Consider the following 72,089-nt stretch of genomic DNA (forward strand, 5'->3'; position numbering starts at 1 on the left):
TTTTTAAATAATTATTAATTTAATAAATCCCATATACAGACACTACACACACAGTACATGGATAAAGGGGTATGATGGGGGGGCGCTGTGAAGATTTTTTGCACAGGGTGCCTTAAGGCCTAAGGCCGGCCCTGGTCATGGTGTATGTGTGTGTCTGTGTGTGTTTAAAAATATTGTTTTTACTCCCTTTCCCCCCCCCCCCCACGCCGTACTGGTCTCCCCTCGACTGGCCCTGCCTCTATGACTGAGATCATCAAGCTTGATGATCTCAGCCAATACAATGCTTTGCCATAGGATTTACAAAAGATAGGTATTGGATCAGCGCTGAGTGATCTAATAGGACTGTGAACAAATCGAAAGCTGCAACCTATGGGTATGAGGTTCCCTCTAATAACCTCAAAGGAAAAATGGCAAAAACACAATAATAGGTCGCGCTGGATACAAATGGATGTGTAATAACAATGTAAAATAAATAAATAAAAATATAAAATATAACCAGATCAGAAAGACAAAATGAATAGGAATAAAATTATTAATATTAATATCACTTGCATACACTCTTTCAGTAAGGAACGGAACAGTTATAATGAATAGTCCCAATACTTAATGGTCTGCTTGTATATTCCAATAAATAAGTGGAAGGCTTGGTATGTAGGAATTTCCAATGAAGAAAATGAGTCTTCTAATTCATGGGGTGTCTTGACTCCGTGGTATACATGGAAAGACAAAATAAAGAAAATCCAATAGTGCAAACTGAGGACCAATAAGAGCAGGGTGAATATAGGAGAGGTATATTACTCACCTATTATTGAGCATAAACTAGCTCAAGTATAATAAGCATTCAGTGGCGTCTGCCCCCCACTGGCGGGATAAGGTGAAGGTAATTCCTCGGTATAAAAAAAGGGGAAAAAAAACAACCAAATATAGTGCTCACTGTAGATATGATAAAAATGAGTATAAATAGTAGAAATGCAGGTACTCACATTTGGATGAGCAGGATATACTGCTCAATCTATTCGTTTGGGTGGTATAATCCCCACCTAGGATTCTTTAGCAGGTATCAGCTTCACAGTAGTATATGACCAGGTAAAATAAATAAATAAATAAAGGATATATGGCAAAGTAATTCTAGGTAAAACCAATATTCCTTTAATAAGATAATAAATATATAAAAACAGCCAAAACGCGTTTCGCCACACAGGGCTTTATCAACTGGCAATAGTAAAAATCAGCCTGGTACATAGATGCTTAAATAAGCTAAGAAAACAAATGCTTATTCAAATTTTAGCGCCAAAATGACGTCATCAATACACAGTATAAAATACAAAAACATATTAAAACAGAAAAAATACAAGTCTTTAATGATAATAATAAAAAATATAAATAAAACCCTTAATATTAACTTAAAACGAGTGTTATTAAGTAAAAAGGATAATTAATGAGAAGGCAGTACTCAATCACGTGATCGCGGATAGCCGCGATCACATGGAGTTCCCTAAAGACTATTGGGTAATGTAGTGCACAGCAAGGGGCATGGGAGGACCGGATGTGTGGGAAGGACAACTAGACACGTGATCGCGATCGTCCGCGATCACGTGGTATACCGCAATGAGCATTGGGCAATGTAGTCAGATAGACACGTGATCGCGATCATCCGCGATCACGTGGTATACCGCAATGGGCATTGGGCAATGTAGTCTAGACGGAGGTCGGCACAACAAAGCACACCTCCGTCTAGGTAAACGAGCAGGCAGCATAAAGAAATGGAAATAAAATGTACAGGGAAAAATAAAAATAAAAACGAGCATAATGAAAATAAAAGGAAAAAAAAAAGGAGAGGGGAAAGAAAGCAAACTTAGGAATAGTAACAAAAAGTGAAGAGAGAGAAATGTGTATATGTGGACAGAGTATGAATATGTAAATATGTAAAGTGGGTATGTGTGTAAGTGTAATGGATCTACAGGGATGACAAGAATATGTACAAACTGGATAGTTGCCTTATAAACAAACAGAGATAACTTCTGAGTAAGTAGTGGGAAATGAATATAAATAAAATAGTCATAGAAGAAGAAAAGTAAGAATAAGAAAAATTTTAACTTATATTGGAGCAGCAGAATATAAGAAAATAATGTGAGAGAAAATATATATAGGTAAAAATAATAAAAATAAAATAAAATTAAAAATAAAAATAAAAATAAAAATAAAAATAAAAATTAGATAAAAATAAAAAAGAATAAAAATAAATTTAGAGATAATAATAGGAAAATAATAATAATAAATAACGGGAAAATAAATAAGAAAATAAATAAATAAATATGGAAGAATATATATGAATGTGAATAAAGGGATTTGGATATAAAGAGCAGAGAAGAGAGAAATAATGATATGGTATATTATAAAAAGTTAAAAAGATCAAATTCTGCATTAAGTCCTTGTGGGGCAAGGGTTCTGAGTTGAAAGACCCAATACATTTCTCTTTTGCCCAGGATATTGGTAATGTTACCTCCTCTCCATGGGAGGGTAACATGTTCTATCCCAATGACTTTCAGAAGTGTCGGGTCTTTATTGTGTATCATAAAGTGCTTAGAGACTGAGTGGTTGTCATAGCCTCTTTTTATGTTACGGCAGTGTTCTGCCACTCTTACTTTGAGACATCTCTTAGTCATGCCCACGTACTGTAATCCACATGGGCATTCCAATAGGTATATCACCCCTTTAGTGTTACAGCCAATGAAGTCTTTGATAGGATAAGAGGTTTTTGTAATATTAGAAGAAAAATTAGTAATTTTAGAATTTGTGGTACCTTTTGTGGTTCTGCATACAATACAATTGTTACACTTAAAACAACCTTTAGGTTTAGATAAAAAATTCTTTTTTTGTTGTACACTTTTTTTTTTTTTTTTTTTTTTTTACACAATATTTACCTATATATATTTTCTCTCACATTATTTTCTTATATTCTGCTGCTCCAATATAAGTTAAAATTTTTCTTATTCTTACTTTTCTTCTTCTATGACTATTTTATTTATATTCATTTCCCACTACTTACTCAGAAGTTATCTCTGTTTGTTTATAAGGCAACTATCCAGTTTGTACATATTCTTGTCATCCCTGTAGATCCATTACACTTACACACATACCCACTTTACATATTTACATATTCATACTCTGTCCACATATACACATTTCTCTCTCTTCACTTTTTGTTACTATTCCTAAGTTTGCTTTCTTTCCCCTCTCCTTTTTTTTTTCCTTTTATTTTCATTATGCTCGTTTTTATTTTTATTTTTCCCTGTACATTTTATTTCCATTTCTTTATGCTGCCTGCTCGTTTACCTAGACGGAGGTGTGCTTTGTTGTGCCGACCTCCGTCTAGACTACATTGCCCAATGCCCATTGCGGTATACCACGTGATCGCGGATGATCGCAATCACGTGTCTATCTGACTACATTGCCCAATGCTCATTGCGGTATACCACGTGATCGCGGACGATCGCGATCACGTGTCTAGTTGTCCTTCCCACACATCCGGTCCTCCCATGCCCCTTGCTGTGCACTACATTACCCAATAGTCTTTAGGGAACTCCATGTGATCGCGGCTATCCGCGATCACGTGATTGAGTACTGCCTTCTCATTAATTATCCTTTTTACTTAATAACACTCGTTTTAAGTTAATATTAAGGGTTTTATTTATATTTTTTATTATTATCATTAAAGACTTGTATTTTTTCTGTTTTAATATGTTTTTGTATTTTATACTGTGTATTGATGACGTCATTTTGGCGCTAAAATTTGAATAAGCATTTGTTTTCTTAGCTTATTTAAGCATCTATGTACCAGGCTGATTTTTACTATTGCCAGTTGATAAAGCCCTGTGTGGCGAAACGCGTTTTGGCTGTTTTTATATATTTATTATCTTATTAAAGGAATATTGGTTTTACCTAGAATTACTTTGCCATATATCCTTTATTTATTTATTTATTTTACCTGGTCATATACTACTGTGAAGCTGATACCTGCTAAAGAATCCTAGGTGGGGATTATACCACCCAAACGAATAGATTGAGCAGTATATCCTGCTCATCCAAATGTGAGTACCTGCATTTCTACTATTTATACTCATTTTTATCATATCTACAGTGAGCACTATATTTGGTTGTTTTTTTTCCCCTTTTTTTATACCGAGGAATTACCTTCACCTTATCCCGCCAGTGGGGGGCAGACGCCACTGAATGCTTATTATACTTGAGCTAGTTTATGCTCAATAATAGGTGAGTAATATACCTCTCCTATATTCACCCTGCTCTTATTGGTCCTCAGTTTGCACTATTGGATTTTCTTTATTTTGTCTTTCCATGTATACCACGGAGTCAAGACACCCCATGAATTAGAAGACTCATTTTCTTCATTGGAAATTCCTACATACCAAGCCTTCCACTTATTTATTGGAATATACAAGCAGACCATTAAGTATTGGGACTATTCATTATAACTGTTCCGTTCCTTACTGAAAGAGTGTATGCAAGTGATATTAATATTAATAATTTTATTCCTATTCATTTTGTCTTTCTGATCTGGTTATATTTTATATTTTTATTTATTTATTTTACATTGTTATTACACATCCATTTGTATCCAGCGCGACCTATTATTGTGTTTTTGCCATAGGATTGGCTGCAAAACGCTACACCAATCAGCATTGAATGAATGTATCTCTATGGGGAACCTTCAGCGGCTCCAGAGCGTGAAGGCCCTAAATGTGGGTGCTGCACACTGACACAGGAGGCACCTCTTGTGACCATCTGAGTGTCTGTCACCAGAGGTGTCACTAGGAAGCAAAGTAAACACTGCCTTTTCTCTAAAAAGTCAGTGTTTACATTGAAAAGCCAGCAGGGACATGCTACAGACACCAGAACCACTACATTAAGGTGTGTGTGTGTGCCTGCTAGTGAGTGAGCTTGTGTTTTTATGTCAATGAGCTTATGTATATCAGTGAGATTGTTTGTCTATGAGGCTGTGTATCAATGAGCTTGTGTGTGTCAGTGAGATTGTCTGTGTCTGCATGTGAGTATGCTTACTGTATAATTAAATGCTTTACTCTGAAGGGACCAATATTTCACATTAGAAAAAGCAATATATATTTGAGATATATATTACTCAATCATCCGGGGTGGCAAGACATAGCCTTACATATTACATGCGACAATATATGGCGCAATGACGTGGGGCTGGCATAGATTTTTTTTTTTTTATTTGTATCCCCAGTCCGGCCCTGCTTGTGGGGTCCTACTACTTTAAAGGGGGCACCTGCATTCCACTTTCTCTGAGACATACTAGCCTATATAAGACATTGGTTAAAGGGATACTATTGTGACAGGAATACAAAGCTGTATTTCTGTCACTATAGTTCTCCCTGCCTACCTGGTGACTAAAGGGTTAAAAACCTTTTAACAGAAATTACAGAAATAGGACTCGCTTTTTTTTCTTTACAGCGATATAAAGCCCGAGAACATCTTAATGGACAGCGTGGGGCACCTGAAGATCGCCGACTTTGGCTTAGCACTGGAAAACATCCGAGGAAGGAAAAAAGCCAAAGAACACGCTGGAACCCTGGGCTATATTGCGCCAGAGGTGAGACAAAAACCATGGCTTATGAACATACATTAAATGGCTCTGTAGCAGTTAGGCTCGCTATCCATCCTATGAGGAATATATTTCCAAACGGAATTAAGAAATTACAAGTTATTTTTAATGTAGTTCCAGTACGTGACTGGCCTAAAGCTTCACATCTGGGAGCACACATATTGTAGTCCACATTCTGTGTGTAGTTGGGGTGACTAAATGTATACAACCATGAACCATCCCTTCCGAATTCAACTAAACCATTCACACATTTACTCACAAAAATAAATAGAAGATTATATGTAAACCGTTGTTTGGCGAGAGGTTGATTTGGATTCTCTAAGTATGTTGGCAAACACTTTAGCAGGAAAGATCCAACGCGTGGTGTTTTTTGTAAGAAATAAACAATTGAATTCAGGGCTGGTGCAAGGATTTTACGCATTTTGCCTACACCACCCCTCCCCCCCCAAAAATGCATCTTCGTCTGTGCCTCTCTTAAACCCCTCTTGAATGTCTTAATTTCTTTCTTAACCCCTCTTACACCTCTTTATGTTCTTACACCCCCTTTAGTCTTATTTCCCATTTTTTCTGTGTGCCTCTTCCCCCAGAACTTTTACGTGTCTCTTTTTCCTCCACAGCCCTGTGTGTGTCTTTTTTCCAAGCCTGTTTTGTGTCTATTTTCCCCATCCTCTCTTTGTCTCATCCTCCCCTTATCCAGTCCATCTGTGTTTCTCTTTCTCCCCCCACAGCCCCTTTCGTATACTTCTCTTACAGCCCCTTTTGTGTCTTTTTCCACTTCCCCTGTGTATGTATTTCTTCCCTCCTTCACCTCCATGTGTCTTTCTCCCCTTTTACAGCCCCTGTGTCCTTCTCTTTTGCCCTTTCCCCAGCCCCTGTGTCTTTCTTTCCCCCACAGCCTGTTAGATATGTCTCTTCCACCCCAGCCGCTTTGTGTTTCTCTGTCTCCTCTTCCCCAGCTCCTGTGTGTGTCTCTTCCTGCTCCCTTCTAGCTGATAATCTCGCAGATTGCACCACCCATGCCTGTGCACCCCGAGGCAGCCGCCTGTGCCGCCTTATGGTCGCGCCAGCCCTTATTGAAAGGTTTAGCTGACCTACAATGTCCAATACAATCTGCATTAAGGAGCACAGATACAAAATATGTGCAGCATGTTGGTTTTCTTATCAAGAGACATTATATGGTACAGAATGTAATGTCCTGATTCCACAAATAACTGTATATCTTATCGATTCTTATCTTGAAATATACCTGACAGTACTAGTTTATTAAAATAAATCTTGATTTTTATATCTTCAGATGCTTCTCGGACAACGTTACAATGCTGCTGTGGACTGGTGGGCATTTGGGGTAATCCTGTATACCATGGCCACCGGAGAATTCCCATTTTATTGTGGGAATACTAGTGAGACCTTGGTGGCTTCAGTGCTTCAGGATACTCTGAGCTACCCAGAGTGCCTAAGCACTGCAACACAGGATATCCTAAAAAAGGTATGTATGATCAAGTTCTGAATTATGCAAAAATATTTATCATTTATTTCCAATTCTTAGAGATTGCTTCCACAATTCTCATTGGCTCTTGCGTATCATTACTGTAAACACAGATATATGGAATTTGTATCACCCAACATATGGGCATGCAGTTCTAGCTGCAGGGTAGGCATTCCCCCCTCCCCCCTCCCCCCCTCCCCTCCTTGAAGCCCTGCCATTAACAAGCGGAAGAGCTGCTGAAGGAGGACCAGGATGTGATCTTCACCTCTGCTGGGTGAAGGCACTTCACTTCTTGCAAACCCCGGCTCCAACTAGAATGGGAGAGTTGCCATGGTAACAGCAACAACGCTGTGAAAGTCTGGGCTCGCAACAATGAGAGGATCAGCCACCAGAGGGGAAGGCTGAGAGCCTCCTGGTCCCTCTTGGCCAAACTCTGCAAAGACCCGGGGAGGGACATCCTTTTGTAAATTTAGGGCCTGGCTTGCCAGACCACTTACAGGTGTACGATCTGTACCCCCTTAATGTCGGTCTTGGACCCCAACCTGTAAAAAGCAGGAGGGAGGGCAAACAGAACATATGCGCACATTACAGACTGCCAGCAAACACCACAGACTGCCAGCAAACAAACACATTATACAGAGATGGACAGAGGGAGAGACTATGGAGTGAGGCAGTGGGTGGGACACTTTGGGTTACTGACTAAACTCCAATTTTTCACAAATTAAAGAGACACTATAGTCACTAGAACAACTAGCTAATGTAGTTGTTCTGGTGTCTACAGCCTGTCCCTGCAGGCCTTTTAATGTAAACACACTGCCTTTTCATAGAAAAGCCAGTGTTTACATTACTGCCTAGTAACACCTGTAGTGGCACTCACTCAGACGCTGAGCACTGCCCATAGAGATGCACTGATTCAATCAATGGTGTATACACAATCCATGGGGCCCTGGTGTGAAACTGATCCGTGGGACCCCTCCCCTCGCTCCCCCCCACAGACACACACACAAACATACAAACAGACAGGCAGGCACACATACATACATACATACATACAGACACACACACACATACAGGCATACATACAAACAGACAGGCACACACACATACAAAGACACATACACACAGACAGGCACACACATACACATACATACATACATACAGACAGGCACACACATACACATACATACATACATACAGACAGGCACACACACATACAAAGACACATACACACAGACAGGCACTGATTCAATCAGTGGTGTACACACAATCCATGGGGCCCAGGTGTGAAACTGATCCGTGGGACCCCTCCCCTCGCTCCCCCCCACAGACACACACACACACAAACATACAAACAGACAGGCAGGCACACATACATACATACAGACACACACACACACACACATACAGGCATACATACAAACAGAAAGGCCCACACACATACAAAGACACATACACACAGACAGGCACACACATACACATACATACATACATACAGACAGGCACACACATACACATACATACATACATACATACAGACAGGCACACACACATACAAAGACACATACACACAGACAGGCACTGATTCAATCAGTGGTGTACACACAATCCATGGGGCCCTGGTGTGAAACTGATCCGTGGGACCCCTCCCCTCGCTCCCCCCCACAGACACACACACACACAAACAAACAAACAGACAGACAGGCACACATACATACATACAGACAGACACACACACACACACTCACAAAAGGCATACATACAAACAGACAGGCACACACACATACAAAGACACATACACACAGACAGGCACACACATACACATAAATACATACATACAGACAGGCACACACATACACATACATACATACATACAGACAGGCACACATACATACAGACAGGCACGCACATACACATACACACATACAGACACACACAAACATACATACATACAGACAGACACACACAGACATACAAACAGACAGACACACACACATACAAAGACACATACATCCATACAAACAGACAGGCACACACATACACGTACATACATACAGACAGGCACACACATACACATACATACAGACAGACAGACACACACACACATACAAACAAACACACACAATGTTTAAGTCACCCTCCTGTTTTCTACCTTTTAGGTGCAGGAGGGTGACTTTCTCTGGGGTCCAGTGGTGGCTCGGGTTGATGGGAGTCAGAGTTCCCACTCTGACTCCCTCTGCTTCCTCCCCCGCGGGCTCTGTGATAGCTGGGAGGAGTGACGTGCAGTCACTTTCTCCCAGCAGTGATGATCTCGCTGTTAAAGTGCCGCAGTGCAGACCGGGCCCCCTTACAATCCATCTCCATTGGGTGGCCCTAACAGCACGGGCCACCTGATGGACCCCTTCATGTGCGGCTCCGGCGGTTTGCCGCGCGGGCCGGGAAGCACAAGAGATGGCGGCGGGTATCCGGTTGCAGGGGTCCGCAGGGCGGCCGGGCCCCCTAGAGGGATTCTAGGGGGCCCGGTCTCAGCTGCTACCCCTGCGACCGCGGTATGTACGCCACTGGATTCAATGCATCTCTATGAGGAGATGCTGACAGGCGCAGCACAGCATTTTGCCGCCCATGCGCAATATTTTCTATGGGAAAGCATTGGATTGGCTGATAACGTCAAATGTGATGATCTCAGCTATATAGGCAGAGCCAGTCACTGAAAAAAAAAGGTACATTTAATACCTGTATATAATAACAAACTGCAAAGGGGTCGGAAACCTAAAGAGAGTTTTATACCGCGCATCATGTAACGCTTACCATTAAGATGTAACACTATAAACAGTGTAGTTTTGATATAGCAGCTACCAGGTCACTCTGAATGGTTTCTGTCATAGTAATGAAATAACATCTCCCAATAGGAGGCTGCAATTGCTAACCTATCTTTTCAATGTTGCACCAAGCTGAAGCTGGTGGTAACTGGACTGAGTTAGTGAATGTTTTTGGCCAGGTGATACTTTTTTTTCATATTCAATGGAAACCAGGTGTTTTTCTCCTGCTAATCTCTATAGAAAGCGTTACTAGTAGTGATGTCCCGAACAGTTCGCCAGGAACTGTTCGCTGGCGAACATAGCTTGTTCGTGGTGAACGCGGCGGGCGAACATATGCGATGTTCGGTCCGCCCCTATTCGTCATCATTTAGTAAACTTTGACCCTGTACCTCCCAGTCAGCAGACACATTCCAGCCAATCAGCAGCAGACCCTCCCTCCCAGACCCTCCCACCTCCATGACAAAAATTATTTGACAACATGCAAAATGTCTGTCAGTGTGAAGTTGGACACCTTGTACTTTGCAGGATTTGAGACTTTGCTTTCTGTTAGAGATATTTGTATTATCAGTTATATCAATTGCGGTTTGCTTTTTGTTTTTTTAATAAAGGTAATTAAAAAATTATTTCACACACTCTTCTGTTCCTCTTTACAGCTCCTGCAAAAAGAACCTGCCATGCGGTTGGGGCGAAAAGGCCTAATCCGTTCTCACAGCTTCTTCCAGTCTATTGACTGGGAGGAGTTGGAGGCCGGACGGGTAGAGCCTCCCTTCACGCTAAGTACAGTAAGTACATTAACAGAAAAGTTAAATATAAAGCAGTTTATAAATCTGCCTATAAAATCTTTAAAGAGAGAAAATGGCCATTGAGGTGGGTGATGCCAATAGGTGGATGTTGTTGTTATTTGACCGGCTGGTTATCTGCAGATTCTATATCTCCTGCTACCTAAAGATGTTGCTACATAATAAAATGAGCTTTACATAAGCATTGGATGTATATATTTTTTTTACCAATACTGTAAAATATTTGATGACATCTTAAACTGGGAATTGTGAGGAATTTTTAGAGGATTATTTTTTTTTAGTTTGTCCAAAAAGCCAGACTGGAAAAATTATCCTATTCAGGTATTTCTCCAGCTTTGTTGCTCTGACCCAACTTTTTTTTGGCAAAACCCTCATTAATTCTACATTATTCCTGGTTCAGTAAAAAACAACAACAATTTGTTTAATGAAGCTCTGCTCAGCTCTTAACTACAATACAGTAAAATAGAAGTGTTCAATGCATTGAAAACATCTTAAAAGAGAGATTATACTGATTTTTCCTTCCTAGTTGACAGGAAATTATCTATCCTTTGCTTCATATTTTCCCTCACCGGCCCTCCACCTGTAAATATTTCCTCCTTTACATTTCTTCCCCCGACTCCTCACCATTTTGTCGTCTTTCATTCCTTCTTATTACCTCTACCCATCTTTGTGTCCTTAATTTCCCCTTATGTTTTCTTTTAACTCCCAAGTGCGGCATTATATAATTTATCTCGATATTGTTGCATATTTCTTCCCAGCATATTATATATAAAAATATGTTCATACATAAATTACAAATTTAAAGACAAACAGGCATGGGGAAATGTTTGAACTGGAATGAGAAAAGACTGAAGCACATGATTATGCGCAGTGCTCTGTGGTATGCTAAAAAGTGTATCTCTCGTCACATTGTAGCCATCTATGGACGAAGTGAAATCAGTGGTGATGCAGGACAAAGCCTTATCATCGGCAGAACCCCTGAAAACACCTGTTGGGCCAGAGAACCTGAAATTATTCTGTGGTTTCTCTTTTATTAGCCCGCAATTTAACATCTCATCCCAGTCCACAGCAGCAACTCCGTTGTAGAGAATCAACATCTGCTCTCTATGGCCTGACTACAGTGGACATTGCCAAGGTAAGGTAAATGCTGAAATATAGATAAATTGGAAATACATATGTATTACAATCATATTAATTAAAATATATAAGACAGGCCTTTTGGGGGGCATTGCTGCTGTTAAATCAGTTAGTAAATATCATTTTGGTGTAACTCAGCATTTTGGTGTAACTCAGGTGATGCAAATAAATAAATAGTTGAAAAATTCCAATCCAAGCAAAATGATGGTTCTATGGAAACCGAGAAAAAACAGTCACACCATTAGCTATTTACTAAATGGCATGGCAAATTTACAAGCGTAAAATAACATGTTTTTAGCATAAATGTCATAGAGACCTGCTTTCTTCTGTGGTACTGAAACAGTGATAAATTAACAGAATCTTTGATAATAAAGTCTTTGAAACCCCACCATAGAGAGCTGATGGCAAGACTTGCCCAAAAATGTGGTTACATGTAAAGTAATAATCTTGGTTGAATGAGAGACCTGTTACTCGACTATGATTGGTTAGCTTTATAAGTCAATCGTAGGAGACTAAAAAAAATATTCAAGCTTTACAAAGCCCTGTTTACCACCCAAGGATTAAATGACCAGAGGCTACTTTTGGCATCCTGCCGTGGGAAGTTAACCCAAGCCAGCAGAGGAACTTGTGGTGAGACTCCCTTCAGAGTTCCCAAAGACATAACTGAGATGCTGTTTAAATTAACCCATGCTTTGCAGTAACACTTAAAAATAAGGTCTTGCATTTGTATACCGTACGTTTTTCTTTTTTAAGTTTTGCATTATACCTGCTGAATAAACTGTTATTGTAACACCATGGGTACCTTTTATTCTGTTTAAGGTACATCAGCATCCATCTCTCGAAGGAGAAGACTGGTAGTGTCCATAAGACAAACTGTTGGTAACATATATAAGAACTTGTTGTATTTATCATAATAGTAATAGTGTAAGTTTTAAGAGCTCTGGCTATTGTAGAGATGCATAACAATACTCACATGTCACACTTTCCCCCCAGACAAGCTCATTTTTTTTAGGCAGAAGAAACAAAAATTCAAGACATTCAATCAAGACTCTGGTCCCATAGTGTTACAAGGGACAGTAGGAGTAGGTACTCTCTGACCCTCAATTTGGATTAAGGGGATTGGGGGGGACTACCCTAAACCTTAAATGAGATTACCATACTTCCCACACCTGGGAGAAAGGGATGGGACAATTCGTCGTGCCCTTAGTCTGTAAATTCTCTTTTTGAACTGCTTACACAAAAGTTGAAAAAAAAAAAGGGGAGGCTTTTCGGCGGGCTGTCTCTGATTAATTATGGGAACAAATAAACTCACTTTTTAAAATTTGTTTATTAACAAAAATAAAAGTGTATAAAAAAAGTGTATGAGAAAGTCAGTCTGCTATTTCCTCTTTCATTACATGCGGAGGTCTCAGAGATGAATTTTGAGACTTGTACTCGGTGACTAGAACCCTCCACAAAGCTGGATCAGAAGGAATGTGGCTGTTGATTTTGGAAGAACTCTCTGGACATGGAAGTTATAGTCAAACTAAAGGATTATTTTCTAAATGTTTGCAATAATCGGCCCAGAAAATAAATTAGGCCCTAAGAGCTGGTCTTCTAGACAATCAATTATTTCAATTTGAAATTATAACTGTCTATCAATTTTTCATGGCGAAGCTGTACCCTTCAGGAGCATATACGCCGTGTGGAAACGCGAGAATTTTAAAAAAATGTTTATTCGCCATTCATGATCTACTGGACCAAATACTGGATTAAGTTGTAATCTTTTTGCAGGAAGAGCAAAAAAATTATTTAAAAAATAAAACCAAAACTGATGGGCATACCACTATTTGTGGTAAGGAATGTATTCTTAGCACCTCTGGAATTGTATTTCTAGGACTTAACTGAGCATCTGCTCAAGAAAGGTGAACCTCCTCAAAAAGGTAGTGACCACTATTGGCACTACATTCAAGAGGAAGAAAACCATGTAGCAATTTATTGGATTTCCAAATTTCTACATTTCTTTTTAGTTACTTCAAAGATGGTACCAGCCTGCTGTACTTTCACAGAAGACAATATACGGGGTCAGAAAAAGCACATGGAGCCTTTGAAAAGGTGTTTTACCACTTCACCACCATAAATATTTTACTACTGCCAGATCCATAAAAACTATACAAGACAACCCTGGATATAATACAACAGCATTATTTGGAAGTTACTATGGGAGGCAACAATATCTTTCAGAAGCATCTACTCCTTGTGGAAACATGGAAAATGCATTATTCGCCATTTATGATCTACTGGACCAAATACGTGGTGTTCAGCCTGGATAATGTCTGGAGCTGGATATAATACAATGGTGTTCTTTGGAGGAACTTCACTCAAGGCATTTGTATGACTGTCTGAGTGACTTGCTATGCGAGGCAACAATATCTTTCAGGAGCATTTACTCCTTGTGGAAACATGGAAAAATTGATTATTCACCATTCATGATCTACTGGACCAAATACATGGTGTTCAACCTGGATGATGTCTGGAGCTGGATATAATACAATGGCATTCTTTGGAGAAACTTCACTCAAGGCACTTGTATGACTGTCTGAGCAACTTGCAAAGGGAGGCAACAATATCTTTCAGGAGTATCTACTCCTTGTGGAAACATGAAAAAACGGATTGGGGGGCGGGGCCTGACTGCCAAGATGGCCGGACGCACTCTCTGAAAGCTCCGGCACCAGCGGGCACAAAACCATTAATCCCACACTACCAAGCAATGGCAGCAGTGCGGAAATAATGCGGGGCCCGGCACGGAACTTGCCGATACCGATCTCGCATCTAAACGCGACAAGAGAGTTTGAACCGGCCACGCGGCCTAATCTGGAGCAGAGCCTAATGCCTGGGGGAGGCGGCCGATCGCCTGGCAAGGGTACAGCTCGCAAGCCTGCATCAAACACCATCCCGCAACCCCTCCTCTGGACCGGAGGGGGTTATCCCGGTCCACGCGGGGGGTGACAACCCCCGCAAAGCGACGTGAACAAACGACAAAATCTGAGATGAGGCGAAACTACCAGAGCCCAAGCAAGATGGCGCCGGCGGCACAAAACACCCGTCTCAAACCACCCAAGCATACCATGGACTTCTTCCACCAGCTCTGCAAAGACCTTTGGACGAGGCTCCGGGCCAACGGTCAGGCATTCGGGCGGGCGAGGAAACTGGCAGCAGCATGGATCCGCCCGACACTCCGGCGACAACTGGGAGGACCCCTGCCAAGAAACACCAGGGCGGCCTCCCGACGGCGTTGGTCTCGGCAATCCCGGCAATCAGGATGGCAGGAAAACGCAACATGTCCCTCGGGCGGCAGCAGTCCCACACACGCCAGGACGAGGCCAGCCGGTATGCCGGATATGCCTACCACACAAAGACCCGGAGACCTCTGACCTCCATACCGACCTCACCAACCCCCGGACCTCAGCCCGCGTCAGCGAGTCCCACCGACATGGTGAACAACGCACAGGGGAGTCGGGATGGTCCCGGCGAGCAGAACAACCTCACAACCGACTGTTAAAAGCTTCTGCACTACAAAAATAAAGAATTGGAAAAAAAAAACACGGATTATTTGCCATTCACAACCTACTGGACCAAATACTTGGTGTTCAACCTGGATGATGTCTGGAGCTGGATATACTACAATAGCATTCTTTGGAGAAACTTCACTCAAGGCACTTGTATGACTGTCTGATCGACATTAATTATATACTGGACCAAATACATGGTGTTCAACCTGGAGGATGTCTGGAGCTGGATATAATACAATGGCATTCTTTGGAGGTGGTACCAGCCTGCAGTACTTTCACAGAAGACAATTTATGTGGTCAGAATAAGCAAATGGAGCCTTTGAGAAGGTGTTTTACCACTTCACCACCACAAATATTCTACTACTGCCAGATCCAGAAAAACTATACAAGACGACCCTTGATATAATACAACAGCATTATTTGGAGAAACTTTACTCAAGGCATTTATATGACTATTTGAGCGACAATGCCTTTCAGGAGCATCTACTCCTTGTGGAAATATGGAAAAATTGATTGTTCGCCATTCATAATCTACTGGACCAAATACGTGGTATTTAACCTGGATAATGTCTGGAGTTCGATATAATACAATGGTGTTCTTTGGAGCAACTTCACTCAAGGCATTTGTATGACTGTATGAGTAACTTGCTATGGGAGGTAACAATACCTTTCAGGAGCATCTACTCCTTGTGGAAACATGGAAAAAGGGATTATTCACCATTAATTATATACTGGACCAAATACATGGTGTTCAACCTGGAGGATGTCTGGAGCTGGATATAATACAATGGCATTCTTTGGAGGTGGTACCAGCCTGCAGTACTTTCACAGAAGACAATTTATGTGGTCAGAATAAGCAAATGGAGCCTTTGAGAAGGTGTTTTACCACTTCACCACCACAAATATTCTACTACTGTCAGATCCAGAAAAACTATACAAGACGACCCTTGATATAATACAACAGCATTATTTGGAGAAACTTTACTCAAGGCATTTATATGACTATTTGAGCGACAATGCCTTTCAGGAGCATCTACTCCTTGTGGAAATATGGAAAAATTGATTGTTCGCCATTCATAATCTACTGGACCAAATACGTGGTATTTAACCTGGATAATGTCTGGAGTTCGATATAATACAATGGTGTTCTTTGGAGCAACTTCACTCAAGGCATTTGTATGACTGTATGAGTAACTTGCTATGTGAGGCAACAATATCTTTCAGGATCATCTACTCCTTGTGGAAACATGGAAAAATTGATTATTCGCCATTCATGATCTACTGGACCAAATACATGGTGTTCAACCTGGATGATTTCTGGAGCTGGATATAATACAATGGCATTCTTTGGAAGAACGTAACTCAAGGCATTAAAATGACTATCCGATCAATTTGCTAAGGACATAGATATACCTTTCATGAGCATCCACTCCTTGTGGATGTTGTTTGGTGGATATTCATTGGGCAAAATGTACCGAGCTATGTCTGCTCTTGCCATATCCACAACCAAAACAACCTGCAGTATTCTGAGGACACTGATCTACTGCAGCCCCTGTCAACTTCTGTAGGACATTGGACAATTGAACCTTATTGTTGATGTGGATCCTTCGCACAAATTTACCTCAATAATGGTAGTTAAACAGCAAATGACAAAGTTGTTTCATTTGATATCGATCTGTGGATTGTCTTCAGCAAAACAGTCGACAATTCTTTTCCAAAAGGATATCTTCTGCCAACTTATGTGAAGAGCAGGCAATATTCAGATCTGCCTACTGCTTCTCTCAAATGAAAAAGAAAGGATCTGTGGAACAAAAGCTATCAGCTAGATCTAAGGAATACGAGTCTTGAGCATCATTCGTGGAATTCTTTAACTATAAAGTGACATTTAGAACAAATGGCTTTAAAAAGAATCATTCTTCATTACTTGGACCGACACCTGATACTATCTACTGATTTGTAATTCTATGATTCTCTGCAGCATTTATAAATGTTCACTAAAAAGTATTCAAAAAGTGTCACTCGCATCTATGTAATGAATGGTGTGTGAATCTGTGAGTACCAGGAGACATGAAAGGTGTGTGAATGTTCAGTAACAAGGGTTGAAGCCTTGGCGTGGCGTTACTGCTCACATGGATAACCATGTGCTAATTCAACCAATCACGTGTCTAAAGCTGTTTTGACTGCTAGTTATTTATATCTGTTTATAGATCCCTGCTGAGGAAGCAGCATGCGAGCACCAACTGAACTCAGTTTTCTATCAAACAACTCTGCAATGCTTCGACATAACCCTTGGGGATGGTGATAGGACACTCCAGGCAACATAGCCACTACAACTCCATATTGCCTAGATTGTCCTATTTTTATCTCTCTTTACATTTTATGTCAATGTTTTGATAAAGTTACATTTCCACATTAGCAATACAAATGTAATTAATTAAACAGCGCTCAGAGAAAGGGTTTTGTCTAAATATGGACAGAATTGATATTGATAATGGGATCCACAATAACACTAGGGTAGAAGTAAGGCAGGCAGTGCAACGGTATGCTGACACTATCACTACTTATGCCTTGATTGCTACTTTAGAAACTGCCATGCCTGCTATCAACACTGGTAAACACCCTGCTCCCTACTACCTACCTAAACGTCATCCAAATGGCCCACAGCTCTTCATACATTTAGTAAATGGTATAATAAAAATACTCATACAATAGTTCAAGTGACGGAAAGTCACTAATTTTATTATTATTTTTTTTTTTCTGTTTGCCTGGCATCCTGCTTTCCATCCTAGTGAGGACCTTACCAAAGAATCCAGGGTGGGGATCATACCACCTGTGCCTTGTCCATTGAACGTTTAGCCTGCTCAATAAAATGTGAGTAAGATCTTTTTATTCTTCTAGTTCAGTACATACAGAGAGCACTATATTTGTTTTGTTTTATTTTTCCTTTTGGGTCATACTGCTGCCATACTGCTGAGATATCTTACAGCCACGTCCACTCACATATCCTAGAAGTGGGGATTATACTACTCTACGCTTTCCATACTAAAGCTGATTATTAGCTCTGGTAAATGTAAGTATATCTATATTTTATTTTATTCAAGAAAGTTGATTGGGATATTCTGCACTATTGAATATGTTCTGTTTTTTTCTTTCTATAAATATATGCCTACAGGAACTGGAAGTTACCTCTGATACAAGATTGTACATACAAGAAGAATACCTTTCCTGTGATCTGACCTGTTCCCTTGCAAGTTGCATGTTATATTTTGGACATTATTATGGACTATCACGCCTACATTTTATTTGATTCTTATATATTTTTTTTTTATAAAGTTTCTGTTTTTATTTAATTTCTAAACAGTTAGGAGTACAATAGAACACTGGCGCTACCTTCTCTCTTTCTCCTTTTTACTATCTATTTCCTTTGTGGTTTTGGGGTTTGTGAGGGAGTCCCACAGACCTAGGTGAACTGCCTGTTTTTTTGTCTGTTGTGGCCTGTTAGGGCTCATCTATTGTTCTTTTTCTCTGTATAAAAAAATGTTGCCTAACTGACACTGGACGTCCTCACGCTTGTAGGGCTTCAGTGTAAACAAAAGAGCGAATTTATTTTAAGGAGATGTGCATTAGCATATAACTAATGTTTCAGTCCAACTACCGTGACATATTAAAAAAAAGTGTTTGGTAATGGGACTGAAATAGTGAATGTAAAAGCAAAGCAAATGACTTTATCTTGTTGAGTCCTATGAGTGTGTTCTTCACTTTGGCTGAGATCATCAAACTTGATAATCTCAGCCAATCCAATGGTTTCCCATAGGAAAGCATTGGGAGGCTATTGTGCATGTGGGGCAAAAATCTGTGCAGCTAATCAGCATCTCCCTGGGGAGCTTTCAGCGCCTCCATGCAGACCCAATCTAATACACTGCCCCTCCTCCCTCCACTCTAATTGAATACACTGCACCCACTCCCACCACTCTAACTTAACACACTGCCCTCCCTCCCCAATTTAATACACTGCCTCCTCCCTCCACCAATTTAATACACTGCCCCCTCCCTCCACCAATTTAATACACTGCCCCCTCCCTCCACCAATTTAATACACTGCCCCCTCCCTCCACCAATTTAACACACAGCCCTCTCCCACCACTCTAATACATTGCAGCTCCTCCATCACCAATATAATACACTGAACCCCCCTCCCACCACTCTAATACAATGCCCCACACCCTCCCACAAATTAATACACTGCCCCCACTCACCAATTTACTACACTGGCCCCCTTCGTCCCACAAATTAACACAGTGCTCCAGTTTCCCTTTGGAACTGCCAGGACAAGTTCCTGGACACCCTGGGGCTCATCTCTAAACTCTATGAGCTGGTGGAATCCACCCATTTGGGTGAGAGCGACTTCGACTTTGAAGTAGTGAAAGGTTGGTTGCAGAGGTTGGTCTGCATGGTGGGTAATGCCAATACAGCTATGTCAACCGAACGCCGCAAGGCGATACTGCTGAAAATTGAGCCCAAACTGGTCAGTATGGCGACCAATGCGCTGGGGCCGGCTGCAATGAGTACCGATTATCTCAATTTTTCCCATGTAAAAGCGGGGGGCAGATTGACACTGTTTTATCATGCATGGAAACTCCTAACCTCAGATGTTGAGTTATTGAATACGATAAAGTGGAGATAGTCTCTCACCCTATTCAGGTGCCGTTCCCTCAAGAGCTGACCTTGCCCGACGAACACCACACGATGATCTCGGCAGAGATTGTGGATTTTATTCGTCAAAACACGCTATTCGACAAATCCCGTGGGACACAGAAGGGTTCGTGAGCAACCTGTTTCTGGTCCCCAAGAAAGGGGGTGGGGTACACCCAGTAATCAATCTCCGACCCCTAAATGCTTTTGTCCAGTACCACCACTTCAACATAGAAGGTATACATTGCCTTTGGGACATCCTGCTACCATCAGATTAAATGGTCAAACTAGATTTACGGGATGCTTATCTGGCAATCCCTGTCGCGGAAACACATCAAAACCTACTGCAGTATTAGTGGCGAGGAATGAAGTGGAGGTTTGTATGTCTTCCATTTGGCCTGTCCTCTACTCCATGGTGCTTCACAAATATACTGAAGCCGGTGATTGCCTTCCTACGCACATGAGGTGTCAGATTAATCATTAACCTGGACAATATCCTTCTCCTTTCTCAGTCTCAATCCCAACTACGTGTTAACCTGTCTTGGACGACCCACCTCCTCCAAAAACTTAGGATTCTTGGTGAATTGGGAGAAATTAGCCTTCTACCCTCCCAATGCATAGCATTTCTGGGATTTCAGGTGGACTCTGTACAACAGATGTTGTGTCTACCCAAAGACAAAATGATTCCAATCAAGAAAGAGATCAGACGACTTATGCATCGTACGACCATTTCACTCAGACAACTTGCGAGGATCATAGGACTATTGGCACCGTCCATACAAGCTATCTTCCTGGCCCCGACGAAGAAACGTTGCTACACAACAACTGCCTAGAACTGCTAGCGGCATCCTTTGCCATTCGCAGCATGACTCACTCAGGCATCTCATGCTCTATCCTAATCAAGATGGGTGATGTCTCAGCGGTGCATTATATCAACCACCTAGGAGGAACGAAATAGAAAGTTCTAGCAGTAATGGCTCGAGATTTTTGGCATTATTGTCTGAACACAGCATATCGGTAGTAGCAGAATATATCCCAGGACGAGACAATGCAACAGCGGATTGGAATTCTCAATACGTTTGAGATTCAGGGGATTGGCACCTCCACCCAACGATTTTCCAACGTCTCTCTAGACTTTTGGCGCCTTGCTACATAGATCTCTTTGCATCTTGGCTGTATGCCCAAGTCAATTGGTTCTTCAGTTGGAGACCGGACACAGATGCTCTGGCAACAGATGCATTCTTACAAGACTGGACCAAGGGGAGGAATTACGCTTTTCCACCTTTCAACCTAATCTCTCTGACCCTCGCATTCCCTAGATATTCCAAAGGTAACCGTGCTTCTGATAACTCTGATATGGAGGTTGCAACCTTGGTTCCCACAATTATTGGAAATGTTGATAGACTTTCCACGTCTATTGCCAGACATGTCCTACCTTCTGACCATTCCAGAGGGAGTGAGTCACGAGTTGGGTCTACTTCATCTGATGGCATGGCTCATTTCAGGAGATCATGGAATCTCGAGGATGTTTCACACACAACACTCAGTCTTCTGGCAGAGGCTTGGGCACCAGACGTTCCTACGGGTCGGCTTGGAGAAAGTGGACTGATTGGTGCGTGGGACGATCAGTGGATCTCATATCAGCTCCTGTGAAATCAATCTTACAATTTCTGACTCTGCTCTTCGAAGATTGAAAAGCTTTTCATACTATAAACCTGTTCAGATCAGCTATATCAGCTAGACATATGGGTAAACATGCCCTTATCTGTCGTTTGCTCAGAGGCATCCATTTTTCTTGACCCCCTCAGGCTCGATATTCTTCCTTTTGGGATGTTGATGTGATTTTTTTGTTTTCTTCAGTCTTGGCCCTTGAATCACGAACTTTCTCTTAAACAAATATTGGTGAAGCTGTTGATGCTGTTTTGTTTACTTTCATGTAAACGTGTTGCTGATGTCAGAGGGTTGGACTGGCAAGCACCCATTTTTGTTCCAAATGTTTCACGTAGGACAAAATCCTCGACTAAGGAGGGTTTTTACCCGTCGTTTCCAGACAACTTAAACCTGTGCCCAGTATTATGTCTTAAGGAATACAAACACCGTCCGATCTCGCTCCGTTCAAATCAACTCCATCCATTTTTCTTCTCCTTTCGAGTGTCGCATCTACCAGTATCAACTCCTACTTTAGCTCGTTGGATCAAGTGGTTATTGTCCATTGCAGGCATAGACACTTTTATTTTATTCTTCCCACTCCATTCATAGGCTTCTAGGGCTACCATGATGGGTTGTAGATTGGAAGACATACTACGAGTGGCTGATTGGTTGAATTAATCTACGTTTCGTAATTTATATTTTCGCCCGGTGCAACATATTTCCAGTATGGTGGTTGTTCAGCTTTAAAATAGCATAATAGGAGCCTCCGTGTCTTTAATAAAATTGCCAGATTTTACTATTAACATGATTAAAGTCAAGATTTTATTAATTACACAGAGTATTATTACCACCCACCCTACCCGTGTTGGTGGTTACTTTACAGGTCATTCATTCATTGGACCTTTTGGATGGTGCGACATGGTAGGTACAAATGTCATGCATGGCACGCAGGTTGGTAGTGCATCCGATAAATATACCTTATATGATACTTAATAACGATTGATTAACATGGTTGATGAGTTTGATGGTAGTGGTCTAAGAATTGCAGGCTTTCGATATTACCATATATTTTCTTATCTTCTAGCTTGAATACACCTTCACGAGTTGGAGGTTGAAGTTGTTTTTTCTAGTTGAATTTCCAGATATGTGTTTGTTTCGTGAGTTCGAGTTTTTTGTTGGAACACTTTGGATCCTGCAATAATGGTCTTCGGGATCTACACAGAAAACGGAGGAGTCCAGGAGCACCACACCTATGTGGACAGTGCTGGATCCTGATAGGTGTAAGTGTTTATTATGCTATTGTTATGTTTTCTATGATTCTCTCATACTTTCTTCCTTGCTGCTGGGATTAAATAAAGAAAGAGAATGCATAATACTCCCCTCCGTGTCATAAAAAAAATCATGACTTTACGTAATGTTAATATTAAAATCTGGTAATTATATATATATATATATATATATATATATATATATATATATTTATAAAGGATAATCAGCACTCCCAGGTTTTGCAGAAAAACAAACTTCTTCTTTATTCCAAATGTTGCTTGCTGTCCTGATGAAAGTTCCCTAGAGGAACTGAAACGTTGACATTTGGAATAAAGAAGAAGTTTGTTTTTCTACAAAACCTGGGAGTGCTGATTATCCTTTATAAATATTGAATAGTGCAATCGAGCACCGGGTCATTAAATATGTAAGTAGGAGTGCAAGGTTTCTCTCTTTGTTTGTATATATATATATATATATATATATATATATATATATATATTAATTTTATATATCATATAAAAATTCTAAAGGCCTAAAACAGTCATGGTTAGGTTAACCCTGGCATCACAGATTTTTGTGAATTTCATTTCATATGAACAACATGGCAATATAGCTCACAAACATATGGGTGTTGAGGTAAACCATAATTGAACTTTAGTGATAAATAGGATTCTGTAGAAAAAAAGGAATGCTAGTATTGCAACACTTTCTGATGCTGTGCTGCCATCTAGTGTTACTATATCTAACTACATATTGGACTACACAAAAACAACATTTGTTGTCCGGTATTGCATTAGCATATATATTTTCTCATGAGTAGAAAATGTGTACTGTGCAGACATGTTAATAAAATGATACACTAAAAATTATGCACTGATTATCACAAAACTGAATGGGCCTTTGGTGGAGATTATGCTACATGTTCCACTTTTGGTGGGAGAGAACCAGGCTCAACCCATTCCGCCTCAACTGCATATGACTGCAAACAAGGGAGGGATCCTCATCACCTGTGGACCTCAGTGCACTGTACCTAGGGCTGGCTAACCCCAAATCCATATAACCACTGTGGTGTTAGCTTGACAAAGATACCATAGGGCAAGCATGTCCGACCCGGCATCACTAAATTGTGCGCATGATGGAGCAGTGAGGAGCAGGAAGGGAGACCCCAGGGAGAGGCCACACACCAGCTTCCAAAGGTAGGGAACAATAAATAAAATCTGTCAGTGAGTGTGTGTCTGTCAGTGAGTGTGTGTCTGTCAGTGTGTGTGTGTCTGTCAGTGAGTGTGTGTGTGCCTGTCAGTGTGTCAGTCCGTGAGTGAGTGTGTGTCTGTCAGTGTATGTGTTTTTGTCTTTTAGTGTGTCTGTCAGAGAGTGAGTGTGTGTGTCTGTCAGTGAGTGTGTCTGTTAGTGTGTGTGTGTCTGTCAGTGAGTGTGTGTCTGTCAGTGAGCGTGTGTGTTGGTCAGTGTTGCGATGGCCGCGGCTGGACAGTGGATGACCTGGAGGTGCACAGAAGCACGCAACGCTACATCACATACCGACGTGACGTCAACGTGCTCCACCTCCACAGGGTTTCAAGGAGTAGTGGTAGGATCCGCTTTGGCACAGGGTGCGGACGGCGCCATTGGGGGTATACCAGAGGTTGGACTCCGGAGTCGCATACTGGCAGTGGCAATGTGAGTGGAGTCTGCTTGTTGGCTAATATTGTTTTTTTTTTTTTTTTCTTTTTAAACCAGTGCCAGGGTTTAGTAGAGAGAAGACTGAGATTTAGTACAGAGGAGGGGACTGGGGTTTAGAAGAGGGGGAGACTTGGGTTTAGTAGAGGGGAAGGGCTAGGGTTTAGTAGAGGGGGATGCTGTTTTATATACTGTACTTTTCAAAACACACCTACATTTCTATGAAAATGTAAGTTGTTGGTTCTTTTTGCTGCCCACATAAACTTAAGCCTTCGAAACGTTGCTGTGTTCGTCATGTTTTGCCAATCAATATGCTGTTTTATGAAGACCTTAGGTGCCTGGACTTTGTTCTTATCTTTCCTCCCATAGTTCTTGTCCCACCCAGTTTGTGCCATATAAGCTCTACCAATTGCATTTCTACTGATGGTGCATGCACCTCCAAACTCCATAATGAGAACTCTCCTACAAGAGTCCTACTATGACACAGCTAGATAGAATCTTTCAGGACTTTTGGCTGAAGCTGATTGCCTGTATGATGGTGACTATTGCGACCCACATTGGAGAAGGCTAAGTACAGTCCATCGGTGGGCCTCGGTCCTAGAAGACTAAGCTTAGAGTTTCCCTGGAGGTCTGTGGTTCCGGGCAGACCTTTGTCGACTCTAGAAGGCCTATCTTGCCACCCCATTGGGAAAACACATCCTTTTACATCTAAACTATTGTGCCTGAAGCATCTCACTCTGTTGTGGGACTTTGTTCTTCCCCTAAAGGGCATAGAATGACCAAGGTTCTAGGATTGGGACTTGTGGGAAATATACCACTTATTTCTACTCCTTCCATGGAGACCTGTACAGTAATTATTGTATTCTTTGTTTTATACTTACGATTGTAAGTAGTACTCTACGTCTTTTTGTTATTTCTCACCCCATCACTTTAATGGGCAACTGCTTACTTTATGACCATTTCAGGAACCTCCTGGGTTGTTTTCCCAGTTGTAAACACAATTAAATATGCAACTACTTTTTATAAAAAAATTCTCACATTGCAACTGATGGTTACTCACATCTTCCTACATATGTGGAAGACGTCTTGGTACCAATGTGGATGTGCTAAAGCCCCTTCTTCCTTTAGAGTATCTTTGCCACCAGGTGACCACACTTGTTTAAGTGCCTATAAAACAAAAGCAGTAAGTACCTGCGTAGAGTTACCATACACTATCTGCTGGAATTTAGGTGTTTGCTGTAGACCTTATTGGAATGTGTGCATTTCTAAACAACTATCTGGAAATTAGTGACCTCTTGTTTTTCGGATTTCCTTAAAGTGTGCGCCCACTCCAATGAAATGTCTTACACAGGACATTTATGTACCTCCCACAAAGTCAGGGGCGAAATATACCCACATAGTGATATCTACTTAATGGAGACCTCAGTATTGTCCATATTTGATTCGTAGGGACACTTGTGCTCAAGAAACTATGTGTTTTTTACTTAACTTGTGCTATGTGAGAAAACCAGTTTCTAAACAAAATTCTTATTTTGATTTCAATAAGAAATCCACACGTTTTCTAAAACTAAAGATGTGCACTGATTTCTAAGCAGAAATCGAACTATATGTGATTAATGCATCATTGATAGTATCTCAAGGTTTCAGGTTCAATATCTGGCAAGGTTGATTCTGTATTTCAGCTTGTCTGAAACTGATTAAATGACTACCATTTATTTGGGTAATGGCTACATCCCAGAATGTAGTTATCAGGCTACATTGTATCATTCCTGGTTAAATATGTTAACATTATTCTTTTATAAATTAGGTCTGGAATAAAAACAGTGTTCTAAGTGTGGTCAAGCCAAGTTAATGGAATGTTAGTAAACCACATGTTAATGTCAGCTAATCATACACAGCTGCTTCTGCCTAATTTGATGATTTGAAATACATTTAAAGTGTATTTTCATGTTTTCATGTTTTCTATGTGAAACTCAGTGGTGCTGATGTCCAAGGGAGGGCTGGTTACATTGGGAGAAAGAATAAATTGGTGGAAGAATACATTTTGGGCCCCTATAGAGTAAGGAAGGTCAAAAGGTAGATCCACAATTGCCACTCAACTTGCTGAATTCCAAGCTAAAGCTAGCTGTAATATAATATGAATTAATGTCTTTGCATAGAGGAAAAATTATGGATCACATTTTTTCCTTTCTTCTTTACAAGATTCTCTCTTTTCAGGGCATAGGAACAATTTATTGTAAGTGGGGGCCGGGGCACATTTACTAAACAGTGTATTAGGACAAATAAACATTATTATTATTATTATTATTATTATTATTTTTCCCGTTTGGTTATTTTTTTTTTTTTTAATTCTTTATTTATGGTTCATTTTGTGCAGTTCGGTGGGTGGGGTGTGGGTTACAGAAGAGAAATTTGGGGGTGGGATAATACACAGTTGTACAGTTTCTTCTCTTTTTACAGTCACACAATCACCCGTTACATATGCGGAGATAGTAGTGGCTTAAGTTGTACATATTTTTCAAGGAAAGAAAAAAAGAAAAAAAAACTCATAATGGTCTGTGCAGTCTCTCTCTGTTATGTTGCTCTGACATGTAGGGGGGGGGCGGGGGGGGGAAGCAAGCCTTTTCCCCGCGTTCAGTATACCTGTGGAGGTTCTGGTGTTTTGTTGTTGTTGTTGTAGAGTTTCGTATGTTTCGGGGTGTGTGTGCCTCAGATGGTTGAGTTCTGATGCCTGTTGGTCCTGTGCAGGGGCAGGGAGGTGGTGCAGTGGGTAGGGGGTGGATCGAGAGATAGGGCTCCAGGGGTGGGGGGGTCCGTGGATGGGTAGTTGGGGTGCTCCGCTGCACGGCGCCCCAGCCCTTCTAGCCATGGGTCCCAGACCTTGTGGAAGTGTTTGGGCGTATCATGGAGTAGGGATGTGAGCTTATCCATTTGTATGGTATCCTGTATTTTTTTGGTGATGCTCGTTTGTGATGGTATGCAGGTGGTTGATCACAGTTCCGCTACCGCTCTTCTTGTTACTAGGGCGATGCGTGCACCGAGTTTGTTTTCTGCTCTGGTTAGGTTCTCTAGAGGTTTTGAGAGTAGTAGGGCCCATGGGTCCAATGGGTATGGCTTATGTAGAATTTTTGTCAGTAGCGCAGTGACGCTGATCCATAGGGGTTTAATTTTGGGACAAGTCCACCAGCAGTGGAGGAATGTCCCTTGTTCTCCACAGGGTTTCCAGCATGTGCTGGACCTGGAGGCCCCGGGCAGTGGTGTATATTGGATCTTTGCTGCCCTAGAAATGACGGAACTCGGGCACCCCCTAATTTAAACTTGCCCCACCCCTTCCTGTCAAGGCCACACCTCATCCTGTTAAAGACTAACACACACTTTGACTGACAGACACACACTGACACACCGACTCAGAGACAGGTACACACTCTGAGATACACTGACACACACACTCACTGATTTGATACAATCTGACAGACAAACATAATCACTCACTCACAGACACTGACCAACAGACACACTGACTGACAGGCACACACACACACTGACACACACTCACTCACTCACAGACACATACCTACATTCACTAACAGACACATGCACACTCACAGACACACGCTTATTCACAGACACACACACTGACTGACAGACTCAGACACACACCCACATTCACTGACAGAAACACACACATTAATTTATAGACACATGCTCACTCATACACACACTGACAGACACACACACACACACATTCACAGACAGACACACATTTTTCCACACAAATTTAAAGATGATTGTTATTTGTTAAATTTGTATTTAAATCCACTCAGCCTCACTACATGAGAGAGCTGGGTGGATTTTGTACCTGGGGTCCAGTGGGGCTACTGGACTGGCTGCTGGCAGGGGTGCAAAGCAGGAACTGAGGTAGCTGAGCTCTTCTTGCTCAGCTCCCTCACGCGCCACTGAGTAATGCCAGGAGCTGGAGTGATGTCCTATTCCGTCTCCCGACATTACTGCCGGGCACACGAGGGAGCAGAGCAAGAAGAGCTCACAGATTAGCGCTCCCTCGCCACCCACCAACCTGAGACAGAACAGTCCGCCCACCCCGAGGGGCTAAAGGTTGCAATTTGGCCAGCTCATGGGCCCCCTTAAAACAAGGCTAACAAGGAATTTGCCTGGGCATTTAGGGGGGGCGATTTTTGATGCCTCCTGGAAAGTGCCGCTCATGGCAAATGCCTTGACAGCCTTGCATTAAATACAGCCTTGGTCCCGGGGAAGGATTATGATTTTGTCTTGTTAATCATACCCCTGAATGGTGAATACACATTCTGTAAGGTATAAATGTGGTGACTGTTACCTAATAAAACCTTTCATCAAGACTCGACTAGGCTGCTATTTTCACTCTGGGCATCTGTACAAAGGAGGGAGGCTATTGGAGCTTTACTACAGTGGAGTTACACCTCCAGCAGCAGTGGGGTTAAACTCCAAGCACCATGACCACTTCAAATCATTGACGTGGTTGTGGTGTTTGAAGTAACTCCATTTATCTAGGATCTCAAAATTTTGACACCAGATGTTGATGAACTACAACTCCCAAAATTCTTTGAGAATTTGCAACAGATGTCCAGAGAATTGTAGTTCAGCAACCTAAGAGGTGCAAATTTTGAAATCTCGGTAATATGAATATCTTACCACGGCTTAAAACATCAATCAAATGCTAGATAAGAAACCTTTATCAAAATAAATTCTATCTTCCTTATGTCAGTACAACTAAACCCGCTAACTGGCACAAAATTTTTTTTTTAGGCCCTAAACCCATGTAGACATACATGATGTCGCAGTACTTACCTTATCCGGGTGGCGGCTGGAGGCCTTAGGTCCTCTACACGAGGAGCTGAGGCTCGTTTGCGTCTCCTGAGAGGGCCGTGTGCGCTGACAGTAGTGAACGGTAACGCGGCCCGCCTCGCACTGTGAGCTCGGCTTATGTCACGAGTGCACTCTTAAGGAGGCAGTGGGAGCCACAAGTTACTGCCCTCACACACGCACGCTCTGGGGGTTTACTCATGACGTGGGCCAATCAAATGTATAGTAAGGTTATTTAATCTTCCCTTGCCTTGTCCACTTTGCCCTGTCATGGTTTCTGTTTCAGTACCCCTTAGTGCGTTCCTTGATCTTCTGTGTTTATTCTGGTATTAACCTCATGACTCTGAGTTTATCTTTAACCCATTCCAGTCTTGTTTGCCTGCCTGCCTGACTGATTACCCTGTACCTGACTCTGGCTAGTTCTTGTTTTTCGCTGTCTCTGTTACCCTGACGTCGTCTCTGACTACACTTTATCTCTGTCTGACGTTTAGTCCGGCCACTCTAAGGCCCAGTAATACGTTATATCCTAATCTGGTCCTTTGCTATCCTAGACTCTGCGTGTTGGGGTATTACAGTGACACATGATCGCACAACTACTTTAACCTCTTCAGTACTGAGGGAGTGAGAGGAGGAGCACAAAGATATCAAATAAATACAAATAACATGGTTTGGGGTCTCTGGGATCCCCATATAATAAATAGGGAGCACCATGACAGACAAATTGAACAAGATCCTCAGGATACCACTAGTAAATGGGGAACATTTGTCACAATGCTCCTCTTCACAAAAAAATGTCAGGGTTATACACTAAATTGAGAATGTTAAGTGAATTTTAAATGTAAGGCTAAAATAGCCAGTTAGATTATTTTAGCCTTATTATTTTAGATTATTACTTTAACCCCTTCAGGACGGAGTCAATAGTGCACGTTCTGATCAAAACAAAACGTAAACAAAAACTAGAATTTGCGCTAAATGTCTGTTCACCCGTAGTTCCCCTCTTTCATATTATATGCACCCACACTTATTATATATCATTTTGGTCAGGAGAAACAGGGCTTTAATTTACCATTAACTATTCATATATGGAACATAATTTATTATGAATAAAATAAAAAAAACTGTGTGAATTTTTTATTAATTTTTTAATGTGTAGTTCCGCCTCACATTTTAGCTGTAAATGTCATAATACTGTTAGGTTTTACTGCAACAAAATGCACATATTTGTAATCAGCGATGTCTCACGAGTACAACAGTACCCCCCATTAACAGGTTTTATGGTGTTTTGGAAAGTTACAGGGTCAAATATAGAACGTTCCATTTTCAAATTGAAATTTGGCAGATTAGTAATGTTACCTTTGAGACGGTGTGGTAGCCCAGGAATGAGAATTACCCCCATAATGGCATACCATTTGAAAAAGTAGACAAGCCAAGGTATTGAACGTGGGGTATGTTTAGTCTTTTTTAGTAGCCACTTAGTCACAAACACTGGCCAAAGTTAGCGTTCATATTTGTTTTTGTGTGAAAAAAGCAAAAAACAAATATTTGGCCAGTGTTTGTGACTAAGTGGCTACTAAGAAAGACTGGACATACCCCACTTGCAATACCTCGGGTTGTCTACTTTTGCAAATGGTATGCCATAATGGGGGTAATTCTCATTCCTGGGCTACCATACGCTCTCAAAGGCAACATAACCAATCTGGCAAATTTCAATGTGAAAAAAATGAAATGCAAGCCTTATATGTGACTCTCTAACTTTCCAAAACACCATAAAACCTGTACATGGGGGGTACTGTTATTCTCGGGAGACTTCACTAAACACAAATATTAGTGTTTAAAAACAGTAAAACATATTACAACAATAATATAGTCCATAAAAGTGCCGTTCGTTTGTAAAAAATGCAAAAAACGTCACTTTTACTTAAAATATCATAGTTGTAATACAATTTGCCAGTTTGAAACACTAATATTTGAGTTCAGCGAAGTCTCCCGAGTAAAACAGTACCCCCTATGTACAGGTTTTATGGTGTCGTGGAGAGTTACAGGGTCAAATATAGTGCTTGCGAATTAAATTCTCTGCACTTTCTCCCTGTGTTGTCAGGCATGTCAATCAAATTTTAATTAATCAAATCACATAATTATGTTAAAAGATTACTTAAATATACATGTAGAATTTTAATATATATACATATATATGTATTTAAATTCTACGTGTATACTAATGTAATCTTTTATGTAATTATATGTATTTATCTATATATATATATATTTGCGGTTATTTGTATTTTATATATAGATAGATATATATATATAGAATGTCATTCTAAGTGTATTTTGTTACCAATATATATATATTAATAACAAAATACAGTTAGAATGAAATTACATATGAATATATAATTTATATTAAATTTTGTTTCAATATTTTATTTATTTATTTTATTATTTTATTTATTTATTATTTTAATTATACGTATATATATATATAATATATATATATGTAGATCTATTATATATATAATATATATACATATTATATATATGTAACGTCATTCTAAGTGTATTTTAATGCTAATATATATACTTATTATATTAAAATACACTTTGTATGACGTTACACCACTCTGTGGTGTATACACACTAACAGCCACACACACTCAATACATATTATATATATATATAAAAATATTTTACATTTATTTTTACACATGTCTAATTTTTTTTTTAATTCTTCCTACCAGCAGGGGGCTTTCTGATATTTTAGACAGTCCCCCTGCTGGCAGATCCATAGCCAGCTATAGGGGGCCATGTGATCGCTCTTTGAGAGCGATCACATGGCCCCCGGGGGCCTCATTTGCCGTGGGAGGGCTGCCTGGGCTGTCAGGCAGCCCCCCAGAAGAGGATCGCGGCGGAGGTAAGTAAATCTCACCTCCTGGGGCTCAAAGCCGTTACGGCGTTCCATGCCGCCGCAACGGCTTTAAAGCCCATTATAATGGGGACGGCATGGAACGCCGTAACGGCGTTAACGGGTTAATGAATAACCCTGTTAGTAAATGGAAATATCTAGGACCGTCATAAACTATTTTCCTTTTTTTTTTCATTTTTAATTGGGGACAATATTTTTATTTTTTTTTATAATTCTTTATTTTGGTTGTGCATAAGATAACTTACATGCTTGCATGGCCACGACAGCTCAAACATCTTAGTAGAAAACATCATATTACATTGACATGTCGTTTAGAGTAAACGCACATTTTATGAATATAAGATCAGGCTAATCAGTCGTGTCTAACTACTTAGAAGAGAGAAGGTCTCAATACAAGCTAGTACCGTGTAGTTAACTAGATATGCTTATAATAGCTTGATAGCCTGTGTAAATAGTCAGACATGGAGATGCGACAGTGTTACATTAGGTAAACATGCTAATAAACTGCTAATAAAAAAATTGCTAAATTTGTAGTGTTTAACGCACAAAACCAGTTCGGAGAGAAATCTGTACTATAACAAAGGCTAGGAAACCAATAGGGTTATTCTCTAAACTGAATTGTGGCAAAGCAACAGAGAAACTGCAGGTTTTAAGTAAGGCCCCCCGTCACTTAAGAATTGCAACCGAGAAGCTAGAGGAGTTGGCTTAAAATAGGAGCAGAAACTTAACAAAACATAAAGTCACACAAGGCAGCGTGAATGCATCTGGGCTGGGGTGTGCAGGTGCGTGAGTCTCAGGTCCCTTACAGTCTATGTCCCTTTGGGGTAGATCATGGTTCCGTTGTGGTAAAGAGGTCTGTGGGCTATGTATCCCATATGAAAGCTTGAGTATCTCGCTGCTTCAATGAGGTAGCCTGCTGAGTGTCTGTTTCATACTTCCCTTCGGTTGGTTCGTTTCTGGGCTGTGTGAGGTCCATCCTGATGAGGGATTGCTCCCGAACACCGCTGGCCGGTCTGATGCGAGTGATCCCGACACTGGCTGAGCATTTTTGCGCCTCGTCTCTCTGGCCTGTCTGCAGTGTGAGCACTTGAGGGGTGAGGGCAGCCAGGAGTGAAGGGTCCGCGATTGGTCTGCTTGCCAGCGTCTCCGAGGGGGACTGGTATGTGTGCCTCAGCCTCCCCTGCTATAGCTCTGGTAAGCTTGTGCCTCGTGAGCAGGGCCGGTGCAAGGATTTTTGGGTACATAGGCAAAGATGCATTTTTCCGCCCCCCCTCCTCTAAAATTAACATCTTCACCTATGTGCCTCCTAACCAGCCCCTCCCTCTTCCCTGTCCCTTAGTGTTCCTCTCCCCTCCCCCCTCTTTTCCCTGTCCCTTGGTGTTTCTCTCCCCTCCCCTCTCTGTCCCTTGATGCACCCCCCACCCTCTTAGCGGTCACACTCCCCTTCCTGGTGTGCCTCCTACCTGTCTTGTAGCGTTGCGGAGCAGATCCTCTACAGGAGCTTCAGTTTTCTGTACCTGGCTGGACTGACAGGAAGTGCTCTCTCAGTGAGCACTTCCTGTCAGTCTGGCCGGGTACAGGAAACAGAAGCTCCAGTACAGCGCTCCGCTCCGCCACCCTACACTCTGTGGTGTATACAAACTAACAGCCACACACACTCAATGACAAACACACAGACTTCACTGACAGACACAGACTCACTGATCTGACACACACTCATTCATTGACAGACACACACTCAATCACAAACATACTCTCACTGATTTGACAGACACTCACAAACACACACTGATAGACACACTCACACTGACAAAACACACTCGTACACTGACAGACACACACATTCATACAATCATTCACAGACACACACACACTCACTCACAAATGCATAAACACACACACACTCACAGACAAACACTCACAGACAAACACATACACAGACACATACACACACTCACACTCACAGACAAACACATACACAGACACACACACTCACAGACACACACAATCACAGGAAAACACATACACACACAGACACACACTCACACATACACACACTCACACATACACACACACTAACAGACAAACACATACACAGACAAACACATACACAGACACACACTCACAGACAAACACAGACACATACACACACTCACACTCACAGACAAACACATACACACACAGACACATACACACACTAACAGACAAACACATACACACACAGACAAACACATACACAGACACAAACACCCACAAACACATACACAGACACTCACAGACAAACACAGACACACACTCACAGACAAACACATACACAGACACATACACACACTCACACTCATAGACAAACACATACACAGACACACACACTCACAGGCAAACACATACACACACAGACAAACACATACACACACAGACAAACACATACACATACACAGACACTCACAAAACACATACACAGACACTCACAAAACACATACACAGACACACACTCACAGACAAACACTCACACATACACTTTCAGACACACGCAAATTATTAATAATATCCACCCAGCCTCCCTACCTGGAGAGCTGGCGTGGATCTGTCCCTGGGGTCCAGTGGGGCTTCAGTGCGGCGGGCGGCAGCGTTCTAATGAGAGGCGGCGAGGGAGCTCTAACCTGTCTGCTCTGCTCCCTCGCGGGCTGTCTGCTGATGCTGGGAGCCGGAATATGACGTCATATTCCGGCTCCCGCAGAATCAGCAAACGGCGCGCGAGGGAGCAGAGCAGACAGGTTAGAGCTCCCTCGCCGCCTCTCATTAGAACGCTGCCGCTCGCCGGGGGTCCAGAAGATGACCTGGTAGGAGGGAGCGCTTCCCTCCTGCCGGTCACTGAAATCTGGCGCCCCCAGAGCCGGTGCGCCCTAAGGCGGCCGCCTGTGCCGCCTTATGGACGCGCCGGCCCTGCTCGTGAGGCGGGAAGATCAATGTCCTCTCTGGAGTAGGCTGTTGGGTGCGCGGCTTCCACCATTTTGTGGGAGACCCCAGGTCTATGTTGCAGAACGATGGTGCTGGGGGGATTCAGAGTTGCGGTAGCGGTGGGGGCTGCAGGGTTAGGACCGGGATCACCCCCCCGGCCCAGAGGGGGGGGGGGGGAACAGGGCCGGGTCTGCTCAGGATTGAGCCTCTGATTGGGGCCTGTGGCGCAGGATAGTGGGGCAACGGCCGTCCGCCCCACTCACCGCCGGAGAAGGCCTGAGTTTGGGCGACTAGAGTCTCTCCCCCAGGGGACTGTAGCTCGATGAGCCAGCCTCTCCCTGGGTCCAGCAGCCCCCTTTCTTTGGGTTTTCTTTAAGGTGGAAATCATGTTTTAAGAGTTGAATCATAGAATTATTGCAGGAGCTGCTCCTGCTTGCAACCGTCCAGCTCGGCGGTCCGGCCCCGCCCGGGACAATATTTATTTATTTTTTTAATTCTTTATTTGTAGTGTGCAGGTAAATACAGACATATCTATAGTTTGCCACGACATCAGAAGTAAGCATTTGATAAACATACATAGATGACGGTTTCATGGCCCTTAAAAAGAGAAAGAGCTACTGCACGTTTTATAAGAAGAATAAACGATGTAAACTATGCACACGCTGATGCTGGGCGCGTAAAAACACTGTATATGATGCATGCTTTATGTACTCACAATGTGCACTACCTAATACCCTCTGCCACTTCTTAGTTCCCTCCATGTATACAGTCTCTCAGACCATTTTATCAGTACTATTTATAGGCTTTGCTATTTATCCTCTGTGTCTTTTCATCTCATATTAATTGTATCTATATGTCATCCTTGCTGAATATTAAGCAATTATTTATAATAGATAGATATTGCAACTCCACCATTTTAACTCAATGTTTGCAAGTCAGTTGTCATTTTTATGCTGAGCAGCACTCACTGTTAGTAAATTGGTCTAAAGTCTCTCCGGAGTTACCACTGACTGATTTATTCACACATGAAATGATGGCTTGATCTTGAATAATGCTTACCAAGCTCAGTATGATTGCCAAAAGAAAAACAGCTTGCGTTGTCTGGAATAAACGCCCGTACAGTGGTGATAATCCATACAGTCTCATCCTTCTATGTATGCTGTCACAGGAGCATATACTGCATTTCATTGACTTTTCTGTTTACCTCTAAAATGAGGACACTCTTCCTGGGCCAATTTCATAGCCTAAATCTCTATCAGTGCTTGTGTTGTCATAGGTACACTTTACTAACATTACAGGCCACTGAACTGCAACAACTTTTTTCTGTCCCCTACTCCTACACCCCTCCTATGTGCACTTAACCCAGTGAGTGCTACTCTAGGCCTAACAGGAAGTCAAAATATTGGTTAGCTGAAGATATTTAGGCCTCAATGGCCATTGTTCAATAACAGACCGTGATTCCAGTCATTGCGACCATCAATCTAATATGGTTTGGATGGAGCACTTATGATAATCCAGTAACACTATACATAAATAGTAGGTATAATTGTAATGCCAAAGAGGTACAATATTTGAGGCACAGATAGCCTTGCTCTAAAATATTGCATTGGTGCCTTTAATGATAGCACCATTCCATTCTCCCTGCTAGGAAGAGGGAAATATATATTGGGTGAATTGAAACAATATAGGGCAGCATCATCACCCTGCGTCAAAACACACAAAGGGGTATGACTGGGAAGGGAGAGAGTAACTTTCCCATAAATATGACCGTTTAAATCTTAAAATAAAACTGTGTGAGTAGCATGCCGAATAGTCTTTTCCAGAGTCCCCAGGATGGAGAATGAAGAACGTGCTGCATTCTCCTGCAGAACAGAAGAGGAGCAGATCCCTAGATTTTATCACAAGACACGGAGGCTCATATTGCATTACCCTTTCTTTACTGTCCACCAATAGCAGCAAAGGATATAAACAAAGTGAAAAAACAATGAACATACAGTAACATAGGCCCCTCCCCTCTCAGGTCCCAGTATAATAGGCAGCGCTTCCCTTCCATTTCCCTCTTTCTTTGCTGCTCCAAAGATAAGTAACAGCTCACATTTTGTCTCTCAGATTATTTTATTATCCTGTGATTTATTTCTCTTGATTTTACTATTTGCCTTTTATTATTCCATTGTTTATTCTCTGTTGATATGTTCAATATTATTCAATGTTTTTCTTTCCAAAAGATTTTCCGTTTTTATTTATGTTGCTTATTTCTACATATGTATATATTTATTGCCTCCCAGGGTTCCAGACCTCCTCTGTGAGCTAATTGCCTTTTTTCTCTGTTTGCTTTACCTCCTTTCAGTCTCTTTCCCTCCCCTGTCTTCCCCTGTACTTGGACGCCATTTGCTCCTCGTTTCTTCTCCGTTCTATTCGGCTGTTTTGGTACATGAATCTCGCTGTTCGGCTAAATTCATTTTCTAACACATACCGTTCGTTAGTTTTACCGGTTTATAGCATCATTCGTCTATATACCGCGTTCAACTAATTTGTTTGTGCGTTTTGCTCATTCGTATGTTTTCCCCATTCACCTATTCTATTCACACGAATTCATCTATTTTACCACATGTTCGCCTGTTTTCTGTCGAATTTCAGTTTTCTTTTGCAGCGAATCTCGCGAGATTCTGGGCCGCCATTTTCTGACTTCCTGTCTCTCTGCCTACCTCGTTGTGTGTGTCACTGGTCTGGACCCTGGTGAGATCTCTCCTTTTGTTCAGTGCTCTCATAGTTTGGGTGACTAACCCTTACTACCTTTTTAGTTTTAGGTAATAGGGATAGTATGCATCTTGCATTATGCCCAAACCCAGGATGCCTTCCAGCTCCCCACCCTCTGAGGAGATAGATACTCCACTATTCATGGGAGAGGCCCCTGTCACTACAGACACACCACCCACTCTGATAAACAGGCCCATCCACCCTGCGGGGGACCAATTCTCGGCGCTACAGCGTTCTGTGACAGATGCCATTATGGCAGCCATGGGGTCCATGTCCTCTACCCTCTCCCATTCTATCTCCCAGGCCCTTCTACCACGTCCTTTGGACGCGCAAGTGTCAGGTTCCACGACGCCTCTTTCGCGTCCTGCTGTGGACCTGCCTGGGGACGCACCTAAGAAAGCGACCCATAAAACCAAACATCCAGCTGCCTCCAGAACTACTAAGACTGGCGTACCCTTGGTCGCCCCAGAAAGCATGCTCCACACACGCAAAAGAGCCTTTCCGCGCGAGGCAGAATGGGCGCAGCTATGGAAATGTGCCGGAGCGCAACCAGAGAGTGACTCCAACTCAGAAATCGGGTCTGGTGAGGAGGCTATGACTGAATCAGATGATGACTCTGATGTTGATTCCGCTGAGAGGGACCTTGCCCTCCTTCCCTCTGCTCAGGCGGAGACGTCTGGAAGCGACACGGGGGTGCCTCACCCCGCTACCGCAGGGTCCGCCCTCTTGGATCCGTTGGGCGAACCTCTCTTCGACCCGGATGAGCTACACCATCCGAGGTCGGTGGAGTAGCTCCCGGCGGACCATGTATCCAAGTACCTCGAAAATTGGGTACGACGCCCGCTCTCTAAAGCGGCACGTAATAAATTGAGGGCCAAATGCCCAAGGCCTATGGTGCCCAATAAGGTCTGTGATACCCCTGAGGTCGACCCTAAAATGACCCAGTTCCTAGCGAAATTAGGCTGGAACCCTCGTAAAGGCCTAGACTCTGCCCTAAAAGCATGTCAGGATTAGCACCTGGACATATTTGGCCCACTAGCCAAACATTTTGAACTGGCGGAGGATGCCAGAGCCAGAAACCATATGGTTGACCCCGAAGACCACCGTGGTTGGGTCCAATACCTCCCTCTCCATTAAACGGCGTAAAGCCATTTTATTCAAAATAGAGCCTAAATTGGCCAACCTTGCCCTCACAGAGGCTGGGAAGGACGCCCAAGGTTTACTTGTTGGCGACTCCTTCATTAAGGACCTGGGACGCTTTGTGGGAGCATTTACAGCCCTGGACAAGGCACAGGCCTCTATGAGACGCGTATTCCAGGGTCGGGTCTCCACCAGGGCCGGCAGATCCAGGAGCCGTCTGTCCGGCCGGTCTTATTTTCAATCCCGTGACTCGGGACGAGGCTCCTTTCAGCACCGCTCCAATTTCCAGGAGGCAAGTACCCTCTCCCCATTCTTCCCATCACGCGGACGCCCGTGGCGATCCAGAGGATTCAGGGGTAACACCGGTTCCAGACGACCTTATGGTGAGTTTACCCATAACACATGTTTCTTCTCATATTTGTGTAGAGGGCAGGCTCCAACATTTTTTCCCGGCCTGGGCACAGATAACCTCTGACCCTTGGGTACTAAACACTATTTGCGGCTTTCACATAGACCTAGTGGGAAACCCTGTTGTAACAGATCCACTGGCACCCCGACTGGGTACCTCCGTTGAAAGATGCTCCTAGCGCTTCCAGAGGACTCCAAGCACTCCACCAGACACCATAAGCACCGCAGGCTGCAGCTATCTCCCTTCAGAACGAAGCAGGAACAAGCTCTTACAAGAGCTCAGTGATTATAGCAAGGGAATATGCCTAGCATAGCAATCCCTTGTAGCAGATTCCCCCAATAAGAGACAGGACTCAAGTTGAGGGTAAAAATAGAACTCTCTGGCTGCTAGCTTGCAGCCCTTATTATTAGGTGCTCCCATGAAGGGGAGGGACACACACAGTAACGTACATTAACCAATCACACAATAGTTACATCCCACACATAGCCCTCCCCTCTACCTGTAAACTAATTATCTGTACACACAGGAAAATACAATTATCCTAGGTAGGGAAAATACAGTTTTTACACAACATTCATAACTCCCAAAATATACATCACATTCGCATAAAAATACATATACACAATCAATCCATTCGGGGGAACAACATACTCAAAAATCATACGAATTGGACCAGGGGTTCAAAAGTTAGTACAAATGTGCATTTGACCTTCTGGAAGCATGGTTTTTAGAAGCTCAAACTAGTTCCCCAGAATCCTCTATCCTGGAGACAATGGAGAAGCTGATTTAATTATATCCAGGGACAAACACAGCCTCCATTAAGCACATGTTACCAGCAACCACCAAAAGACATAAAAATACATAACTCCTGTTATACCAAACAGAACCCCCACATTCAACCCATCCCCAGATGGCTTGGATCTGAGCGCTCAACATATCCAAACAGCGTTTAGATGCCACAAACACAGTTCAAACGCCATGGGGTTTAAGTTTCGTATGGGCTGATGAGAGGGCCCATAATCCTGGGGCAGCCCAATAACCCACAGTATGCCCAAATACCGTGCATAAAGGGCCAAATCGCCCAGGGACCGTAGTCACAGGGTAAGAGGCGGGCAAGCAGCCCCCTCCAAACCACAGTGGCGAAGTGGCTTTCGCTACACCTGTAAATATCCCTCCTCCTCAACCGATCCGCTTCTCCCTCCGAGATCACAGGTCGATCGACGACGAGCTATCCGCGCTCCTCGCCAAGAGAGCGATAGATCGGGCGCCCCCAAACTCCACAGGAGTCAAAAGCAATATTTTCCTAGTGGAAAAGAAAGGCGGCCAAATGCGCCCAGTCATAAACCTGCGCCCGCTCAATGCTATGGTGAGATACCGCCATTTCAAGATGGAGGGTATCCATCTGTTGCGAGACCTACTCCTTCCAGGGGACTGGTTGGTAAAGCTGGATCTCAAGGATTCGTATCTCACTGTGCCTATAGCCGATGCATCCCGAGATCTTCTGCATTTCCATTGGCGGACAGGGATTTGGAGGTTCACCTGCCTTCCGTTTGGCCTCTCATCAGCACCATGGTGCTTCACAAAACTGCTGCGCCCACCTATGGCCTGGCTACGCAGTCGAGGCATTCGTCTAATTATATACTTAGACGACATCCTGCTCATGGCTCAGGATCGCTCCATACTTCTGGTGCACCTGCGGCTGGCTATGAACCTACTCTCCCGTCTGGGCTTCATCATCAACCAGGAAAAGTCGTGCCTGACTCCCACCACTCATATGGAATTCCTCGGATTCCTAATGGATACGGAAGCGGCCACTCTGAGCCTTCCGAAGTCCAAGACTCGCTCGATACGCAAGGAGCTCCGCAGAGCTCTCATACGGCCGCACCTATCATTGAGGCACCTGGCGCGCCTTATCGGCCTCCTCGCATCCTCTATTCAGGCTGTGTTCCCGGGCCCGCTCCATTACCGTGCACTGCAACAACTGAAAATAGCTCACCTGAGAGCTGGCGCATCCTACGCGGATCTAGTGGTGCTAGACAGTGAGACGAAGGACGAGCTTCGTTGGTGGATCCTCAACCTATCCGCTTGGAATGGCAGGGCAATCTTCGGTTCCATGCCGGAGTTCACCATCGACTCAGATGCAAGCCTCCATGGCTGGGGGGCTCATTGCGAGGGTGTGGCGACAGGGGGTCGCTGGTCGGAATCCGAATCCCGACTCCACATCAACGCATTGGAACTCTTGGCGGGCTCCTTCGCGATCCGCAGCTTCGCGAGGGACTGGGCTCATACGTGCATCCGCCTCCGTATGGACAATGTCTCCGCGGTGAGGTATGTCAACCACTTGGGCGGTACTCAGTCTGCGGTTCTGGCCCGGCTGGCGAAAGACTTTTGGGGCTTTTGCTTAGACCGGAACCTGGTAGTCGGAATACCTTCCAGGTCTGCACAACGTCCAGGCGGACTGGAGCTCACGATATCTATCGGACGCCAGCGACTGGAAATTAGACACGAACGTGTTCTCCAGTTTATCGTCTCTATGAGGCCCTTTTGCTATAGACCTATTCGCGTCCCGGCTCAACACCCAACTCCCACGGTTCTTCAGCTGGCGGCCGGACCCGGCGCCAGAGGCAGTGGACGCCTTCCTGCAGGACTGGAACGGAGGCCTCCTATACGCCTTTCCCCCATTCTCCATTATCCCTCGCACCCTTGTTCACACCTACAGACACGTAGCCGAGCTGGTCCTAGTAACCCCGTTTTGGGAAACACAATCTTGGTTTCCCCAATTTCTCGGGATGATGGTAGATTACCCCAGGCTGTTGCCATCCTCCCTGGAACTTCTACTGGACCCGTTGGGGTATTGCCACCCCCTCATGTTGGAAGGTTCCCTCCCGCTTCTGGCGTGGCGGATTTCAGGGGACCTTGGGAGGTCCAGGGAGTTCCGGACACTACTAGACGCCTGCTGGCGGAGGCATGGGCTCCCGGCACTAGACGGGCATATGGGTCAGCTTGGCGAGCTTGGGCTGGCTGGTGCCTGGCTAGGGACATGGATCCCGCTTCGGCCCCTGTAGCTACGTTCCTGCAATTCCTGACTTCCCTCTTTGAAGCAGGTAAGGCCTACAGGACCATCAACCTATATAGGTCAGCCATTTCCTCAGCGCATCAAGGGTTCGACGGCTGCCCAGCGGGCCAGCACCCCCTGGTGTGTCGGCTCCTCAAAGGTGCTCGCCTATCCCGACCTACACCGCGACCTGGGATGTATCGGTGGTGTTATCCTTCACACTTATTCTGCTCTCTCCCTACGACAGCTATCAGCCAAGTTGGTCTGTTTGTTTTGTCTCATCTCCTGCAAAAGGGTCTCGGATGTCCGTGCTCTGGACTTTGATGCCAGATCTTATACCCCTGAGGGTGTCACATTTAATATCAGCAGACGCACCAAAACGTCTATTAAAGCTGTATCTTATCCGAGTTTCCCCTCTACACCGGCGCTGTGTCCGGTGGCCTGCCTACGCGAATATGAGGATCGCACCAAACTACACCGGGCTGCATCCTCTCCCCATCTATTTTTATCTATCCGGCCTCCGTTTAACCCCGTCACTAGCACTACTTTGTCTCGCTGGGTTAACTGGCTACTCTCTCAAGCAGGTATTGATACTGCGCTTTTTGGCGCACACTCTATCAGGGGGGCCTCGGCATCTTCAATGATGGCTTCAGGGGCACGTCTGGAGGATCTCATGAAGATGGCTGACTGGTCGAGGGAATCGGTTTTCCGGGAATTCTACTTTAGAACGGTTCCTCATACGTTTGAGGCAGTGGTCGATAGGCTTTAAACTTGCAATATGAGCCTCCGTGTCTTGTGATAAAATTGCATGATTTCGCTATCACATGATGAAAAGTCATGATTTTATTAAAGACACGGAGGCGAGTATTGTCCCACCCATTTTGACTACCCATGTTATGTTTTGATTGTTTACCCCCCCCCCCCCCCCCAGTTTATTTCAAGATCTGGATGACAGGTAGTGTATTGCTTGGTACGGTAAGTGGGGCCTGTGTTGATTGGGATTTGAATATATAACTATTTCAATTTGGGTCTATATGGGTTTGTCACTGCAGATATTGGTGGGGATTGCTCTGTCTGGCCTTGATATCAGTCTCAAGTACTGGTTTAACCCCTGGGCTCCTGTTCTTTATGTCTTCACAGCCTAAACCGATCCTGCAGGGTATTTGGCTTCAACATGTATGCATCGTTCACTACGAATGAAGTTCGGTTGGAAGTTATCCAGTTATACTTCCCTGGTTTTGGATGTGATGATCCTCTTCGTGGCTTGCAGTTTATATGTCCTTGGTTTCTCGTTGGACTATATTACCGTTCATGTTATGGACTTTGTGTATAGTGTCGCACCTTCAGAAAGAGGGAAATGGAAGGGAAGCGCTGCCTATTATACTGGGACCTGAGAGGGGAGGGGCCTATGTTACTGTATGTTCATTGTTTTTTCACTTTGTTTATATCCTTTGCTGCTATTGGTGGACAGTAAAGAAAGGGTTATGCAATATGAGCCTCCGTGTCTTTAATAAAATCATGACTTTTCGTCATGTAATAGCAAAACCATGCAATTTCGAGTCTGCCAAGCGGCAAACAATGAAATCTCAAAACAAGTAAAAAAAAAAACAACACTCATAGAAATACATCAAACCATCCTAATTGGTGGCCTCAGAATGGCAGAGTGTGTAATGCAGAGAATTTACACCCAATGTCATAGCCATAAAGCCTTTGTGATAGAATGTATTTTTCCAGCTGATCACATTTCCCTTCAGCTTTGAATTTCTCCCCCTTAGCTGGCTCTAAATAATGTGAGATTCCAATCATATGCGATCATATTCCAATTACATCCTAGTCATTTTATAACAATCTGCACGGTTACTGGTATTGTTCGGTTCTTGACTGTGATTTTAAAGGATCACTTCAGACACAAACCATTCAGCTTTCTCAATCTGGAGTCTATTTGTGACAATTAAAAAAAAAAAAAGTGACAATTTCAATAGAAAAGGCACTTTTATATATGGGGTAGAAACTATTCAGAAAGTTTTCTTCCGCTTTTGTTAGCTCCACAGACTGTACTACAACTTAGTCGTGATCACGTGTGCGCATATGCATGTGACGTGGCTTCAGCACAGAGGATTGTCAATTTGAAGCCTCTGATTGGATTGCAAGCTGGCTTTTTTTGTTTTTCATATACACCAAAACATGCAGACAAAAATGGGCAATTTGTTATTGTCTGAAGAATAAATTCTTTATGAAAAAGCCCATTAATGTGTCCATCACTCATCTGAACTAGGTAGAATGGAGAAGTCTTTCTTAGTCCAGGGAGGGAAGGTCCTTGAAATAAGTGAACCAGTGGTCATAACAACAAACAGAGTAATAGCTACATTTCTAACTGTACAACCAGTATGGAATTCATTGTAATTTCATGGTAAACAGATATTGGCAAACATATTTCTATACCAAAGCCTCATTCTGAAGTGTGGATAGGTGCTCAATCCTAGCACCAAATATGTATAAAAGATTTCACATGTTGGAAAGGAACCACTAAAAACATGTTTCCTTTCCAAACTCTGCAGCAACAAAATTACCAACTAGGAAGTGCTCAACTTATTTTTCAAAGTTGCGGTCAAAGCAGAAACAGCAGCCACCATGTATCATTAGCAGTAAAAAGGTGCACAGATACATAGCTCACTCGGACCTCAAAATACATTTCTAAAGTATATAAAGATTTCCTAAAACATTCTGTACCTTTCTTGCTGTAAGACTTGACTACATCATAATGTGCCTTTCACGGCTGCATTAAAAAACACTTCCTCATCAATTGGCCCTAAGTGCTTAAACCATCCAATGTGCCCCCTGAGTGTGCAGCCCCATAGTGCAACTGCACTGAAGGTATTTCCAATGCTGACTCCAAGCACAATAACCAATAGAAAGCGCTTTAGTTTTAAGGAAATAACGTTTTTTATTTTGTGTACAGAAGAAAGTACAAAAAGAAGTTATACGGGTACACTCGCAGGTTTCCGCAGCTTGAACAATTTGTCACAGTAGATAGCATTGTAATAGAAGCAGCACAGCAAACGAGGGTATCATATTATTTCAATGCTCTTTTAAAATATTACATTAACTCTATTCTCTAGCCGGTAGTCGGGAAGAGGGTACAGGCACCTCTATCTAGGGATGTGTACAGGTGAGACTGTTTGTGCTGCCGCATTGTCATTGCGAGGGTCACCATGCCCTGTGCAATATGAAGGGGTGCAGCCAATATGCGGAACATCGTCTGAACCCATGTAATCAGTCGGTCCATATAGTGTACGAAGGGCCGGCCTTAGGGGTGTGCGAGCTGTGCGGCCACCGTGGAGCAGGGGGCGCCTTGTGGCTGACACAGCTCACACATGGCCAGATGACAGCTATGCAGGGGGAGCTAATGCAAGTACCCAGGTGGAGGATTTCACTATTCTCCACCAGGGTATATGAAAAAAATAGTGAGGCAGCGGGGGCGGAGCTTACCCAGTGGCGGGGGCGGTGAAGGCGGGGCTAATATGGCAGCAGAGGTGGGGCTAAAACCTACCAGAAACCCCTGGTAATAACTGCAGCACAGCATGGGGGAAGCAAGAAGGAGTCCCTGCTTCCCCAACAACTAGAATACAGGAACTGTACTGCCTCCCCTCCATCCCCCACCCCTGCCAGCCCATAATGGTAAGTGTGTGTGTGTCTGACTGACTGTCTGCATGTGTGTGTGTGACTGTATGTGTGTGTGTGTGTGAGTGTCTGCCTGTGTGTGTATGACTGCCTGTGCTTGTGTGTGTGCATGTGTCTGTCTGTCTGGCTGACTGTCTGCATGTGTGTGTGACTGTCTGCCTGTGTTTGTGTGCGTGTGACTGTCTATGTGTGTGTGTGTGTGTGTGTGAGACTGTCTGCCTGTGTGTGTGTGACTTTCTGCCTGTGTGAGACTGTAACCATGTGCGACTGTACTGTGTGTGACTGTAACTGTGCCTTTGTGTGTACCTGTGTGTGTGACTGCAACTGTGTGTGTGACTGTCTGTACCTGTGTGTGGCTGTCCATCTATAACTGAGGTGTAGAGTGCAAATGTAAAATGTCCTTGATCCGACCTCTGATCACTTCCCAGGGGGACAGTGTGTGTAGGGGGGCAGTGTATGTGTGTGTGGGGCAATGTGTGTGGGGGGGCAGTGTATGTGTATGTGGGGGAAGTGTGTGTATGTGTGGGGGCAGTGTATGTGTGTGGGGGGAGTGTGTGTATGTTGGGCAGTGTGTGTATGGGGGGCAATGTGTGTAGGGGCAGTGTATGTGTGTGGGGGGGGAGTGTGTGCATGTGTGGTGAGTAGGGTAGGGGGACTTTTTGATATATATATATATATATATATATATATATATATTTGTTTTTTTTATAAAAATAAGTAAATATATGTCCCCCCATCCTTCTTACCTTTACTGAGGGAGGAGGGGGGACATTTCTCGATCCCTGGTGGTCCGTGGGGAAGCCCTGTGGTTCCAGTGGTGAGAGTGAACTCTAGCCTGTAGCTCCAGGGCTAGAGTTCACTCTTGCGAGATCCAGAGCATTGCCGTGGTAACCAGGGCAACACTCCGTGCTCGCAAGAGAAGGACCTGGAGGACCTGCAGGCTGAGCTCCCAGGTCCTCTCTCTCTCTGTCTCCCCTGCCAGCAGCCAGCAATGTGCCTGTGGACCAGGGAGGGAGATCTCTGATCAGTGCCAGCCCTCCATTAGCCGGCAGGGGAGAGCCTCGAGGGGGGGGCAATTGCCCCGTTGCTCACCCCTGCATCCGGCAGTGGTCGCACGGCGCAATTACACAGTGACCGGCAGGAGGGGATGCGCTCATCTCCTGTCGGTCAGAGAATGTAGCATGGTCGAGCAGGCAGACGGCAGTAGAGGAGCGGTAGATTGATGCAATGCATCTCTATAAGGAGATGCTGATTGGTGCTGTGAAGCTCAGTGTTTTGCCACACATGCACTATAGCCTCCCAATGATTTCCTATCGGAATTGAATTGGCATTGACTGAGATCAGGGCCGGCCTTAGGGGTGTGCGAACTGTGCGGCCGTACAGGGGGCCATGGACCAGGGGGCACCATGTGGCCGACACAGCTCGCACATGGCCGGGTGACAAGAGTGCAGGGGAGCTAAAACAGGTACCCGGGTGGAGGATTTCATTATTCTCCACCCAGGTCTATGAAGGAAAAAAAAATGTAAATCGCAGCAGAGGGGGCGGGGCTTACCGCGAGGCGGGGCTAATACCTAAACGAAGCCCCTCGTAACTGCTGCACAGGAAGAAGGATGAAGGAAGGAGTCCCTGCTTCCCCAACAACCAACTGCATCCACTCCCCCTTCTAGCCATTATGGAAAGAGGTAAGTCTGTGTGACTTTTTGTCTGTGTGACTGCCTGCCTGTGTGTGTGACTGTCTGTCTGTGTGACTGCCTGCCTGTGTGTGTGTATGTCTGGCTGCCTGTGTGTGACTGTTTGCCTGTGTATGTGTGTGTGTGTGTGTGTGTGTGTGTGTCTGTGACTGCCTGCCTGTGTGTGTGACTGTAACTGTGTGTGACTCCAATTGTGTGTGTCACTGTAACTGTGCCATTGTCTGTGCCTGTGCCTGTATGTGTGACTATCTGCCTTTAACTGAGTGTGTGTGTGCCTGCATGCCTTTAACCGAGTGTGTATGACTGTCTGCTTGTAATGGAGTATGTGTGACTGTCTGCTTGTGACTGTCTGTGTGACTGTGTGACTGTGTGCCTGTAATTGTTTGTGATTGTGTGTCTGTAACTGTGTGTGACGGTCTGCCTTTAACTCTGTGCTTGGCTATGTGACTGTCTGCCTGTAACTGTGTGTGTGTGTGTGACTGTCTGCCTGTAACTAAGCATGTCTGACTGTCTGCTTGTAACTGTTTGTGTGACTGTCTGCCAGTGGCTGTGTGTGTGACTGTATGCAGGCAACTTGGTGGGGTGGGGGGGGGCGCCATGACGACTTTTCGCACAGGGCGCCTAATGGCCTAAGGCCGGCCCTGACTGAGATCATCCAGTTGTCAGTCAAAGTGAAGAGCACACTCTTGTTACTTTAACATTTTGAAGATAAAGTCATTTTTTTTACTGCTGTTCAATAGTATACATTCACAATTTCAGTCCAATTATGAAACTTTCCTTAATATGTCAAGGTAGTTGTACTGAAACATTGATTATATGCAAATGCGCATCTGCTTACAACAAATCCGCTCTTTTGTTTATTTTGAAGCCCTATGTGCTTTATTTTGAAGCCCAAAAGAGTGCTTTCTTTCACGTTTGAGTGATAGTTTTCAGTTGTAAGGTTTTTTTCCCGCTTTCATATCTGCACACTATGCTGGTGCGGTGCATTATGGAGCTGGTATAGAATGTTTTTCCAGGGCTGCTTTTAATTCCCAGTCCAGCTCTGGATACATATATCCAGGGCCGGACTGGCCCACCGGGATACCGGGAAATGTCCCGGTGGGCCGCGGCATCTGGGGGCTGCGCAAGTATGTGCCACTGGGTGGCCGGTCCGGTGGCACACTCAGAGGGGGGCCGGCGGCCGCGTTCCAGGCTGGAGCCGCCGGGCCGGATGGCAGCCTCGCCGGTCCGGCGGCACTCCTACTGCTGAGGGCTGAAGGGGGAGGGAGCATATCTCTACCATGCTCCCTCGCGGTTCCCACAATTCACAGCACGGATGCTGCTGGGGATTGTGGGAACCGCGAGGGAGCATGGTAGAGATATGCTCCCTCCCCCTTCAGCCTTCAGCAGTAGGAGTGCTGCCGGACCGGCGAGGCTGCAGTGTGGAACGCTGCCGGCCCCCTGACTCCTCTGCCGGCCCCCTGACTCCTCTAAGGTGGGTGGGGGGATGGGGGGGGTGAATAGAGAGAGAAACAGAGGGAATAGAGAGAGAGACAGAGGGGATGGGGGGTGAATAGAGAGAGAGAGACAGAGGGGGTGGGGGGTGAATAGAGAGAGAAAGAGAGAGAGGGGTGGGGGGTGAATAGAGAGAGAGACAGAGGGGGTGGGGGTGAATAGAGAGAGAGACAGAGGGGGTGGGGGGTGAATAGAGAGAGAGACAGAGGGGGTGGGGGGTGAATAGAGAGAGAGACAGAGGGAATAGAGAGAGACAGAGGGGATGGGGGGGGTGAATAGAGAGAGAGAAAGAGGGGGTGGGGGGTGAATAGAGAGAGAAAGAGAGAGAGGGGGTGGGGGGTGAATAGAGAGAGAGAGGGGGTGGGGGGGTGAATAGAGAGAGAGACAGAGGGGGTGGGGGGTGAATAGAGAGAGAGACAGAGGGGGTGGGGGGTGAATAGAGAGAGAGACAGAGGGGGTGGGGGGGTGAATAGATAGAGAGACAGAGGGGGAGGGGGGGTGAATAGAGAGAGAGACAGAGGGGGTGGGGGGTGAATAGAGAGAGAGACAGAGGGGGTGGGGGGTGAATAGAGAGAGAGACAGAGGGGTTGGGGGGGTGAATAGAGAGAGAGACAGAGGGGATGGGGGGTGAATAGAGAGAGAGAGAGAGACAGAGGGGATGGGGGGGTGAATAGAGAGAGACAGAGGGGATGGGGGTGAATAGAGAGAGACAGAGGGGGTGGGGGGTGAATAGAGAGAGAGACAGAGGGGATGGGGGTGAATAGAGACAGAGAGACAGAGGGGATGGGGGTGAATAGAGAGAGAGACAGAGGGGATGGAGGTGAATAGAGAGAGAGACAGAGGGGATGGGGGGTGAATAGAAAGAGAGACAGAGGGGATAGGGGCGGTGAATAGAGAGAGACAGAGGGAATGGGGGGTGAATAAAGAGAGAGACAGAGGGAATGAGGGGGGTGAATAGAGAGAGAGACAGAGGGGGGAGTGCCACAGGGAGAGGGGGGACAGTGAGACACAAGGGGAGAAAGAGGGGTGAATAGAGAGAGACAGAGGGGGAGGGAGAGTGCCACAGGGAAAGGAGGGATAAAGAGACAGAGGGGGGAGAGTGAGACACAAGGGGAGAAAGAGGGACGAATAGAGAGAGACAGAGGGGGAGGGAGAGTGCCACAGGGAAAGGGTGGAGAAAGATACAGAGGGGGGAGAGTGAGACACAAGGGGAGAAAGAGGGGTGAATAGAGAGAGACAGTGCCACAGGGAAAGGGGGGAGAAAGAGACAGAGGGGGGAGAGTGAGACACAAGGGGAGAAAGAGGGGTGAATAGAGAGAGACAGAGGAGGGGGGGGGGAGTGCCACAGGGAAACTCTAGCCCTGGAGCTACGGGCTAGAGTTCACTCTCACCACTGCGACCACCAGGGATTCCTGGTGGTCCAAGTGGTGAGAGTGAACTCTAGCCCCAAACATGCACTGCCCCTCCATACACACACACAGACCCCCAGACCCCAGGTAAGTTGTCAAACTGTACTTAAACGGTTTGACTATTTACTCTGGGAGCGGGTCCTGGCACAACTGGCACCATACCCACTACACAGAGCAGTAGTGGTTATTGTGCACGGATTATTTCTTTAAATAATCTATTGGTTCCCCCTCCTGAGATCAGGCTCTGGATCCTGGACTCATTATATATATATATATATATATATATATATATATATATATATATATATATATATATATATATATATATATAGATAGATAGATAGATAGATAGATATATATAGATAGATAGATATAAAATATATGCATAATACACTGAGAAATGTCATTGATATGTACAATATGTAATAAGCAGATATTGGCCCAGTCTTGTTGCTAGGTACATACTCCAGCACAATAACATATTTAAAGTGAAGAGTGCACCCACAGGACCTCAAAATAAACAAGATAACGTAATTTTTTACAGCTGTCCAACAGCATACATTCACCATTTCAGTCCCATTACCAAGCTTTCCTTAATATGTCATGGTAGTTGGACTGAAACATTGGTTATATGCAAAGGCACGTCTGCTTAAAATAAATCTGCACTCTTTTTTTTTATGCCTATATGTGCTTTTTTTTGGTCCGCAAGTTGACATAGCTAGCAGCCAGTTCACAATTTTACCTAGTTTGTGAACATATCCCAGGCCACCGTAACACAGCTGCTGATGCTCTTTCCCGCTCTCGTTTTCAGGTATTCTTCCAGGTGCACCCTTCGGCCAACAACCTAACGTCCAGAATACCATCACTCCACGAATTAATCATGGAATGACTGATATGTTACGTCACGCCCAAATCACTCACGCACCACGCACTCTCAGCCAACACCACGACCACTTATGCCAGGGCACTGACCATTTTCCACAAATTTGCAGCAGAATTCCAAGTACAGGGTAATTTCTCTATAGAGACCATGGTGGCTTTTGCCTCTTTTTGCCACTTACATTTAAAATTATCACACAACACCATCAAACTATATCTCACAGGGGTACAACATCACATTCTCACCACTTTTCCCAATCACCCTCCTTTTCTATCCTCTTTACCCTATAAAGAATATCCTTAAAGGTATCAATAAAACAGTCGGCCCCCCTGCAACCAGTAGACTGCCCATAGACGGAGCTATATTCCGGAAACTCAGCGACCTATAAGACGCCAACCCTTTTGATTCTTAGACTAATTGTGATATTAAAGTCGCTATATTCATTGCCTTTTACGGCTTCCGTAGACCTAGAGAGTTCACTGTCATACGCCAGTCAGATGCCGACATAAGTTTAAAGAATTCTCACCTGATTAAAGACAACGACCATTATATCCTTTTGTTGTAAACCTCCAAAACCAATCACACCAATCAACCTACTACAACCAATATATATATATATATATATATATATATATATATATATATATATATATATATATAAAGGATAATCAGCACTCCCAGGTTTTGCAGAAAAACAAACTTCTTCTTTATTCCAAATGTCAACGTTTCAGTTCCTCTAGGGAACTTTCATCAGGACAGCAAGCAACCTTGTATCTGGTAATTATATATATTACCAGACATTATATATATATATATAATTACCAGACAATTATCTGGTAATTATATATATATATATATATATATATATATATATATATATATATATTAAAGCGCTGTGGAATTAGCTGCCACTATATAAATACCAACAATAATAAATGCTAACGATGTATTGAGCCTTTTATATGGTGTGGCTCTAAACGTAAGCGTATCTGTGCCCTTCAATACATTCAGAGCCATACCCTGTAAAAGGCTCAATACATTTTGAGCATATATTAACTCTACATTCACATACTATATATCAGTGATTACTTTATTGCACTATTGTGTTTTTCTCTCTCTTTTATACAGGGCCGTCTTTAATATTGATTGGACCCTGGGCAAGAATTTACTTGGGCCCCCTGGATCCCGCCTTCCCACACCCTAGCATGCAATCACACCCTCCACACACACACATACCAAAAAAAACACACAACTCGTAGAGTAGTAAACTTTAATAATGTAAACATAAAGAACTGGTTCACAAATAAGTCCTTAGCTTGACCTACTTGCCACCTGTAGCTTCTTTTAACCTCGGTCTTATAGTATATTTTTATTTTAACAGTTATATGTTGTTGGAAGAACAAGCATAATAACAATATCTTTCACCCTAAGGGTGGAGGGGACCTAAAGATGCTATAGTGCTGGGAAAATGAGTTTGTTTTCCTAGCACTATAGTGGTCCTTTAATACAACTCACAGTAATGTGAAGTGTGTCAGTGTATCGCACGGCTCCACAGCAATACAACTCACAGTAATGTGCGATGTGCAAGTACATCACAGATCACCTTAGAATAAAATGCATAGAAAAGTGGAGTGTGTGAGTATCACAAGCTCTACAGCAATATAACTCACAAGAACGTACAATTTGTGAGTGTATTACAGATCACCTTTTTAATACAATGCACATGAATGTCACATGTCACATATATGCACATGTATATCATACCCGACCCACTGCTTTCCCATAGAGAAGCATTGGGAGGCTATTGCGCATGCATGGCCTCATAGAGATGCTTTGAATCAATGCATTTCTATGAGGAGTGTTTAGCGCGAATGCCAGTTTTGCACGTTGTGCAACACTGGATTAGGAAGCACCTCTAGTGGCCCTCTGATGAGTGGCCACTAGAGGTATTCCTCAGCAGTAATGTAAATACTGCCTTTTTTTCTGAAAAGGCAGTGTTTACATTAAAAAGCCTGCAGAGACATGCTATAGACACCAGAACTACTACGTTTAGCTGTTGTGGTTCTGGTGACTATAGTGTCCCTTGAATATAGAGAGGAAAAAAAGGATCAGCACAAAAGTATTAAATAAAATGGCTGTATCATTATTATAAAAATTAAAAAAGCACAACTTGACACAAATATATAGTATTTAAAAGATTACTTTATTTTTAACAATGTGATAGTACTGTACTACTAACTAACCCCTCCATCCACCCCTCCCCCTCCCCTCTAAACACCCCTCACCACCCCTCCCCCTCCCCTCTAAACACCCCTCACCACCCATCCCCCTCCCCTCTAACCACCCTTACTCCCATAAAACAATATATATTACTGTAAATTAATACTTACAGTTCTGAAGACTCCAGCAGGCTCAGGATCAGTTGGGAAGCTGGGCTAAAGGCTAGAGTGGGTGCCGCGCTCTGCTGTTCAGGATGGTGCCGCTCTGCATTTCCGGAAGGCGCCGCGCTGCAGTTCGGGAAGGAGGCGGAGTCACGGCAACGCTCACCCAAGCGTTGCCATGACTCCGCCTCCACGTGACGTCACAGTGCGCGGCGCACGCAAAGGGCAGGGGAGGTCGGGAGGCGGAGCAACAAGTAAGTCCTTCACTATGCAGCAATGCCGCTCGCTCGCATAGTGAAGGTGAAGAATTCGATCGGGGGAAAGGAATTTGTGGGCAGTGGCCAGCGGGGCTCAAGAGGCAGCTGCCTTGGGCCCCCCAGGAGCAACTGGGCCCGGGGCAGCTGCCCCTTTTGCCCCGCGTTAAAGACGGCCCTGCTTTTATATATACAGGGAAACACATTTCCCCAAGTTTTATGCACTGCTCAAAAAAATAAAGGGAACACAAATATAACACATCCTAGATCTGTAACACATCCTAGATCTGAATGAATTAATATTCTTCTGAAATACTTTGTTTTTAACATAGTTGAATGTGCTGACAACAAAGTCATACAAAAATAAAAAAATGGAAATCAAATTTCCCATGGAGGTCTGGATTTGGAGTCACACTCAAAATTAAAGTGGAAAACACACTACAGGCTGATCCAACTTTGATGTAATGTCCTTAAAACAAGTTAAAATGAGGCTCAGTAGTGTGTGTGGCCTCCACGTGCCTGTATGACCTCCCTACAATGCCTGTGCATGCTCCTGATGAGGTGGCGCATGGTCTCCTGAAGGATCTCCTCCCAGACCTGGACTACTGCATCTGCCAACTCCTGGACAGTCTGTGGTGCAACGTGACTTTGGTGGATAGAGCGAGACATGATGTACCAGATGTGCTCAATTGTGTTCAGGTCTGGGGAACGGACGGGCCAGTCCATAGCATCAATGCTTTCGTCTTGCAGGAACTGCTGACACACTCCAGCCATGTAAGGGGTGTCTCATCTCGGTACCTAATGGCAATCAGGCTACCTCTGGCGAGCACATGGAGGACTGTGCGGCCCCCCAAAGAAATGCCACCCCACACCATTACTGACTCACTGCCAAACCGGTCATGCTGGAGGATGTTGCAGGCAGCAGAACGTTCTCCACGGCGTCTCCAGACTCTGTCACATCTGTCACATGTGCTCAGTGTGAACCTGCTTTCATCTGTGAAGAGCACAGGGCGCCAGCGGCAAATTTGCCAATCTTGGTGTTCTCTGGCAAATGCCAAACGTCCTGCACGGTGTTGGGCTGTAAGCACAACCCCCACCTGTGTACGTCGGGCCCTCATGGAGTCTGTTTCTGACCGTTTGAGCAAACACATGCACATTTGTGGCCTGCTGGAGGTCATTTTGCAGGGCTCTGGCAGTGCTCCTCCTGTTCCTCCTTGCACAAAGGCGGAGGTAGCGGTCCTGCTGCTGGGTTGTTGCCCTCCTCCACGTCTCCTGATGTACTGGCCTGTCCTCCATGCTCTGGACGCTACGCTGACAGACACAGCAAACCTTCTTGCCAAAGCTCGCATTAATGTGCCATCCTAGATGAGCTGCACTACCTGAGCCACTTGTGTGGGTTGTAGACTCTGTCTCATGCTACCACTAGAGTGAAAGCACTGCCAGCATTCAATAGTGACCAAAACATCAGTCAGGAAGCATAGGAACTGAGAAGTGGTCTGTGGTCACCACCTGCAGAACCACTCCTTTATTGGGGGTGTCTTGCTAATTGCCTATAATTTCCACCTGTTGTCTATCCCATTTGCACAACAGCATGTGAAATTGATTGTCACTCAGTGGACAGTTGGATTTCACAGACATGTAATTGACTTGGAGTTACATTGTGTTGTTTAAGTGTTCCCTTTATTTTTTTTGAGCAGTGTATATAGGGGTAAGTTAATATATTGTTTTAAATATGTTTATTAATGTCGCAAGAAAAGCGTAGGCAGACATTTTACGAATCTGAAAATAACATATGGTTGCCTGCGCAGAGGCATATAAATCAGAATAAACAAGCAATAGAATAATTTAGATGTACATTGACTGTGCAACATATGGTATATCAAAGGCATTTGACAGGTATATTAACGCATTTTACAGGCTTATTGGTCATCTGGGCAATACCCATGTCTAACTACGCGTGTGATGGCGCTGTCAGCGTGGGTAACCATATATGTAATTTAATAAACATGCAAATAATTAAATTAAGTGTATATAAACTTCATAAAAGTTATGTTTGTTTCAGATAAAACCTAAAAATCTTCTAATCTGCGGGTAGTTAACCCCCAAAAAAACAAAAAAACAATATTATGTCAGTACTGCGCCTGATAACATTGCGCCTGGCTTAAAAGCTCTTTTTATATCTAGTAGCATGTTGGCATGAGCGCGGCGTAAACACTTGTCCTAGACCAGTTGTTACCTGTGCATAGGCACGTCTATCATATCTAAGTATGTGTTTCGTAGACTTCCCTACTAGGGCATAGTGTATGCTTTATAGTTCTCCTCGCTAGTACTATACAACAGAGTATGCTGAACCATTATTTAAATATGCAGTTGTTCTCGTTCTTTGGCCTCTAAGGGCAATGCTGCTTGTCAGGCTTAATATGCTGTAAATAAAACTGCTGTGCAGAAATACATTATGAAGCTATCTGGTGAACTAGTATGCAGTAGTAAACCGCTGTACTACAGTTATAATCTAATATAATTTCCATCAATAAGCAAAACTACAAACTGTTGCAACTTTTAACCTTAAACGCAAACCTATAGGGGAGCGGACAAAAGTAATCAGGAGCTGTTATCGCTGTTAACGGTTGCAGGGTTGGTCTGTCCATGAGACTAAAGCACTGAGGGCCGCTCTTTACACTGCTGCCTCACCGTTCCTGGGGCGCCGAGCCTCCGTCTGTCCTCCCCGCAACAACCCCAGTCCGTCACCAGGGTCCTCCGTAGCCCTGTGGGCACTCGGGAGCAGGGGCTATCCATCCGACTCCCACACCTAGAGTCCACGGGCCCCTCGCCCCCTGCACCTCCCCAACACCACCCAAGATCCCGGACTTAGAGGAGCAGGTTGCCTACTGTCTCACCCGGTGCCGGCCTCTGTCGTAGAGCCGGCGCGCACCCCCCCCGGCCACCCGGCTTCAGGGACACAGCCATCTGGGGACCCCACATACCCAGGGGCTGGGGCATCCACTCCTCCAGCGGGCAGGCAGTCATCATGGGGGTTCCATCCAGCGCTCGGCAGTGCTCAGGTCCGCGTGGGCCGTTCAATATGGCCCTCCATAGCCAGTACTCTTCAGTTTTGCCCTTCAATTTTGTGGGAGTACCTTTAATGTGTGCTTTCGCCTGCGATGGGGCCAAACCCTTTTGCTCCCGGTCTGGGTGCCTCCTCTGGCGGGTGTTTCAGTCCCCTTGCGTGCATCTCCGATCTTGCTGGCTGGCTGAGTGACATGCAGTGGCATCCGAACCCTGCGGGTATCTCCGTTGTGGTCCGCGCCGCCGACTGGAAGCCGGGATATCCCCCTACGGCCACTGGGGGGGGGGGGCAGGGCCGTGCCCCGGGCCCGGTATCACCCCCTGTCCAGATATCTGTCGCGGGATGTCTATGCGCCGCGTTGCCAGCAATGGCCGCCAGCATTTGGTGCCCTGTCACGTGTAGGCCGGTTCCGGCCTTCTCATCTTGCCTGGCTTGCGTCGGGAATCATGCAGGCATCTGAGGTAAGTTGGCACCGTTCTCCCTTCAGTAGTGGCAGGGTATCGTGCCCTTAAGCGATTATTTTAGGGCCTTTTGAGCAGCATAGTGCAGGAGCCTATGTTAGTGGCGTCCGATCGGCCTGGCGGCCCGGCCCCGCCCCCATAAGTTGATATATTGTAAGCGCTGCACTTTGATGTTTTGGTGGGGGGTATATCACCTTAACGCTGCAGTATTTGTTCGCTATATATAAATTGTGGGGGGTTTCTGGGAGTTCTCACAGAGCTTCAGATTTCTCATTTTGTTACTTGAAGAATAAGCGCTACTATATACACACATTCTATACATCATTTTACAAATTATGTGCCCTGTAAAAATTATTTGCATGTCTTTACGTATGGTGGCATATGTAGGCAAAATGCCCCTGGTTTTCATTTTCTTTGTTCCCTCTTTGCTGTAGAATTATTTTTTTATTGTGTTGTATTGTTACCTACAAATTTCTCATACAGTTATATGTTATGTGCTGTTTTAAATGTTACCAGGGCCGGCCTTAGGGGTGTGCGAGCTGTGCGGCCGCACAGGGCGCCATGGACCAGGGGGCGCCCTGTGGCCGACACAGCTTGCACTGTCTCCTAGTAACAGCCTGTGAAGGAGAGCTCAGAGCTCTCCCCTAATACAGGCTGCGCTGTGTAGCGTGGCCGCGCTCCGCCCCCCTGCCTCTTAACGCTGCCCTCACTGATAGTCCCCAGACTCCCCACTCGGATCTCAGTGAGAGAAATGGGGCGGGGTTAAAGGCTATCGGAGGCGGAGCTACATGGCAAGCGGGTGGAGCTACAGGCAGGCGAACCCTCTGGTAAGTTAGGGGAAGCAGGAAGGAGTTCCTGCTCCCCCATCTACCACCACACTGCCCCCTGCTCCCCCATCCACCCTAACCATGCCCCCTGCTCCCCCAACCCTAACTGTGCCCCCTGTTCCCCCCTACCCTAACTGTGCCCCCTGCTCCCCACCTACTCTAACTGTGCCCCCTGCCCCCCACCTACTCTAACTGTGCCCCCTGCTCCCCACCTACCCTAACTGTGCCCCCTGCTTCCCCACCTACCCTAACTGTGCCCCCTGCCCACCACCTACCCTAACTGTGCCTCCTGCCCACCACCTACCCTAACTGTGCTACCCTGCTCCCCACCTACCCTAACTGTGCCCCCTGCTTCCCCTACCTACCCTAACTGTGCCCATTGCTCCCCCACCTACCCACTGTGCCCTAGCTACCATAACTGTGCCCCTTGCTCTCCCACCTACCCACTGTGCCCCTTGCTTCCCCAAATACCCGCTGTGCCCCTTGCTTCACAGCTACCACCATTGTGCCCTCTCTCCCCCAGCTACCACCACTGTGCCCCCTTCTACCCCAGCTACCACCGCTGTGCCCCCTCACCCCCAGCAAGCTTATCTGTGCACTGCGCCCCAGCTACCCACTGTGCCCCCTGCTTCCCCACCTAGCCTAACTGTGCTCCTGCTCCCCCAGCTACCCACTGTGCCCCTGCTGCCCACCTAGCCTAACTGTGCCCCCATGCTCCCCCACCTACCCACTATGCCCCACCTACCCACTGTGCTCCTTTCTCACTCACCCACCTACTCACTGTGCCCCTTGCTCCCCCACCTACCCCCACCTACCCGGCTGTGCCCCTTGCTCCTCAGCTATCACCACTGTGCTCCAGCTACCACCACTGCTCCAGCTACCACCACTCTCCCAGCTACCACCGCTGTGCCTTCTCACCCCCAGCTAGCTTAACTGTCCCCCAGCTACCCACGGTGCCCCCTGCTTCCTCACCTAGCCTAACTGTGCCCCTGCTCCCCAGCTACCCACAGTGCCCCTGCTCCCCACCTAGCCTAACTGTGCCCCCTGCCCCCCCCCCACCTAGCCTATCAGTGCCCCTGCTCCCCCAGCTACCCACAGTTCCCCTTGCTCCCCCAGCTACCACCACTGTACCCCCTCTCCCCCAGCTACTACCACTGTGCCCTTTCTCCCCCAGCTACTACCACTGTGCCCCCTCCCCCAGCTACCCTCTGTGCCCCTGCTCCTCCACCTTCCCACTGTGCCTCTGCTCTCCCAGTTACCCACTGTGACCTTGCTCTCCAACCTACAACTACACTACCCCTGCTCCCCCAGTTACCCACTGTGCCCCTGCTCTCCTACCTATCACTACACTACCCCTGCTCCCCCACTGTGCCCCCTGTTCCCCCACCCACCACTACTTAACCTCTGCTCCCCCACCTACCAATACACTACCCTTGCTCCCACAGCTCCCACCACTGTGCCACCTGGTCCCCCACCTACCACCACTGTGCCCCCTGATCCCCTACCTACCACTACACTGCCTCTGCTCCCCCAGCTACCACTACATTACCGCTGCTCCCCCACTGATCACCCTGCTCCCCACCTACCACTACACTACCTATGCTCCCCCACCTACCACTACTGTGCCCCTGCTCCCCAACCTACCAATACACCACCACTGTGCCCCCACCTACCACCACTGTGACCCTGCTCCTACACCTACCACTACATTGCCCTGCTCCCCCACCTAGCACTACACTACCGCTGCTCCCCCACCCTCCTCCACTATGCCTCCTGCTCCCTACCTACCAGTACACGACCTCTGCTCTGCATATCAGCAAACATATCACACACATCTAATACACACATATATCACAAACAGTCAATACAACAATTACAAATATTACACACAGCCAACACATAGAATACATATAACACACAGACACCACACACTACATCATATTATTATGAGATTTATTACAGCAGAGCTCTCTCATACAAAATACAATATGTAGCTGTCCTCCGAGCTCCGGCCAATCAGAAAGTTGCCCGGATTACCACAGGAAAGCTTTGTCACTGTAAGTGCCTGATCTCACAAGACAGTTACTTATGGTCTTGCACCCGGTGGAGGCGCCGACCAGACTCCCAGCATACTGGATCACCAGAGATCAGCATGCCCACCTCCCTGCAAGGTAACACCAGGGAAGGGGGAATCATTTTTGTTTTTAAATAATTATTAATTTAATAAATCCCATATACAGACACTACACACACAGTACATGGATAAAGGGGTATGATGGGGGGGCGCTGTGAAGATTTTTTGCACAGGGTGCCTTAAGGCCTAAGGCCGGCCCTGAATGTTACCATAAGTTAAAGATTATTGAGGGGTAGTCCTTGAGTCAAAGTGTCTCAATTGTTCTGGCACCCCTGAAACAGTATTGTGTTCTCTGCTATTTGGAGGTAGTGTGACAGATATCCACATCCAAGTTCTTTTCGGTGCTACATATGTGATGTCCATTCCATTCATTATTGTACTATCCTCAATCCTATAATTATTTTACCCAACAGCTAAGATGTGATGAACCTTTCTTCTGGCTCCTACTCTTATAGTGCCAACTCTACTGTTTGAGTGGGTGATGTGACAATCTATTCTCTATGCTTGTACTCCGCTTAGTTTTCCCTTTGGTACAAGAACATGAAAGGGAGAGGGGGAGGGGGGGGAGAGGGAGTTTAATATTGAGGTGCAAGGTAAGTCTGCATATTTTTATTTCTAAACATGACCTGCAATGGTTGGTATAATGATGCTGGATTTGAATATTTAAATTGTGACATAAAACAAAACAACAAAAGAAAGTATCCTCTGTGACTGTATTTTGCCACTTCTGCCGTGTTTGTACCGGACGCCATGAAAACTCAGCATATATACTGACAACCTCCATCCCCTAAAAAGAAAAAAAAAAACATACACACAATAAACAAAAACTATGCGAGTGGCTAATTACACTAGTAGATAGCACAGAACTTTTTTTTACTTTTAGGGTCCAACTCATTTTTTATTCTATAGCACAAGAGAACTACTTACACCCTTGCTACCCACCTAGGTAATTGTACAGCATAGAGGTTCCCTTTAATTTTTCTTTAATAAAATTGTAAAGAAACACCTGTTAATTTGAATGAATTATGCTAGATATCAAGAATTAGTGGTTTAATATTGAACAGAGCGGTCAGACTCCATAAAAGTCTGACCGCATAGTTGCTAATAATGACATAACACTGCATAGATAGAAGCCTTTTAAAATCTTATCTTCCCTTAGCAGCTGAGACGCCAAACCATGTTGAGCATGTGCACAATCAGCGGCTTGATGAAACCATGTGCAAAGTCCGCAAAACATTGCTATCACATTGACAACCACTGTGGTATGGCATCCATCAGCTTATTGAGCAATTCCACTCATCTTAAATTTGAAACTACTGCTGGTGGCTGAACTTCATGTCCCATATCTTCTTGGTGACCAGATTTATATAGATAACAGACCCATGTGCCTGGATTGGTGGTGTTGTTTCCTTGTTGGAGCTGACCAGCTGCAGGGGAGAATTTATTTGTACAAAAAGAACCAATGTGTAAGCGCTATGGGACGTGATACAGACAATATGGCAGCACTTAAACCAATAACACACACAGAGATGTGCATAGAAAACAATAATTACCAAAAAAAAAAAGCACGCTAAATTAATCTGTAAATATAAAAAAGCAAATAAAAGTGCAGACAATCTGGATAAACATAAAAGAAAAAGAAGTACAAGTCCTGCCCTTCTTTTTCATACAGTATTATTGAACTGCTGGTGGATACATCTTTTGGAACGATCTTCAGTGTGGGGATATCCCCTCTCCAAAGGAGCTTTGCAAACCCAGAGCCAGGGGTGATGGGGCTCTGGGACATGTGAGTTTTTTCCCCTCGTATTTCTCCAAAAAAAAAATTATTTTATGTTTATCCAGATTGTCTGCACTATTATTTGCTTTTTTATATTTACAGATTAATTTAGCGCGCTTTTTTTTGGTAATTATTGAGAATGTATTTGTAGTTTGCTTAGATATTTAGGGTCACTTACAGGTCCCTTTTAGGATTTTCAGTTTAGTAATGTTCTATTTGTCACATTCAGTGGGCATGATTCATTGTTCCTTGTATAAATATTGTGTGGTGTGTATTATTTTATTATTTATATAGCGCCAGCAAATTCCATAGCGCTGTAAAATGAGTGGACAAACAGACACATAATTGTAACCAGACAAATGGATGCACAGGAACAGACGGTTTGAGGGCCCTGCTCAATGAGCCTACATACTAGAGGGAGTGTGGTATAGTGACACAAAGGGTATAAGTAGGGGTAATGAAATAGGTATTCATTGTTCTATTGTCAATTTAGTGTATTAGCATGTTATATATTCACAAATGGCTCTCAGACATTGTAGTAAAATAAACTTCTCTTTACTTCAGTACACACACATAATGACATAACACCAAAGAGACTAAAAACAATAGAACAAGTGCATAACTTCACTATGCTGCCATCTACTGGAAGGTGGACTGCATAAACCTCAATACATAACACTCCTCCCCCCCTAGACCTCAAAGTCTTTGAGATAACTGGGAGGTTTAATATTTCGTCTTGGGCGCCCCAAAACCGTGTTTGGAACTGCTTCACCTGGACCTTCAGTTGTGCCCATCCCTTCTTCCTGTGCTCTGTCAGATGGACCGCACAGAACTGGTTCTTCAATAACAACTCCTGGAGAACTGAGACCTGTATCATCCAGTGGTTCCACATCATTTGGTATCACAGAAAACCCAGTATGACTGGGACCGGCAGCAGGCACAATCTCATCACTCCGTTCCCGAATCTGATCGACATGCCTTCGTAATATTCTACCATCAGGAATTCGTACTTTGTATGACAAAGGTCCTGTGGCCATAAGTACTTTTGCAGGTATCCATTTAGGCCCAGAAACATAGTTCCTGACATAGACATCACTGTCAGGTGCAAATACTCTGACAGTAGAAGCATTATAGTTCTTATTGAATTGCAATTCTTGCTTCTCTTGTAACTCAGTTGTCAAATCAGGATGTAAACGATCCAAACAAGTTTTAAGACGCCGGTTCATAAGGAGCTCTGCTGGACTACTACCGGTGCTTGAGCAAGGTGTCACATGTTGTTGCAGAAGGAAATTTGCAAGTCTACGATTCCAATCTCCTTCAATAATTCTCTTTAATGAGTCTTTGGTAGTCTGAACCATACGCTCAGCTTGACCATTTGATGATGGGTGAAATGGTGCAATAGTAACATGTCGAATAAGATTACTTGCCATGAACATTTTGAATTCTGATGAGGTAAATTGTGTTCCATTATCAGACACAATTGTATCTGGCAACCCATGTGTAGCAAACAACCTCCTTAGAATCTTTATGACTGTGACTGAGGTAGCAGATGTAACTGGAACAACTTCTAACCATTTTGAAAAGGAGTCAACAACTAAAAAAAACATCTGTCCGTGAAAAGGGCCAGCAAAATCTATATGTAAACGGGACCAAGGTGACCTAGTCACTTCCCAAGGATGTACTGAGGCTTTAGGTGGAGCATGACGAGTAGATTGGCATGGTACACAGTTCTTCACCCACTTTTCAATAACTTCATCCATTTTAGGCCACCAAACATAACTTCTGGCTAAAGCTTTCATGCGAACTATTCCAGGATGTCCTTCATGAAGAGCATGCAATACTCGAGCTTGTCCTGCATTTGGAATTACCACTCTGTTTCCCCATAATAGGCACCCTTTATAGGCAGATAGTTCATGTTGGCGCACTACAAATGGTTTGAACTTGTCTTCCACTTTTGATTTTGGCCACCCCCTCCAAACCCAGTTGAGCACACGGGACAGCAAAGGATCCTTGGCAGACATACAAGCAATGTCACTTGCATGTAACGGAGGGTTTGGAATGGATTCCAACATGAGGACCTCAGACATAGGAGGAACAAGGAAGTCAGGAGAAGGCAAAGGTAATCGGCTTAATCCATCAGCATGTGTGATATCCTTGCCAGGACGATACTTGAACTCACAATCATAGGCATTCAGCAAAAGGGACCACCTGAGCATGCGTGGTGAAATTATTTGAGGAGTGGGAGTATTGCTGGTGAACAGACCCAGTAAAGGTTTATGATCTGTTATAATAGTAAACCTCCGCCCATACAAATAGTCATGAAACTTTTTTACACCGGACACAATAGCTAAAGCCTCCTTGTCAATTTGGGCGTAATTCCTCTCTGTAGTAGATAAAGTCCGTGAATAAAATGCAATAGGAGCCTCAACCCCATTTCTCAAAGTGTGGCTCAATACAGCCCCTATGCCATACGGAGAAGCATCGCAGGTGAGGTTGAGCGGTTTCTCCAAATCATAGTGTACAAGCAAACTGTCAGAAGACAACAGTTTTTTAGCAGCGCTGAAAGCGGTAGTATGAACGTCAGTCCACTTCCATGGAGCATCTTTATCTAGTAGACGATGCAGAGGTTCAGCAACAGTGGCTTTATCAGGCAGAAAAGAATGGTAAAAATTAAGCAACCCTAGGAAAGCTTGCAGTTCTTGTTTGTTTGTTGGAACCGGAGCTCTATGGATAGCTTCAACCTTAGAATCAGTTGGATGAATGCCCTGTGCGTCAACTCGGTAACCAAGGAAATCCACGCTGCTTACACCAAAAACACACTTTTCTTTTTTAAGTTTTAGACCAGCATCAAGAAAACGTTGTAAAACAAGTTGTAACTGTGCAGCCAATGACTGTATAGAATCTGCTCCAATAAGAACGTCATCAAAATAAGGCACTACACCTGGAAGTCCAGATAAGAGGTCCTCCATTAAATTCTGGAATATGCCAGGAGCAATGGAAACTCCAAACTGCAAACGTCTTGCTCGGAAAGCTCCTTTGTGTGTTATTATCGTTTGTGCATCAGCAGCCTCATCATCCACAGGTAACTGCTGGTAGGCTTGAGCCATATCCAACTTGGCAAATACTTTTCCTTTTGCCAAAGTAGTAAGAATTTGATTAACAGCTGGAATTTGATAGGGATGCTCTTGCAACGCTTTATTTATTGTACATTTGTAGTCAGCACAGATTCTGACATCCCCATTTGGTTTCATGACCGGAACTATGGGTGTACACCACTTTGGGTGTGTTATGGGTTCAAGTATGCCTTGTTCCACAAGACGTGTAATCTCAGCATCTATTTTTGGTCTGAGAGCTAATGCAATTTTGCGAGGCTTCATACGAATTGGGGGTACTTTTGAATCTAATACAAAATAAACAGGAGGGCCTTTAAACATGCCAAGACCTTCTTCAAAAACTGCACTAAATGTATCAATCACATTCTGTAGAATATCTGTGGATACATTATTAACTCCAGTTAATGAAATTCCTAAGGGTTCAAACCACTCTCTACCTAGCAAACTTGCTCTTTGTCCCTTAGTAATTATTAAACGTAAATGTCCTCTGAATTTACCATATTTTACTGGTATAAAACAAACCCCTTTAACAGCCACAGCCTGTTTGTTGTAGTCCACGAGATGAATATCACAAGGTACTATTGAAGGAGAATTATGAGGCCATAACAATGTAAATGTCTCTTCTGAAATCAAAGAATATGCGCACCCAGAATCTACTTCCATTTTGCACGGAACATCTTGAAGCACAATTTCAGTGTAAATCTTCAGTCCTGATGGTGAATTTTCCACTTTATTCACATAGTCATTTGAGTAAACACCTGCAGTCATTTCACTATCTGAAACGGTTTGTGGAGTATTAAAAGAGTGCGCTGTGGTTTGTATTTTATTCACATTCTTATATTTGGTCTGAATTCCACTGGCTTGACTTTGGCAAACTGTCTGTATGTGACCTGTACGTTTACATGTGTGGCAAACTGCATTTCGAAAACGACATGTATTACGCCTGTGTTTTCCACCGCAACTATAACAAGTTCCTTTAAATGGAGCTGTGACATCAGTATGTGGTGAACAGTGTTTTGATTTAACATCAGTCTTCTTCACTAGATTTACTTCAGGTGAGTTATCTTTGCTGGAGGATTGTATCTCTTTTGAATGGACATATGCAGCCTCATTTGCGAGCGCTTCCTCTTGTGCAATAATAAAAGTTAAATTCTGTCTTGCAAGCAGTCTCCTCTGCAGTGCTTCATCTTGCACCCCACACACAAGCCTGTCCCTTAACAAGGATTCTAAGCTGGTACCAAAATTGCAATTTTCAGACAGCCTGCGCAGTTCTGCAATGTATGCTGCAATGCTTTCACCTGGTTTCTGATTTCTTCTATTGAAATGGAAACGCCTCACTGTTTCAGATGGGGTGGGTGCTAAATGATGTTTTAACAGTGCCAGTATTTCTTCAAATGAGTAGTCTTGTGGTTTAGCAGGAGATATCAGTGAGCGGACAGTATCAAATGTTTTGGACCCAATAACACTCAGTAACACAGCTCTCTTATGAATAGCATCCACCACCTTATTAGCTTCCAGGAAAAACACTAACCTGTCAGCATAGGAGTCCCATGAGGCTGGATTAGCCAGATCAAATTCCTCCATGTGTCCCAGAGAAGCCATGCTGGAAATATTTGTAGATAAAAGAATTCCCAAAAAAAGTTTTACTTCCTCACTCAGGCTGATTTCATTTCCTTTATATATATTCTGCAGTGTCCATTTATTGGAATCCCATCCTCGTCGCCAGTTTAGTGTATTAGCATGTTATATATTCACAAATGGCTCTCAGACATTGTAGTAAAATAAACTTCTCTTTACTTCAGTACACACACATAATGACATAACACCAAAGAGACTAAACACAATAGAACAAGTGCATAACTTCACTATGCTGCCATCTACTGGAAGGTGGACTGCATAAACCTCAATACATAACAGTCAACGAATATGGTGTGTGTGTGTGTGTAGCGGATGCATGGAATGGTTACAAACTAGAGGTAGTATGCTTGAAGAGCATGGTAAGGGTTAATGTGGCTGCCTTTATCCCCTTTCCGATGTTAGGGAGTGCTATGCATTAATTCAATAGGAGGGCTTTAACAGCGTTAAGGTGGCATAGGACGTCCTAATGATCTGGCCCTTCCTTCGGTCAGCCGTGTTTCCCAGTGTGCAGATTGCAATTGGGGGACCTGCCTGGCAAAACAGGAAGTCCCCCTGCAGCCAATCCGAGTCATGTGATACCAGTGACACAGCGATCACATGACTTGGTTTGGCTGGATCAGCTGCAGGGGAACTGCCTGGGTCGTCAGGCAGGTCCCCCAATATACAAGAGCATACCCAACATAAGCCTGCCAATCAAAATAGACAGAACAACATTTTATTATACCAGCCCAGAAGAAAATGTCATTTTCAAACCCTATATTTTACCACGTAATTTTCCAAAACCCCATAAAACCTGCATGTGTGGGAACCCGGGGAATCATTGTACACGTGGAACATCACAGCATACAAGTGTGTGTTTATTGCAGTAAAAGCTAACAGTACTATGACATTCAGTTAAAATACAATGTAATAACAAAATGTCTTAATTTTCTCACCTTTTATTTTTAGATTCAAATTAAATTATGTTTCATAAAGAAATATTTAATTTAAAATGAAAGCCCTATTTTGTGTGGTTGCCATGTTTGTTAGTGCATAAAACACATAGCTGTGTGGGAAATTGCTTCCTCCAAATCAGTTGTTTTGGTTAGGTTTACCTCAATTGCCCCAGTCTATAAGATTGCTCTCTTAGTGATAAACGTGTGTTAGTACCCTATGAACAAGTACAGGTGAAACTAAGTGGTGGTGATGAGGGGAATGATGTTTGGCTGTTTTGGACAACTCACCCAGTTGGGGATCCTGAAGCCAGATGCCAATCCTGCAGTACTTTCATTAGTTCTTAGAGTTGCAGCTGAGTGTTCCGACAATAAAAGGACCTCTACGTATATATAAAATATGCACAGAATGAACAGTAGCAAGTCTGAAACGCTGCTGCCTAATGAAAGCTGCTGTAAGTGAAGTTACATCTGAAGTGGTCATGTAGCTTGGAGTACCACTCCAATGCCCAAATATATATATATATATCTACTTGAACACTATATATATATATATATATATATATATATATTACTATTTGCTATATACTCCAAATGAACACAATCATGCATCCAATTATGCATGTTACCATCAGGGCTATATCTAAACACAGCTTGCAAAAGGAACTGCTCAGTTTATTGAGCAGTTCCACTAAGCCTATGTCACGAGTGGAAATGCGAGTTGCGGAATAAACCCATGGACAAAGGTCTATGGAATGAGGTCAATCCCCAGAAACCAGATTGAGGTGTTCCTTGTGGGTGGAGCCTCATAATAATCAGGAAGGAACATGCCTGCAGACACAGAAAGTCTGTTGGTTCTACGAATTTCCATGGTAATAGCCACACTTTTAGAACTTTAGAGTAGAACGGAACATTTTTATAGATCTCCCATGTGTTTGTTGTTTGACTTTAACTCACGGTCCCAAAAGGCTATGTGGTTGTACCAGCCATCTTTGGGACAAAAACTGAAAGCTGCAGGTTGGGAGAGTGGGCCTGTGGAACAGAATTATATATATTTTTTAACCTAAACAAACACTTTTTCACACTAGTTATAATGTAACCTAACCTGCACCTAGTTTGTGGATACTTGGCTTGCCCCTTTAACTCACCAGAGCTTTGTTTAGTCAATAGAACACTACAATTTAAGCTATTTAAATAAAGAATAATATAATTTGAGTCCATACTAAATTTAAAACCTCACAATAATCCAGAATCCATTTTGGTATCTCTCTCTTTTTTTTGTTTTTATTATGTCTTTATTATGTCAGTTTTCAGCAATAATAAATGGATATGGTTGAGTATAATTTCATACACTGTATAAAAAACCCCAAACCACTGGGTAAATTATCATTCTCTACGTTATCACTATTTTTGGATATCTTACAATTACATACAATAAAAGAGAGACCACAGTTTTAAAGACTAGATTATTAATAATAAGGTAACATTTCAATAGTAATTGCAGGAATTTTGTTTTAGTCCATTGATTTTTCGGAAACATCCCCATCCAGAAATAAGAAAAGTGGAAAATAAAAATGAATGCCGATTTCTGGATATTAAAACTTACCCAAGAACAATCAATCAAAGCTCCCCAGTCATGATGTGAAAACCCCTCTCATCTGAAACCTGGGTTTCAATCATACATTCATTTTTTTGTACTGAAAATGAAAGCATATTCCTTGTTAAGAGATTGCCTTCTGAAAGCCAGGATATAAAACTAGAGAAAAAATAAATAAATAAATAAACAAAACCAAAACCAACAGTTTTACATAATTGTATCTTCAGTCTCGCGGAACATACATTTAGTTAGCATTTGAAAAAAAATAGCTTTAAAAAGCCCAGCTACATTTGAACGCTCAACAGTAGGCCACCAGCTGCATTAGGAAAACAATTCCCACAATTCTTAGTCCAATTACAGCTGGTGGTCAAAGGTTGGACATCTTTTTGTCTCCGTTGTTAAAATTATGATAAAATGATGATGATGATCCATTCATTCTAAAATACTTTTTTTCCCCCCTGTCACTAAATAGATAATCTTAACAATGCAGAGATTCACAAAAACTAGATCAGAACATTCACAGCAAACTCTTCTTAAAACATCTTATGTATGTAAATAAATTGGGAAAAAAATCATTACTTGTTATTACAGACACTTTAATTTTTTTTCATTATTGAACCAGGGCTCATGACATTGTTGATCTCATATTCAGATATTGCATCATTTTAACCATTTAACCATTCTAATAAAAAAAAAATTTAAAACAGGCTTTGGATAACCTTATCATTGATAAGGAATTGTTTAAATTTCTGTTGGAAACTACAACGGTTGTACCAGCCTTATATACTCTCCCCAAAATTCACAAATCTTTGATTAGACCACCTGGTAGACCTATAGTAGCAGGGATTGGTTCTCTCCTTTCTCCTTTAGCTAAATTCCTTGATAACATTCTGAGGCCTTTTTTGGTTAACATTAGGTCTTATGTGAGAGACACTACTGAGGTGCTATTGAAACTTAAAGAAATATCACTCAAAGAGATATCACCTAATGAAAACTTGGTTCTTGTCACATTGGATGTGACAAGTTTATATACCTCTATAGAGCATGATGCTGGCCTGGCGGCTGCAAGATCAGCATTCATTTCATTGGGTTTTAATGGTGATGTCTTGAATTTTCTTATGGTACTTTTGGAGATTGTTATGAAAGAGAACTATTTTTTGTTTCAAAATGAATTCTTCTTGCAATTAAAGGGTACTTCGATGGGCTCCAATGTGGCACCCACATACACTAGCATTTTCATGTCAGAAATGGAAGAGAAATGTATTTATCCTCACGTGTTATTTCAACAATTTGCCACTAGGTGGTGGCGTTATATTGATGACGTGCTGCTGCTGTGGGTTGGCACATTGGAGTCCCTTAAAGAATTTTACAGTTTCTTGAATACATGTTCTGAAGACATTAAATTTACAATGACTTATGATATGGTTGAGATACCATTCCTAGACATTTTGATTAAAAAGCATGAAGATAGGCTTGTGACTGATTTATATAGGAAGACGATGGACAAAAACACAATTCTTCATTTTTCTAGTGCTCATCCTCCAGCTATCTTTAAAGCCCTCCCCAAGAGTCAATACACACGTGTTCGGAGACTTGTATCTGCCGATGATCTTGTGGAGAGGCGTTTGGATGAGATGACCACTAGATTTACGGAACGGGGTTATCCCTTGCCAAGGATCAGGATAGAGAGTATTTTCTTCATTCTCATAAACATCAACGAAATGACAATAGGCTAAAATTTGTGTCCAAATTTGGAAGGTATTCAGACGAGTTGCGGAGGATTGTATATAGATATTGGCATGTTCTTTCCCAATGCCACCCCAATATAGTGGAATTCTCCCAAAGGCCTATGTTTGCCTACAAAAGAGGCACCTCGCTGAAGGATAAGTTAGTTAAAACTTTGGTCCCTCAGTCAAGTAACGCTTCAAGTGTTGT

Source organism: Pelobates fuscus, chromosome 6 (assembly GCF_036172605.1).
Source record: "Pelobates fuscus isolate aPelFus1 chromosome 6, aPelFus1.pri, whole genome shotgun sequence".
NCBI classification, from domain to species: domain Eukaryota; kingdom Metazoa; phylum Chordata; class Amphibia; order Anura; family Pelobatidae; genus Pelobates; species Pelobates fuscus.